Raw genomic sequence first — 58570 nt, forward strand, 5'->3', positions numbered from 1 at the left:
CTGTCGCCCTTTATATCAGCAATATCGGATGAAACCCAATTGGTATACCTATTGAATGATGAGGACCCATCCAGATCCCTTATGGTCGCTAGATTTCTGACTAAAGTCTTTTTTTTTTTTTTTAACATAATTTTTATTGGTTTTTACAAATTACAAAAAATGGTACATACATAAACACCTTTTCCACCTTCTTCCCACCCCCCTCCATGGGTCCTCCCCTGCCACAGAAGTATCCCACGCAGGTGATCAGTCAGAAGTGGTCCATTTTATGATTGGGTTTCTGTCCTCCTCCCCCTCCCCTGCCCCCCAAGCCCCCCCCTGCCACCAGGGAGCTCCAGTGAACCAGGGCAGTACGCAGGAGTTCATCCATCCAACCATCTATTGTCATACCAAAAAAAAAAAAAATACAAAAAGAGAAAAAGAGAAAAAAGAGAAGAGGAAAAAAAAAGACAAAAAGGAAAAAAGACAAAAAAAAAAAATTCATCATAATTGTTAAATTCATAATTGTTAAACCATATTTTGTGGGCTTCCCTTATTGGGTTTTTCATTGCCCACTACATTTAGCTGCCCGGCCAGATTTCTATCACCCTTTATATCGGCAATATCGGATGAAACCCAATTGGTATACCTATTGAATGATGAGGACCCATCCAGATCCCTTATGGTCGCTAGATTTCTGACTAAAGTCTTGTTCTATAAGAAGGAAAACAGACTCCTCTATGATTTTGATTGTCTACCAATATTAACACTTACTAAAGGGACCTAGAAATGTGCTGTGCATTTACAATTTTATTTGGTAGAAGCTGAATTATGGTTTGGATGATTTGGATTTTATTGAATTTGGTTGTTTTAACTGAATTAATTTTTATCTTAATTTTAATTAATTTGTTTGTTTGAATGTTGTATTGTTACATAGATATGGGCCTATGACTGTAATAAACTTGAATTGAACTGACTCAGGAAGTACAGTTGAGAGATAAAATGTTTCCTGATGCTAAAGATGCACTATTTATATGGATGTTCAAATGCACATACCAACTACATTTCACCATGCATAATACTGTTATATAAATGGAGGGTGTTTTTTCTCTTCCCAACACACCTCTCTTTAGCTCATATATGGCCCAGCTCCAGTGATGAATGATAAAACCCCAGGACTTCCTTTCTACCAAATGGCCCCCCAAGAAGGCCACCAGTTTGCAGGAATTCTTTCTTTGCTTCTCCATTTCAAGTGGACATGGATTGGGGTCGTTGTGGTTGACAATGACAATGGAGAAAGATTTGTACAAAATGTGCTCCCAATGTTTTCAGACAGAGGTATTTGTTTTGCCTTTGTGGAAACAATCCCCAAATTTAGTTTTCTCACTGAAGGACTCACCATGATGCAACAGGGGGCAAAAATACATGATAGAATGATGGGTTGCAAAGCCAATGTTGTGGTGGTCTATGGAGAAACTTCTACCACTGCATTTTTGAGAGGGCTTCCATATCTATCAATGCTTGGGAGTATGAAAACAAATGTAAAAAGTAAAGTATGGCTATTTACAGCCCAATTTGAGTTCTATTCATTGGCTTTTCAACGGGATTGGGATGCAGAAATATTCAATGGTGGCATATCCTTCAGAATTCACTCCAATAATCTACCTGGATTTCAACAATATGTTGAGAACAGGAACCCTTTCAATGCAGAAGGTGATGATTTCATCTGGGATTTCTGGCAACAAGCCTTTGGCTGTGTATTTCCACATCACATTCTGGGTGATGCCAAGGGGGATATCTGCACTGGGAAAGAGAGAATGGAGAACCTCCCTGCATCTCTCTTTGAAATGACTGTGCAAGGTCTAAGCTACAGCATCTACAATGCTGTCCATGCTGTTGCCCATGCATTGCATGCCATGTTCTTAAAAAGACTTGGATACCCAGGAATGGTGGATGGAAGGAGAGAGAAACTTCAGAAGCAGCAGATATGGCAGGTAAGGGTAAGAAATCATTAGGTTGCATCTGACTACAGCGGTACCTCGGTCTACAAACTGACTTCATTCCTGAAGTCCATTCTTAAACCAAAGCGTTCTTAAACCGAGGTACGCTTTGCCTACTGAGGCCTCCTGCCACTGGTGCCCTTCCACCATTTGGCTTCTCTTTATCTTCCGAGGCAAAGTTTGCTAGCTGGAACACTTACTTCCCGTTTTGGGAAGTTCGTTGGCCAAATAGTTTGTTAACAGGACTGTTCATAGAGTGAGGTACCACTGTATATAGTGGGTGTTGAAGTTCCCTAACAAATATTTCCTCCTCCCTTCCTTCCCTGGTGATCTGTGTAGCATCCCTGCCCACATTCTTGCAAGCAGGAATCTTCCTTCAATCTTTTACTTCAAATCTGTTCAGGTATGCTGATGGTCCAGTACACTCTCCTCCCTTTATTCCACATACCTACACTCTCCATGCACAGAAGCACAGAAAGACATTTATTTACTCATAGATTATTTACCTGTTCACACACCCATTCATTTCTTTTCTCACTATCACCCCAATTCACAGTTATTATCTCATTCATTGGATACAATTTGAGGCTCTTTTCAAGAAAAAAATGGGATTTGCAGAACTGTTGGTGGCTTTGGGGGGAACGTTGAGAAGAATTAACACTTCTCTCTCTACCTAAAACAGGGTTGGCTCTAGGCCGGGGTCCGGTGGCGCGGGGCGCCAGACAGCTTATCGTCGGTACCCGCCTCCCGCCACCGCCTAAAAAGAAGAGCAGAGGCCGCTGCCGTGTCTTCTCGTTCCGGCCCGGCGCCCGGATAGGAGAGCCTCCCTGCTCAGATTTCTTGGCAGGTGGGCCGAGGAGGGCGTCACAGCAACAGAGGCCAGTGACCGGAGCCTTGGGGCCAAGGGGGGCAGCGCCCTCGCAGGGCGCGGGAGCTCCCTCCCTCCCTCCCTCCTCCTCCTCCTCCTCCCTCTTCCCTGGGCCACTCGCTGGCTCGTTCGCTGGCCTGGCAGTAGGAACTTGTAGCAAGTCCTGCCGCCACTTCTTAGCTAGGAAGAGGCTGCTGGTATGGCTTTTGCTGCCGCAGCAATGGACTACAGCGTAGGAGTAAGGCGGCCGCGGCCGGCGGTGAGCGCCCTCGGGCGCCTGCCTTGAGCACGCCACTCTCCCTGGGCCCGGTGCGATCCGGAGGGAGGAACGAGCGAGTGGCAGCCCGCAACACAGCCACCGCGTCTCTGAGGACATGAGGGCAAGAGCCCGCGCCCAGGCTGGTGGGTTCGGGTGCCAAAGAAAAAGAACCTCGCCAGAGACAGAAGCGACCTCCCTCAGAAGGTGAAAGGCAGGGGGCTGATTGGGGGCTGTGGGATAAACTGAAACCCCCCAACCGCGCTGCCACCCTGGGCTCGAAGCACATGTTGCTGCTCCAGTCCCACCCACACATCCCAAGAGACTACCAGTAAAATAAAATTTAAAAAAGAGTCGCTGGGGATGGGGGCGCTTGGAAATGCGTGGAACCTCTTAGTTCGGCAATCAAGCTAAAGGAAATGTGCGCGTGCGCACAAAAATAGTAAAGCGCTGCCTTCCCGGCAAGAAGCAGCCACCCCTCCGCCCTCAAAGGCAGCCCTCTGACACAAACGCCAGGCCGGCCAGTTCCTTTCAGGAGGACGTAGCGGGTGGTTGAGCGGGTCAGGGCTTCGGGGCTGCTGGGCAGGCCGCGAAGGCATCCTCCGGGTGCAGAGGGTGGAGGGACCCTGAGGGATCCCTGCACCACGGCACCACTGAAGCTTAAGACGGCCCTGACCTAAAACCTATCTTTGCTGAACATCCACAATTTTTGGCTGAAGCCACACCTCAGCTCCTTATTAACACCAATAGGATTACAAAATACACACTTCTAAGCCTTCATGCAATGCTTATAGGGACATTGCAGGCCATCGATGAGCCCCAAATAGGCTACATGCATGATGCAGGCAGCAGAACTCCCCTCTCCGCCCTAAATCTCTTCTCTAATGCTTCTAATGCTTCTAAATGCTTGCCTTCCCTTTTTTTTTCAATCTAGCTCCATCATTTTCTGAGAGGTGTCTCATTTAACAATAGTGCTGGAGACACAGTGTCCTTCAATCAGAACGGGGAGGTAATATCTAGCCTGGACATTATCAATTGGATTATTTCCTCCAACCAGTCCTTTCATAGGGTAAAAGTTGGGAGGATGGATCCTGAGGCTCCTCCAGACCAAGCCTTCACCCTTCATGAAGATGCCATAACATGGCCCAGATGGTTTAACCAGGTAGAGTCATGTTGTGAGCTAATTCAAAAGAAATTCATTCTTAAATGTGCAATGATTATTTGCCTTGATGTCTAAGATAAATTACACTGTAATGTTGTGTGATCTCTAAAACTATCTATGATATCTGCTATGTATTCCTTGTCTTAACACAGACAAGAATGCACTCTATGCAAAACTGAACCTGACTTTTCCAAACTGATTGTTCTAATGAATATCATGCTTATGCTTCATTTACTGATTAGGCTCAGCCTCTTTCTGTCTGTACTGAGAATTGTCACGCAGGATCAAGGAAGAAAGTGAAGGAGGGAGAACCGTTTTGCTGCTATGATTGCATCCCATGCCCAGAGGGAAAGATTTCAATCGAGGAAGGTAAGAGATATTTACTTTTATTCCTTCAACAGGAATGGGACAAATGAAACCATGACTAACTTGTCTACTTGCTTTCAAAGGGACCAAGCACTCCTCAAATAACTTCCATAGAATCCCTTCGTGGTACTTTCATCCTGATTTTTGTGCACAATGTTTACATGGAGTTTGTTCAATTAAAAGCTGAATGTGCTAGACAAAAGCAGCTGTTTATTGTGTACTCTTTCTGCTTAGTTTGTGTGAATGTTAGAAAACTTTGCAACAAGCAAATGTAATCTCAAACTTTCCAGTGTACTCCCCAATCACTTTCCTTATTGTAAAAAGACAGTGCTTTTTGAGGTGGGAGCTTCTTGGACAAGAGCTCCAAATCCACTTTAATGGCAGAACTTGAATTTGCATATATGTGATTTAATGCCACACCCAAATATTGGCACTCTGGATGCTCCATATATATTCAGTAACCATAAATATTCAGTCAGGACTTTATCCTCTCCCTTGAGATCTCTCCCACTTGACCATCATTCAGGACACGGTTTATTTTTATTTTTATTTGCCTTCATGAGCACCCCTCATATTTGGAATTCAACATACTATATAATGGATGATATTAGAGCACAATTAGGCCTACCCCAATTGCATAGGATCACAAAGCACAGGATGTATGTTCTGACTTGAAAAGATCCTTATATTCTGAGTGAGCAAAAAGAAAGAAAAAAAGAAGGATGTTGATGTGATTGATGGAATGTGTATGAGCTGGGGACTGTGTCTTTCTTTTTTCCAGATATGAATGACTGTGATAAATGCTCAGACAAAGACTATCCAAGCAAGAACCAAGATGCATGTATTCCCAAGGATATAAGCTTCTTGTCTCATGAAGAACCTTTGGGCATCAGTTTAGTCTGCTTTTCGCTTTCATTTTCTCTGATCACAGCTCTGGTGCTGGGTACATTTATGAAGCACCATGACACTCCCATAGTCATTGCAAACAACAGGAACCTCACCTACACTCTCCTCATTTCTCTCTTACTTTGCTTCCTTTGTGCACTGCTCTTCATTGGCCAACCTGAGAAGGTGACCTGTCTCCTGCGACAACCTGCTTTTGGCATCATCTTCTCAGTGGCTGTTTCTTGTGTATTGGCAAAAACCATCACTGTAGTTCTGGCTTTCATGGCCACCAAACCTGGATCCAGGATGAGGAGATGGGTAGGGAAGGGACTGGCCAACACCATTGTCCTTTCCTGCTCCTTTGTCCAGGCAGGGATCTGTACGGTGTGGCTGGCAACCTCTCCCCCATTTCCTGATACAGACAGTTACTCAGTAGCTAAAGAAATTATACTAGAATGCAATGAGGGGTCTGTGGTGATGTTTTACTGTGTTCTGAGCTATATGGGCTTCCTGGCAATTATTAGTTTCATTGTCGCTTTCCTTGCCAGGAAATTACCTGACAGCTTCAATGAAGCCAAGTTCATCAGTTTCAGCATGCTGGTCTTTTGCAGTGTTTGGCTCTCCTTTATTCCATCCTACCTGAGCACCAAGGGAAAATACATGGTTGCTGTGGAGATCTTCTCCATCTTAGCCTCTGGTGCTGGACTGCTGGGTTGCATCTTTTCCCCCAAATGTTATATTATTGTGTTCAGGCCTCATCTGAACAACAGGGAGCAGCTAATAAGGAAGAAAAACTAAGGAAGGAAGGAAGGAAGGAAGGAAGGAAGGAAGGAAGGAAGGAAGGAAGGAAGGAAGGAAGGAAGGAATCAGTCCTATGCCAATATTGAATCCAATCTACAAAACCACAGAGGGCCCTTTCTTGAAAAAAACAACACTTGCAATTTTGCAAATTGAAAATCTATATGGAAGCTACTGATTGCTTCCCACTCCATACTCTCTTCTTTTATCTACAAGAAATAAACCCACTTTTTCAAAATATGATAAAAACAGCAATTTTAACAACCATTAACTTCTATATGTCCCCCAAATACAAGTGTCCATTCATTTCCATACTATTGTTTTTCTTCTTGTTGTGTGTTATTGAAGTATATGTTCTTTTTTAAATAAACACATTTTTAAATAAAAAAATGCAATACCACAGAACAGGAAGTGAATATTATTTTAGTGACATTGCTTCTCATTTGTCTCCATCTCCATTCCTACATCCTTCACTAAAGAAGTTCCACCAGCAGAGCTTGTATGAGAACTTTCTTTTTACTTCTATTTATTATGTTGCTGGACTGCTCAGTCCTAGAACAGCAGCCTAAGAACACCTAACTCCCCTCAAATTAAATAACTTCCATCTTTGTCTGAAAATGCATAGGATTGTGGCGTTAAGGCAATTTTTAAAATACTGAAGAAAAAACCAATGCTCCAAAGGAGAAAGAATAACTTCATTGGGAAGTGTAGGGGGTGTTGGGACGCAGGTGGTGCTGTTGGTTAAACCACAGAGCCTAGGGCTTGCCAATCAGAAGGTAAGTGATTGGAATCCCCACGACAGGGTGAGCTCCCGTTGCTCGGTCCCAGCTCCTGTCAACCTAGCAGTTCGAAAGCACAAAGTGCAAGTAGATACATAGGTACCACTCCAAGCGGGAAGGTAAATGGCGTTTCCGTGTGTTGCTCTAGTTCACCAGAATGGCTTAGTCATGCTGGCCACATGACATGGAATCTGTACGCCGGCTCCCTCGACCAATAAAGTGACATGAGCGCCGCAACCCCAGAGTCATCCGTGACTGGACCTAATGGTCAGGAGTCCCTTTACCTTTAACTTTGTGGGGTGTTAGGGGAGAAGAACTATCTCTGGTCAGGGACACATTGTGCACCTTCTGGCATACTTTGACTGCCTTTGGTCCCTACCGTGGACTCAGCTATCACCAATGGCTTCTAGAACCTGTCAGCATGTGAGAGCAGCCACACCCCGGGACTGGCTTGGACTGGCTGGGTAAACAAAGTGAGGGGGGCGAATGGGCCTCAAAGTCTTTGGAGTTAGGGACTTCCCCTGCATGTGAATAATCGCTCCTGTGGACTGATGTGGCTTACATGTTGAAATTTGTAAAACTGCTGAGTTAAGAAGTACAGAATTAAATAGAGCTTTCTCTCAAACAACTACTACATTTATAGAATAGAGGTCCTGCCTCATGACTGATCAGAGATGTGAACTGGGGTTTCCATTGCCTGATTCCAAGATGCTACATACATCATTTTGCATTTTGGCTACAGGAGCAGCTAGGATGAATTCCTAATATCACCATTTCTCTCTCCACCACTGTTCCCATAAAATCTAACGAAGGGGAATTTAAAATGAGAGTTGTAAATATTCTCCAGCAATCCTACAGGGAACCCAGCATTTTGTCTTTCTAATTACCTTACCTATAGATCAAAAGGTCTGTAATTAATTCTGCTGCTACTCAAATCCCTGGTGCAGTTTCAGTGGCCACTGGAAAAATTCAAAGCAATGATCTTATAAATATAGCCATGATTATGATCCTCAATATTCAAGATTTCTGTCTCTCATGAAACTATACTACCTTTCAGGTTGGACAGTTTTAATGTCATGATAGTGCTGTAGAAAAGATTAAATGAATCTGTGGATAGATAAAAAATGTGCCCTTATGTGCAAGATGGTGGTTTTCTTGCTGCTGGCACTATTTACTGCAAAGGTTCGTCAGGTCTGCATAGCAAATTGCAAGGTTCTGTATATACACCAGCCACTTCATAAGTACCATCAATCAGGAGATTTTATCATTGGTGTCATTGCTTCTCATGGTGGCTTCGTCTCCAATCCAGGAACCTTCACTGAAGAATTTCCACCGGAATTATCTGAAGAGCTGCTGTAAGAACTTTTTGATTTTAATTTTTGGAGTGATGAGTCCTAGAATACCTCAGAACAGCTGTTGGGGTTGCAAACCTATAAACTCTTGTTTGGGAATAACTTCCTTCATCTCAAATTAGATCCATCTCTGACGGAAAATGCATAGCATTTTGGAATTGAGGCAATGTAAAAAGAATAGTTCAGGAAATAAGAATTCTTCCACAGAAGAATGAATAACTTCATGGGGAGGTCAATGGGATGTTAGGGGAAGGGTAGTACCTCTGGTTGAGGATATATTGTGCTCTTTCTGGGGTAGTTTGTCCACCTTTGGTCCCCACCCAGCACTCATCTCTCACCAGTGTCTGCAGAAGCTATCACCATGTGAGAGCAGTCACACTCTAGGGATGGCTTAGCCTGGTCAACACCTGCAGCTAAGCTAGTGTCAAACATAATCTCCTGATTTTCCTTCAACCACACCATTCTACCATGTTTCAATAATGCCTACCTTGAGATACACTTGAGTTATTGAAGCATGGAAGTAGCAACTATGGCAACTTTTCTTTCTATATATTAATATTGCGAATAGCATTTTATCAAGAAGACCAACCCAGTTAAATATATTTTCAAAATGCTTGGTGGTAAAAACTGTACTGTTGTAAATAATGTACTGTATTGAATGTATAGTTGTGTGTTTGAAATACCTCCTTTATTCTGTTCATTTCAGCAAAGTTTCTTTAGAAAGGAGTCTCACTGAGAAGGTATAGCATACGGTGTGTTCTGAAGTTGGCATTGTGTAGTTCTTTTCTTTCTTAAGCTAAAGATTGCCACAGAAGAGATAGAAGCTAAATGTGATTATTGTAAATAGATTCAGAGCATCGTTGTCATTCAGCAGAAGGCGGAGTAGAAAGACAACCCCACTGTGGTAGTGGGTATTTTTTTTGGGGGGGGCAGTTTATTCCAAGGAAACAATGCATAGGATTTCAGCCTTACAATTCTGTACCGCATCTATGTAAAAGGGAGGAAAAACTCAACCAACTCCTGGAGATCAACAAACTCAGTGGGAGCTTCTGTGTGGGTATCTTTTGAATGGCCTACATATTTATTGGAATAGCATTTATATTTTTAATTGTTTTATTACATATGTGTTTCCTCTGCTGAGTTCAATTTGGGAAGGAGGGTGGGATATAAATTTCATTAATTAATAAATATTGTTGGAACTGTGGAATATTTTCTGATCAAGAATGCAATTGTTGTTCCAGCGTGGTGCCTAAGGGTTACCAGCAAATATTGACCTTGGCATTTGCAATCAAGGAGATCAATGAAAACCCTCACATCTTACCAAACATCACCTTAGGCTTACGCATCTATGACAGCTATGCTGATGCAAGGAAAACATATCATGCCACAATGCTACTTTTATCTACACTGGAGAAATTTCTCCCCAACTATATATGTGATACACAGAATAATCTGACAGCTGTCATTGGGGGTCTTGACGCCCAGATCTCCCTTCATGTGGCAACAATCTTGGATATTTATAAGATTCCACAGGTAGGACACCTATGCCTGTGTCTGAGTGGACTATGAAAATTCAAAAATGCAGTCATACTTTTTCTTTATATCTTCCAGCTTGTATTATGCTATTTAGAAACAAAAATGGTTTCATTGGGAATAATCAGATCAAATATTATTTTTCTTTCTTTCCTTTACATGTTTTATCCACACTGTTCATTAACAGCTGAAAAACAAAGACACGTATAACTGGAACATGATTTTCCTAGATTAGAACTGAGTTTGAGCACTACATTTGTGTGGGAGGCCTTGAATTTAAAGATTTATAGCATCCTCTGCTGAATCACAAACCCTGTAATGACCTGCTTCTGAGTGGTAATATGGAAATTCAATAATGCAATCATAAAGGTAAAGGTAAAGGGACCCCTGACTGTTAGGTCCAATCACGAACGACTCTGGTGTTGCGTTCTCATCTCGCTCTATAGGCTGAGGGAGCCGGTGTTTGTCCACAGACAGCTTCCGCGTCATGCGGCCAGAATGACTAAGCAGCTTCTGGCGAACCAGAGCAGCACACGGAAACACCATTTACTTTCCCGCCAGAGTGGTACCTATTTATCTACTTGCACTTTAACGTGCTTTTGAATTGCTAGGTTGGCAGGACCTGGGACCAAGCAACGGGAGCTCACCCCGTCATGGGGATTCCAACTGCTGACCTTCTGATTGGCAAGCCCTAGTCTCTGTGGTCATACTTTTTCTTTATTTCTTCCAGCTTGTATAATAATAATAATAATAATAATAATAATAATAATAATAATAATAATAATAATAATAATTTATTATTTATACCCCGCCCATCTGGCCGGGTTCCCCCAGCAACTCTGGGCGGCTTCCAACAAAATACTAAAATACAGAAATCCATCAAACATTAAAAGCTTCCCTAAACAGCACGTATTATGGTGTTTAGAAACATAAAGGGGACCATTGAGAATAATCAGATCAATTATTCTTTTTCTTTCTTTCCTTTACATGTTTTATGCACACTGAGAGTAGTTCATTAACAACTGAAAAACAAAGATTAGATTAGAAGATTAGATTTTCATAGATTAGAATTGCATTTGAGCACTAAAGTTGTGTGGGAGGCCATGAATTTGAAAATTAATAGCATCCTCTACTGTCAGAAATGAGCCAGCTCCTAGTGGAACTTTAGACCCTGTGGCAGAACAGAGAGCCTCACATTTGACTCCTCCAAGCGTTGGAATGCCGGTTGCCAAAGGAACAATGGAGAGTGGGCTGGAACACAGCCAAAGCTCTCAGGAAGTTCAAACAGGAGCAAATAGAGACAGGGGTAGTCTGTCAGAAAAGGAAGGGGCTGGAGCTAATCAAATAAGTGCGAAGAATCAGCGAATGGGAGGGTGTTAGACAGGAAGCAAAACAAGAGACGGAAGGCTTGTATGTTCAATATCTTCTGAAGTAATAGGAAGGAGTCTTAAGAAGGGTCGTCTAGAGTAATGATGCCAGAGGCTTTTGGTTGGTTTGTTTTTGCAATAAATCCTCCTTTTTAATTATCTACACTTACTTTGTTATCAAGCTAAGAATCTGGACTACTGACATCTGCTGAATCACAACCCCTATTATGAACTGCCCATCTGTAGGCATAAACTGGAGACAAACTTTATAAAACTGATCCTGATTTTCATTGAAGCAAAACCATGAAGTTTAAAAAATTAATTAAGATGTTTTTAACTTAGGGAGAATTAGATCCTATGCCAGTCAAGCAATTAAAAAATACTGTGATTAGGTGATGCAGATTGAGATCCTTATGTGAATGGAAATAGTTTGTATATTCCATTGCCCTCCACTTCAGGATTCATCAGAATGGATTCTGCTCGGTCTTCAATTTCATCATTAGTGACTCAGGTAGTACAGTAGAGAGATAAAATGTTTCCTGATGCTAAAGATGCACTAATTATATGGATGTTCAAATGCGCATGTCAACTACATTTCACCATGCATAACACTGTAATATAAATGGCAGGTGTTTTTTCTCTCTTCCCAACACACCTCTCTTTAGCTCATATATGGCCCAGCTCCAGTGATGAATGATAAAATCCCAGGACTTCCTTTCTACCAAATGGCCCCCCAAGAAGGCCACCAGTTTGCAGGGATTCTTTCTTTGCTTCTGCATTTCAGGTGGACGTGGATTGGTGTTGCTGTGGTTGACAATGACAGTGGAGAAAGATTTGTACAAAATGTGCTCCCACTCTTTTCAAACAGAGGCATTTGTTTTGCCTTTCTAGAAAGAATCCCCAGATTTAGTTTTCTCACTGATGGAATCACCCTGATGGAACAGGGGGCAAAAATACATGATAGAATGATGGGTAGCAAAGCCAATGTTGTGGTGGTCTATGGAGAAGCTTCTACCACTGTATTTTTGAGATGGCTTCCATATCTATCAATGCTTGGGAGGATGAAAACAAATGTAAAAAGTAAAGTATGGATAGCGACAGCCCAAGTGGAGTTCATTTCATTGGCCTTTCAGCGGGATTGGGATACAGAAATGTTCAATGGTGTTATAACCTTCAGAATTCATTCCAATGATCTACCAGGATTTCATAAATACATTGAGGGCAGAAACCCTTTCAATGCAGAAGGTGATGATTTCATCTTGGATTTCTGGCAACATGCCTTTGGCTGTGTATTCCCACATCACATTCTGGATGATGTGATGGGGGATATCTGCACAGGAATGGAGAATTTAGAGAACCTTCCTGCATCTCTCTTTGAAATGACTGTGCAAGGTCAAAGCTACAGCATCTACAATGCTGTCCACGCTGTTTCCCATGCATTGCATGCCATGTTCTTACAAAGACTCAGATACCCGAGAATGGTGGATGGAAGCAGAGAGAAGCTTCAGAAGCAGCAGTTTTGGCAGGTAAGGGGCAAGAAATCCTTAAGTTGCAAGAGGCTATATATTGGGTGTTTAACTTCACTAACTGCTAACATTTTTTTCTTCTTTTCTGTCTTCCCTGGCACCTGGAAATTATAGATGAACCCTTATGCAATGTACCATCCTGCTTTCCTCACAGTCTTAAAACATAATTTTGCAACTACTTTCCAGATATGTAACTGTGTTATTCTGTCACAGTATGGAAAACACAGACCCTTGATTTGAGAGTCTTTCAAATTTTGCACATGGTTCCTTGTTCTGTATGCAGAGTATATACTGTATACAGTGGTACCTCTGGTTACGAATGCTTCTGGTTACGAACACTTCAGGGTACGAGCTCCACTAACCCAGAAGTAGCTGCTCCTGGTTGAAAACTTTGCCCCAGGATGCGAATGAAAATCATGCGCCAGAGGTTCCCCCGCAGCAGGAGGCCCCATTAGCGAAAGCTAATTGTTTACCTATTCATTTATTTTCTCAATATCAGCCCAATTACAAATACGATCTCATTCACTATTAGAAAGTCCCCCACTTGAAATACAATTTCATTGCCTACAACATGAGACTAAATTTGGCATACAGAACATTCGGTAGGAATGCCCTTTGGGAGGAAAGATTGAAAAGCATTAACACTTCCTTTTCTACCTGAAGCCTTCCATACCGAACACTGGAACTTTTCCGCTGAACTCTCACACACAACTACCATTAAAACCAAGAGGATTCCAAGACACACACACTTAAGCCTACATGCAGTGCTAATGCAGAGTGGAGTATAGGGAACACTGCAGGCCATATGTGAACCGCAAATAGGCTACATGTATGTTGCAGGCGAGGGGGCTCTCCTCTCTACCCTAGAACTCTTCTTGAAACATTCAGATCCACCCTTTTCTAAATTATTGCCTTCTCTCTTTTCAATCTAGCTCCATCATTTTCTGAGAGGTGTCTCATTTAACAACAGTGCTGGAGACATAGTGTCCTTCAATCAGAACCGCGAGGTAATAGCTAGCTTGGATGTTATCAACTGGGTTATTTCCTCCAACCAGTCCTTTCATAGGGTAAAAGTTGGGAGGATGGATCCTGAGGCTCCTCCAGACCAAGCCTTCACCCTTCATGAAGATGCCATAACATGGCATGGATGGTTTAACCAGGTGGAGTCACATTGTTAGCTAATTCAAAAGAGATTCATTCTTGAATGAGTAATTACTATTTGCCTTGATGTCAAAGATTAAATTCAATTGAGAATCAGAAAAACTTACAAAATACTCATTTTATTTTACTGGATGTAAATTCATGTATTTGTCCAAGCTATGTATTCAGAACAAAATGCTAAGTTAATTGTTAACCAGGTGATAACAAATCAATGTAGAATACAAAAAGGAACCAGACAAGGCTGTCCGTTATCACCACTTTTGTTCATCATGGTACTGGAGGTCCTAGCAAGGAATATCAGAGTGGATAAAGATGTTGTGGGAATAAAAATGGCAAAAATGTATAGAACAGAATAGAAGAATTGTTGAAGATGCAAAGAGAAGAAAGGTACTTTTTATTGCATGTGTTGGGAATGTAGAACTATCAAAAAAAAGAGGGGGAAATGATATACAAGGAAGTGAAAAAAATGTTTAAAATGACATTTGTAAAAGAAAAGAAAAGCCAAAAGCCTTTTTAATAGGTATTTTAGGTCAAGAATTACCAAAAGGGAAATGTAAGTTATTTATGTATGCTACAACCGTGGCAAGTCTGGAGAAATGCCAATGAAAGAACAACGGCAAGAAAAATGATGGATTATTTAACAGTTAACAGACAAACTACATGAAAAGTGACTTTAAAAAGGAATAGGAACTTTTTACAAGATATTTGCAGAAGCAACAAAAAGAAATGGACTCATTGGCAGGATTTGAATAAACTTTCACAAATTGAATTTCAAAATGCAGGATGACAATGTAACAATATTTGATTGTATATGTACATGCAGAATATAGCAAACAATGTAAGAAACCAGAAGGGGAAGATGAGGGAAGCCAGGGGGAGGGTGGGGATTGTAAAGGTAGGATTGGATTATGGTACATGATATTTGTAATTATAAAACATTAATAAAAAACATGAATTAATAAAAATTGTGCACACTTTGCATCCCAAAGGGATATAATATTGTGAAATTTGGTAAGCTATGTATAATATCTCCTTTGTATTCATTGTTTTAATGTGGGCAAGAATGAATTACTCTCTGCAGAGCTGATCTACGGTTTACTGAAATGCTGTGACACATTAGCAACATAGGGAAGGTCTCCAGAACCTGACTGATTCCAAATGCATTATTTTCATGAATATCATGTTTCTCCTTCATTTACTTATTAGGTTCGGCCTCTTTCTCTCTGTACTGAGAAATGTCACGCAGGATCAAGGAAGAAAGTGAAGGAAGGAGAACCATTTTGCTGCTATGATTGCATCCCTTGCCCAGAGGGAAAGATTTCAAACCAGGAAGGTAAGAGAAATACGCAGAAATTTGGATCCAGATGCAGTACTTCCTTTGAGTTCTCTTTAAAAGGAATGGGACAAATTAAGACGAATGCCCTGCAAGACGAATTTTTTGCGAGATGAATGCGTCTTGTGATCTGATGCTGACTCGCAAGACAAATTCGTTTTGCGAAAAATTCACCTTGCAAATCGTGGTTTCCAATAGGAATGCATTGAAATTTAATTAATGTGTTATTATGGGCAAAAAAAGAAATTTCTATGCGATCCTATGGGAAACTGCGATTCGCAAGACGAATTTTTCGCAAAACGAATTGACTCGCGGAACGAATTAAATTCGTCTTGCGAGGCACCACTGTAATGACTAACTGGTCCGCTTGCTTTCAAGGGGACCAAGTGTTACTCACTAAGGTTACTTCCAAGCAATCTCTTTCTTAAGCCTTCATCCTGATTTGTGTGCAGAATGTTTACATGCAATTTATTAGAGAAAAAGCAGAATTTGCTAGATGAAATCAGCTGTTTATTGTGTACTCATTCTGCTTAGTTTGTGGGAATATTAGAAAAATTTGCAACAAGCAAATGTAATCTCAAACTTTCCAGTCTACACCCTAATCACTTTCCTTATTGTAAGAAGTCTGTGCTTTTTGAGGTGGGGGCTTCTTGTGCGAGAGCTACAAATCCACTTTAATGCCAGAACCTGAATTTGCACATATGTGATTTAATCCCACACCCAAATACTGGCACTCTGGGTGCTCCATATATATTCAGTAACCATGCATATTCGCGTCCCCGCTCTTCCACATGCAGCTGCTGGGTGACCTTGGGCTAGTCACACTTCTCTGAAGTCTCTCAGCCTTACTCACCTCACAGAGTGTTTGTTGTGAGGGAGGAAGGGAAAGGAGAATGTTAGCCGCTTTGAGACTCCTTAGGGTAGTGATAAAGTGGGATATCAAATCCAAACTCTTCTTCTTCTTCTTCTTCTTCCTCACCAGATACCATTGCTCTATCACAAATATTGGATGTATTTAGCATGCCTTTCTGATGATATCTGCCATAGTACATTAGGGCAATGGAACTTAATTTTTGCCACTTTCTTCAGTAACAATAAGTTTTTAATGTGATGAATTCAAATCTGCTCTTATCTTTGTGATTTAGCTTGCTAAGTCCACATTTGATTGAAAAGTACATAAATGGCTTTTTGCAAAGCCAAAGAAGTTTAATTTTACCTTCTCAAACTGTCAGCTAAGGGTAAAAAAGTAATATTAATATTTAATATAACTACCAGTAATTGGCAATCACTTTTAATGACTTCATGCATTTTTACTTACCATGCAAAACTAAATCATCTAAACCAAAATATCTTTTGAATTCCCAAGTCATGCTCCAACTTTTGAGCACCCCTCATATTTGGAATACAACACTATATAATACAACATGGATGCTCTTAGAGCACAAGATGTTGAACCATGTATAGCTCTCTACCATTTAGGCCACCACCTACCACAATTACATAGGACAGGCATCCCTATACTCAGCCCTCCAGCTCTTTTGAGACTATAACTCAAATCATCTCTAGCTAACAGGACCAGTGGTCAGGGATGATGGGAATTGTAGTCCCAAAACAGCTGGAGGGCCAAGTTTGGGGATGCCTGACAGAGAATAACAAAACGCAGAATGTATGTTCTGACTTGAAGAGATCCTTATATTCTGAGTGAGCAAAATAAAAATAAAAATGAAGGATGTTGATGTGATTGATGGAATGTATATGAACTGTGGACTGTGTCTTTCTTTTTTCCAGATATGAATGACTGTGATAAATGCTCAGACAAAGACTATCCAAGCAGTAACCGAGATGCATGTATTCCCAAGGATATAAGCTTCTTGTCTCATGAAGAACCTTTGGGCATCAGTTTAGTCTGCTTTTCGCTTTCATTTTCTCTGATCACAGCTCTGGTGCTGGGTACATTTATGAAGCACCATGACACTCCCATTGTCATTGCAAACAACAGGAACCTCACCTACACTCTCCTCATTTCTCTCCTGCTCTGCTTCCTTTGTGCACTGCTCTTCCTTGGCCAACCTGAGAAGGTGACCTGTCTACTGCGACAAACTGCTTTTGGCATCATCTTCTCAGTGTCTGTTTCTTGTGTATTGGCAAAAACCATCACTGTGGTTCTGGCTTTCATGGCCACCAAACCTGGATCCAGGATGAGGAGATGGGTGGGGAAGGGATTGGCCAACACCATTGTCCTTTCCTGCTCCTTTGTCCAGGCAGGGATCTGTACTGTATGGCTGGCAACCTCTCCCCCATTTCCTGATACAGACAGTTACTCAGTGGCTAAAGAAATTATACTAGAGTGCAATGAGGGGTCTGTGATGATGTTTTACTGTGTTCTGAGCTATATGGGCTTCCTGGCAATTATTAGTTTCATTGTCGCTTTCCTTGCCAGGAAATTACCTGACAGCTTCAATGAAGCGAAGTTCATCAGTTTCAGCATGCTGGTCTTTTGCAGTGTTTGGCTCTCCTTTATTCCATCCTACCTGAGCACCAAGGGAAAATACATGGTTGCTGTGGAGATCTTCTCCATCTTAGCCTCTGGTGCTGGACTGCTGGGTTGCATCTTTTCCCCCAAATGTTATATTATTGTGTTCAGGCCTCATCTGAACAACAAAGAGCAGCTAATAAGGCAGAAAAACTAAGGAAGGAAGGAAGGAAGGAAGGCCGGAAGGAAGGAAGGAAGGAAGGAAGGAAGGAAGGAAGGAAGGAAGGAAGGAATCTGTCCTATGCCAATATTGAATCCAATCTACAAAATCACAGAAAAGCCCCTTCCTTAAAAAAAGAAAAAGCCTACACTTGCAATTTTGCAAATTGAAAATCTATATGGTGGAAGCAACTGATTTCTACCCACTCCATACTCTCTTCTTTTATCTAAAAGAATTCAACCCAATTTTTCAAAATATGATTTTAAAAAAAGAGTAATTAAATAGGATTTTCTATAATAATTTGTGTTATTATATTGACCTCATTATATGAGAAAGAATACGGAACAAGATGCCTATGAAATTAATTTTCACAAAGATTCAATTTTCCTGTCAGGAAGACATCTGCCCAAGTAGAGAGGCACTGCATGAGTTAGAAAGCGGCCAGCAGCAGGAAAGCTTGCATTTCTCTCAGACACCTGGGAGCAGTTGCCTGTCTACTCCCCCTCCCCCTGACACTGAAAGGAATGCAGATAAGACGCTAGCAGAGGGCGGGATGGAGAGAAGCCAACTCACTCAAGAAGCACAGGCAGGCTCAGAAAGCAGGAGGGAGAGCATTTTCTCACCAGAAGAGGAGGCAATTAATCCTATGAGCCAAAGTAGTAGAAGTATGGGAAAGATATTAAACAGCAAACAAAACCAGAAACATAAGGGTTATAGGTTCAGGATATTCTGCAGAAGCAGGAAGAACTCAGAGGGGTCAACTGAATCGTCCGATAGAGCGTCTGAGCCTGATTGTTTGTTTTGCAATAAATCTTCACCCTAATTATGACTTGCATGCTGTGTTATCAAGACAGCAGCCTGGGCTCCTGACATATCCATTTTTAAGATTATTTTTAGGTGACATTATATCCTGGTAATTTTAACAACCATTAACACCTATATGGCCCCAAAATACAAGTGTCCATTCATTTCCATTCATTTGTATTGTTTTTCTTTGTTTCTTTCTACTTGTTATTGAAGTATATGTTCTTGTTTAAATAAACACATTTTTTAAAAAAATTGCAATACCCCAGAAAAGGCCACTATTATTTTAGTGGCATTGCTTCTCATATGTCTCCATCTCTATTCCTACATCCTTCACTAAAGAAGCTCCACCAGTATTACCTGAAGAGCTTGTGTGAGAACTTTTTTTTTTACTTCTACCGGTATTTATTATATCGCTGGAGTGATCAGTCCTAGAACAGCAGCCTAAGAACACCTAACTTCCCTCAAATTAAATAAGATCCATCTCTGCCCGAAAATGCATAGGATTATGCATTTTAAGGCAATTTAATAATGCTGAAGAAAAAAACCATTGCTCCAAAGGGGAAAGAATAACTTTATTGGGAAGTGTATGGGGTGTTGGGATGTGGGTGGCATTGTGGGTTAAACCACTGAGCCTTGAGCTTGTCAATCAGAAGGTCAGCGGTTGGAATCCCCACGACAGGGTGAGCTCCCGTTGCTTGGTCCCAGGTCCTGCCAACCAGCAGTTTGAAAGCACAAAGTGCAGGTAGATAAATAGGTAGGTAAACAGCGTTTCCATGCGCTGCTCTGGTTTGCCAGAAGTGCTGGCCACATGACCCTGAAGCTGTACACCAGCTCCCTTGGCCAATAAAGCGAGATGAGCACTGCAACCCCAGAGTCGTCCACGACTGGACCTAATGGTCAGGGGTCCCTTTAACTTTAACTTTGCGGGGTGTTAGGGTAGAAGAACTATCTCTGGTCAGGGACACATTCTCCACCTTCTGGCATATTTTGTCCGCCTTTGGTCCCCAACCTGCACTCAGCTCTCACCAATGGCTTCTAAAAGCTGTCAGCATGTGAGAGCGACCACACCCCGGGACTGGCTTGGACTGGCTAACTAAACAAGGTGAGAGGAGCGAATGGGCTTCAAACCCTTGGGGAGTTAGGGACTTCCCCTGCATGTGAAGAATTGCTCCAGTGGACTAATGTAGTTTACATGTTGAAATTCGTAAAAATGCTGAGTTAAGAAGTACAGAATTAAATAGAGCTTTTTCTCAAACAGCTACTATATATATAGAATAGGGGTCCTGCCTCATGGCTGATCAGAGATGTGAACTGAGGTTTCCATGGCCTGATTCCAAGATACTACATACACCGTTTTACATTTTGGAATCTCCTTTTTCTACAGGAAATGCTAGGATGAATTTCTAGTATCACCATTTCCCTCTTCACCACTGTTCCCATAAAATTTAATGAAGGGGAATTTAAAATGAGAGTTGTAAATATTCTCCAGCAATCCTACGGGGAACCCAGCATTTTGTCTTTCTAATTACCTACCTACAGATCAAAAGGTCTGTAATTAATTCTGCTGCTACTCAAATCCCTGGTGCAGTTTCAGTGGCCACTGGAAAAATTCAAAGCAATGATCTTATAAATATAGCCATGATTATGATCCTCAATATTCTAGATTTCTGCCTCTCACGAAACTATTCTACATTTCATGTTAGACAGTTTTAATGTATTGATAGTGCTGTAGAAGAGATTAAATAAATCTGTGGTTAGATGGAAAACGTGCCCTTATGTGCAAGATGGTGGTTTTCTTGCTGCTGGCACTATTTGCTGCAAAGGTTTGTCAGGTCTGCATAGCAAATTGCAAGGTTCCGTATATACACCAGCGACTTCATAAGTACCATCAATCAGGAGATTTTATCATTGGTGTCATTGCTACTCATGGTGGCTTCGTCTCCAATCCAGGAACCTTCACTGAAGAATATCCTCCGGAATCATCTGAAGAGCTTGTGTAAGAACTTTTTGTTTTTTCTGCTTGGAGTGATCAGTCCTAGAATACCTCAGAACACCTGTAAACTCCTGTTTGGGAATAACTTCCTTCATCTCAGATTATATCCATTTCTGACTGAAAATGCATGGGATTCTGGAATTAAGGCAATTAAAAAAGAATAGTCCAGGAAATAAGAATTGTTCTACAGAAGAATGAAAAACTTCATGGGGAGGTCAATGGGATGTTAGGGGAGGGGTAGTACCTCTGGTTGAGGACATATTGTGCTCTTTCTGGGGTAGTTTGTCCACCTTTGGTCCCCACCCAGCACTCAGCTCTCACCAGTGTCTGCAGAAGCTGTCACCATGTGAGAGCAGTCACACTCTAGGGATGGCTTAGCCTGGTCAACACCTGCAGCTAAGCTAGTGTCAAACATAATCTCCTGATTTTCCTTCAACCACACCATCCTACCATGTTTCAATAATGCCTACCTTGAGATACACTTGAGTTATTGAAGCATGGAAGTAGCAACTATGGCAACCTTTCTTTCTAGACATTAATATTGTGAATAGCATTTTATCAAGAAGACCAACCCAGTTAAATATCTTTTCAAAATGCTCGGTGGTAAAAACTATACTGTAGTAAATAATGTACTGGGTTGTATCTCTATTTGTGTGCTTGAAATAGCTCCTTTATATATTCTGTTCATTTTGACAAAGTTTCTTTAGAAATGAATCTCACTGAGAAGCTATAGGATATGGTGTGTTCTGAAGTTGGCATTCTTCTTCTTTTTTAAGCTAAAGACTGCCTCAGAACAGATAGAATCTAAATATAATTACTGTAATTAGATCCAGAGCTCCGTTGTCATTCAACAAAAGGCAGAAGAGAAAGAAAACCTCACTGTGGTAGTGGGTATTGGGGGGGGCAGCTTTTCCAATGTAACAATGCATAGGATTTCTGCCTTACAATTCTGTACAAGGGAGAAAACATTAACAAACTCCTGGAGATCAATGAACTCAGCAGGAGCTTCTGTGTGGGTATCTTTTGGATGGCCTACATATTTATTGGAATTCCATTTAGATGGTTTAATTGGTTTACTTCCTTTGTATTTCCTTTGCTGGGGTTAATTGGGAAGAAGGGTGGAATATGAATTTCATTAATTAATAAATATTGTTGGAACTGTGAGATGTTCTTCTGATCAGGAATGCAATTGTTGTTCCAGCATGGTACCTAAGGGTTACCAACTCATCCTGGCCTTGGCATTTGCTGTCAAGGAGATCAATGAAAACACTCACATCTTGCCAAACGTCACCTTGGGCTTCCACATCTATGACAGCTATGTTGATGCAAGGAAAACATATCATGCCACAATGCTGCTTTTATCTACATTGGAGAAATTTCTCCCCAACTATATATGTGATACACAGAATAATCTGACAGCTGTCATTGGGGGTCTTGACTCCCAGATCTCCCTTCATGTGGCAACGATCTTGGATATTTATAAGATTCCACAGGTAGGACATCTATGGCTGCTTCTGAGTGGAATATGAAAATTCAGTAATGCAGTCATACTTTTTCTTTATTTCTTCCAGCTTGTATTATGCTTTTTTTCTTTACATGTTTTAGGCACACTGAAAACAGTTTGCTCACAACTGAAAAACAAAGAAACATATAATATCAAGTACGGTAGTTTCCCTCTCCCTTCCAGTGGCTCCCCAATAATAATTAACGAGCATTTGGTATATTTATAGTCCTTTTATTTCAGAATTATATTACAAGCCAAAACAGGCAACCCTCTGCAAGGATATCAGTTGCCTACTCAGACTCCTCCTCATTTCCACAGCACTAAGCACACCAAAGTGAAGTCCCTCCCCCCTGTCTCCTTTGTTCTTTGACACGCTTGGCTCTCCGAGCTCGGGGGAAGGGAGGGGCTTCCCCTTCACTCCCAATTGATGCATTGCCCAGCTCCTCCCTCCCTTCTTGTTGCTTAGCTACTATCTCATAGCTAGGCAGCTCCTCTCTCAACTGTGAAGCTTCTGTGTCTGCCTGCCTGCCTTTATGCTTCTGCAAACATTGGACTCGGGGGTGGACTCGAGGTACTCTTCTTTTAGCAGCTGATCTTCCTGATATTGCATTCCCTACTCTTCCAATCCAGACTAGCCTCTGACATAACTTGAACATGATTTTAATAGATTAGAACTGAATTTGAGCACTACATTTTGTGGGCATCCTCTGCTGATTCACAAACCCTGTTATGAACTGCCCATCTGTAGGCATAAACTGAAGTTGCTTTTTAATTAAGGGGGAATTTTAATTAAGGGAGAATTAGATGCTATGCCAGTCCGGCAATAAAAGAAATACTGTGATTAGCTGATGTAGATTGAGATCCTTATGTGAATGGAAATAGTCTGTATATCCCATTGGTCTGTAATTCAGGATTGATTAGATTGTACTCCCCTGGATCTGCAGTTTCATCAATGGTGACTCAGATAGTACAGCTGAGATATAAAATGTTTCCTGATGCTAAAGATGCACTATTTATATGGATGTTCAAATGCACATATCAAGTGCGGTTCACCATGTATAACACTGTTATATAAATAAAGGTTTTTTTTTTTTGTCTCTTCCCAACACACCTCTTTTTAGCTCATATATGGCCCGGCTCCAGTGATGAATGATAAAACCCCAGGACTACCTTTCTACCAGATGGCCCCCCAAGAAGGCCACCAGTTTGCAGGGATTCTTTCTTTGCTTCTGCATTTCAAGTGGACGTGGATTGGGGTTGCTGTGGTTGACAATGACAGTGGAGAAAGATTTGTACAAAATGTGCTCCCATTCTTTTCAGACAGAGGTATTTGTTTCGCCTTTCTAGAAACAATCCCAAGATTCAGTTTTATCACTGAAGGACTCACCCTGATGCAACAGGGGGCAAAAATGCATGATAGAGTGAGGGGTAGCAAAGCCAATGTTTTGCTGGTCTATGGAGAAACTTCTACCACAGTATTTTTGAGATGGATTCCATATCTATCAATGCTTGGGAGCATGAAAACAAATCTTAAAGGTAAAGTATGGATATCAACAGCCCAATTTCAGTTCATTTCATTGGCCTTTCAGCGGGATTGGGATGCAGAAATATTCAGTGGTACTATAACTTTCAGAATTCATTCCAACGATCTACCAGGATTTCATCAATACATTGAGGGCAGAAACCCTTACAATGCAGAAGGTGATGATTTCATCTGGGATTTCTGGCAACATGCCTTTGGCTGTGTATTTCCACATCGCATCCTCGATGATGTGATGGGGGATATCTGCGCAGGAACAGAGAATTTAGAGAACCTTCCTGCATCTCTCTTTGAAATGACTTTGGAAGGTCAAAGCTACAGCATCTACAATGCTGTCTTTGCCCTTTCCCATGCTTTACATGCCATGTCCTTAGCAATACTCAAACACTCACAAATGGTTAACGGAGGGAGGAAGAAGCTTCAGAAACAGCAGTTTTGGCAGGTAAGGCACTTTAAATCCTTAAATTGCATGAGACTATACAGTGTTCAAGCCCTGTTTAGGGAAGTTTTTAATCTGTGATATTTTAATGTATCTTGGTATTTGTTGGAAGCCGCCCAGAGTGGCAGGGAAAACCCAGCCAGATGTGCGGGGTATAAATAATAAATAATAATAATAATAAATAAATAAATAAATAATTAGTTCCCTAACAAATTTTCCCTCCTCTGCCCACAATCTTTGAAGGATGAATCTTCCTTCAATCTGTTACTTCAGAACTGTTGAGGTATAAAACTACTGAGGTATGCTGATGGTCCAATACACTTTCATCCTTTTATTCCACATACCGACACTCTCCATGCACAGAAGCACAGAAAGACATTTATTTACTCCTAGATTCTTTACCTGTTTATACACCCATTCATTTCTTTTCTCACTATCACCCCAATGCACAGTTATTATCTCATTTGTTGACTGCAATATGAGGCTCTTTTCAAGACACAATGCGGCATGCAGAGATTTTTACAGGCATGCACTTTGGGAGGAAAAGTTGAGAAGCATTCCTTCTCTACCTGAAGCCTATCCATGCTGAACATGAATAGGATCCCGAAACACACACAGCTAAGCTTACATGCAATACTAATGGGGAATGGGGAATGGAGAAAGGGGGAAATTGCAGGCCATCAATGAGCTCCAAATAAGCTTCATGCATGTTCCAGTCAGCAGGGCTCTGCACTGGATCTCTTTTTGAAACATTCAGATCCACCCTTTGCTAAATGCTTGCCTTCTCTCTTTTCAATCTAGCTCCATCATTTTCTGAGAGGTGTCTCATTTAACAACAGTGCTGGAGACACGGTGTCCTTCAATCAGAACGGGGAGGTAATATCTAGTCTGGACATTATCAACTGGATTATTTCCTCCAACCAGTCCTTTCATAGGGTAAAAGTTGGGAGGATGGATCCTGAGGCTCCTCCAGACCAAGCCTTCACCCTTCATGAAGATGCCATAACATGGCACAAATGGTTTAACCAGGTAGAGTCACATTGTTAGCTAATTCAAAAGAGATTCATTATTAAATGATTATTTGCCTTGATGTCTAAATAAAGTACACTTGAGAATCAGAAAAAAATCTTATGAAAGTATCTCATTTTTTTACTAGATGTAAATTAATGTATTTGTCCAGGATGTGTGTGTGTTTTTATCATTTTCTTCCCAAATGCACTGTAATGTTGTGTGATCTCTAAAAATATCTATGATATCTGCTATTTATTCACTGTTTTAAAATATATATGAATCCACTCGATGCAAAGCTGATTAACCCCTTACTGAAATGCTGTGACATCTTAGTAACATAGAGAAGTTCCCCAGAACCTGACTGATTCCAAACTCATTATTCTCATGAATATCATGCTTCTGCTTCATTTACTGATTAGGTTCGGCCTCTTTCTGTCTGTACTGAGAATTGTCATGCAGGATCAAGGAAGAAAGTGAAGGAAGGGGAACCGTTTTGCTGCTATGATTGCATCCCGTGCCCAGAGGGAAAGATTTCAAACCAGGAAGGTAAGAGAAATACGCAGAAATTTGGATACAGAAGCAGTACTTCCATTGATGTTTAAAGGATGTTTGTTAGAGAATGTCTTATTAAGCAGTCAGGGGTGGGCAGCTGTTGTGACCCATTGTGACACGCCTACATCCCTAGAGAGCAATGCTGGGGTCAAGTGGTCACCTATCGGGAAGCTCCCTGGTCACCACTCTGAATTTTTGAGCTTTCCCATCATCTGGTCATTCAATTCCAGCCACCCACTAAGTGGGTGGGGCTTTAAACTGTTAGTCCTCAGAGACTGTAGTCGGCTGAAGAACCACTCTGCCGGCCCTCCCTATTCACTGATGCTGTGGGTTTGTTGTTTGTTAATCTTTTTTCTTTCTAACGTACTGTGTTTATTGGCTTTCCTCTAGTTCAGTAATGGTTCCTGTATTCAGAACCGGGAAGGAATTTGCCTCTAAACCGATTGGCCCCTTTGTTGGTTTTGCCTTCCTTATAGCAATAGTCACATCTTTGGCAGGGAAGGCATCTAGGCAGGCTAACATCCTGGGGTGGGTGATGTGATACACAAACCCCACCTCAGAAGTGTGCGATAACAGGGTTCCCTGTAAGAGTGGTCTTGTTGGAAGTCTATGTCCAAAACCAAGGTGTGTAGCAGGTGGCCCATAGAGGTTTCTTCACCAACCTGGGAGGGTCATACATGTAGACCTGCATCTTTCATGGACATACTAATCTTGGGCTTGACCCTTGCAACAGCCTTTAACCAGGGAGACTGTGTGGGATATACACCCTTGTTGTTGTTGTTGTTGTTGTTGTTGCTGCTGTTTAGCCATTTAGTCAGTCCGACTCTTCGTGACCCCATGGACCAGAGCACGCCAGGTACTCCTGTCTTGCACTGCCTCCCACAGTTTGGTCAGACTCATGTTGAGAGAACACTGTCCAACCATCTCATCCTCTGTTGTCCCCTTCTCCTTGCACCCTCCATCTTTCCCAGCATCAGGGTCTTTTCCAGGGAGTCTTCTCTTCTCATGAGGTGGCCAAAGTATTGGAGCCTCGGCTTCACGATCTGTCCTTCCAGTGAGCACTCAGGGCTGATTTCCTTAAGAATGGATAGGTTTGATCTTCTTGCAGACCATGGGACTCTCAAGAGTCTCCTCCAGCACCATAATTCAAAAGCATCAATTCTTCAGCGATCAGCCTTCTTTATGGTCCAGCTCTCACTTCCATACAACACTACTGGGAAAACCATAGCTTGAACTATACGGACCTTTGTCGGCAAGGTGATGTCTCTGCTTTTTAAGATGCTGTCTAGGTTTGTCATTGCCTTTCTCCCAAGAAGCAGGCATCTTTTAATTTCGTGACTGCTGTCACCATCTGCAGTGATCATGCAGCCCAAGAAAGTAAAATCTCTCACTGCCGCCATTTCTTCCCCTTCTATTTGCCAGGAGGTGATGGGACCAGTGGCCATGATCTTAGGCTTTTTTTTTTTTATGTTGAGCATCAGACCATATTTTGCACTCTCCTCTTTCACCCTCATTAAAAGGTTCTTTAATTCCTCCTCACCTTCTGCCATCAAGGTTGTCTCATCAGCATATCTGAGGGTGTTGATATTTCTTCCGGCAGTCTTAATTCCGGCTTGGGATTCATCCAGTCCAGCCTTTCGCATGATGAATTCTGCACATAAGTTAAATAAGCAGGGAGAAAATATACAGCCTTGTCGTACTCCTTTCCCAATTTTGAACCAATTAGTTATTCCATATCCAGTTCTAACTGTAGCTTCTTGTCCCACATAGAGATTTCTCAGGAGACAGATGAGGTGATCAGGCACTCCCATTTCTTTAAGACCTTGCCATAGTTTGCTGTGGTCAACACAGTCAAATGCTATTGCGTAGTCAATGAAGGAAAAGTAAATGTTTTTCTGGAACTCTCTAGCTTTCTCCATAATCCAGCGCATATTTGCTATTTGGTCTCTGGTTCCTCTGCCTCTTCGAAATCCAGCTTGCCCTTCTGGGAGTTATCGGTCCACATACTGCTTAAGCCTGCCTCGTAGAATTTTAAGCATAACCTTGCTAGCATGTGAAATGAGTGTAATTGTGCAGTAGTTGGAGCATTCTTTGGCACTGCCCTTCTTTGGGATTGGGATGTAGACTGATCTTCTCCAATCCTCTGGCCATTGCTGAGTTTTCCAAACTTGCTGGCATACTGAGTGTAGCACCTTAACAGCATCATCTTTCAAAATTTTAAATAGTTCGGCTGGAATATCATCACTTCCACTGGCATTGTTATTAGCAGTGCTTTCTAAGGCCCATTTTACTTCACTCTCCAGGATGTCTGGAAGGAGATATACACCCTTTGCCCAAGAAAAGTCCAACCTACATCTGGAATCAATAAAGTTGTGGCTAAAATTAAATCCCAGACGCTTGTCCTGTCCAGTCATTTCACCTTCACAGGCTTGGCCTTGCTCCCTGAGGAGGGGTCACGGTGAGTGGGTCCACAATAAGCAGAGTTTGCTACGCAAAATCAGCTGTTCATTGTGAATTAATTCTGCTTAGTTTGTGGGAATATTAGAAAAGGTTGCATCAAGCAAATATAATATTAATTGTTCCAATCTACTTCCAAATCACATTCCTTATTATAAAATAAATGTGCTTTTTGAGGTGGGACTTTCTTGTGCAAGAGCTCCAAATACACTTTAATGGCTTAACTTTAATTTAACTTAGCTCGCTAAGTCTACACTTTATTGAAAAGTACACAAATGGCTCTTGTAAAGCCAAAGAAGTGTAATTTTAGCTTCTGAAAATGACAGGTAATGCTAAACAATAATAAAAAAATATAATAATAATAATAATAATAATAATAATAATAATAATAATATCTAAGCTCTGGTCCATGGGGTCAAGAAGAATAGGAAAAGGCTAAACGACACAACAACAACAACAACAACAACAACAACAACAACACAACAACAACAACAACAACAACAACATGACAACAAGTAATTGGAAGTGTCTTTTAATGACTTCATTCATTTTACACATATTTTACTTACCCTGCAAAACTATATCATCATGAGTAAAATATCTTTTGAATTCCCGAGTCATGTTACAACTTTTGAGCACTTCTCATATATGGAATTCAACACACTATATAATACCATATGGATGCTCTTAGAGCACAAGATTCTGCTTCAGCCCCATGTAGCTCTGCACCAATTAGGCCTCCACCACCACATAAGATCAAACAACACAGAATGTATGTTCTGACTTAAAGAGAGGCTTATATTGTGATGGAATTATATATGAATTGGGGACTATGTCTTTCTTTTTTCCAGATATGAGTGACTGTGATAAATGCTCAGACAAAGACTATCCAAGCAAGAACCAAGATGCATGTATTCCCAAGGATATAAGCTTCTTGTCTTATGAAGAACCTTTGGGCAACAGTTTAGTCTGTTTTTCGCTTTCATTTTCTCTGATGACAGCTCTGGTGCTGGGTACATTTATGAAGCACCATGACACTCCCATAGTCATTGCAAACAACAGGACCCTCACCTACACTCTCCTCATTTCTCTCCTGCTCTGCTTCCTTTGTGCACTGCTCTTCCTTGGCCAACCTGAGAAGGTGACCTGTCTCCTGCGACAAACCACTTTTGGCATCATCTTCTCAGTGGCTGTTTCTTGTGTATTGGCAAAAACCATCACTGTGGTTTTGGCTTTCATGGCCACCAAACCTGGATCCAGGATCAGAAAATGGGTGGGGAAGGGATTGGCCAACACCATTGTCCTTTCCTGCTCCTTTGTCCAGGCTGGGATCTGTACCGTGTGGCTAGCAACCTTTCCCCCATTTCCTGATACAGACAGTTTCTCAGTGGCTAAAGAAATTATACTAGAATGCAATGAGGGGTCTGTTATGATGTTTTACGTTGTTCTGAGCTATATGGGCTTCCTGGCAATTATTAGTTTCATTGTTGCTTTCCTTGCCAGGAAATTACCTGACAGTTTCAATGAAGCCAAGTTCATCAGTTTCAGCATGTTGGTGTTTTGCAGTGTTTGGCTCTCCTTTATTCCATCCTACCTGAGCAGCAAGGGAAAATACATGGTTGCTGTGGAGATCTTCTCCATCTTAGCCTCTGGTGCTGGACTGCTGGGTTGCATCTTTTCCCCCAAATGTTATATTATTGTGTTCAGGCCTCAGCTGAACAACAAAGAGCAGCTTATGAGGAAGAAAAACTAAAGAAAGAAAGAAAGATCTGCCCTTTGCTAATAATCAACCAACAAAACCACAGAGGATCCCCTTCCTTAAAAAAAGCTACACTTGCAATTTTCAAATCTATATGGAAGCAACTGATTCCTACCCAGTCTATACTCTGTTTTTATCTACTAGTTAAAACACATTTTTTAAAAATATGATAAAGAAAGCAATTAAACAGGTTTTTCTATAATAATTTGTCACTGTAATAATATTGACTGTTAGGATTTTGTGTAGCCTCTGCTTCAGCTTGGCTAGTGTGATTACTGTCACATGAGTGACTGAGAGAGAATATGGGAACGGAAGACTGTCTTATCTCTTCCGTCTGAGAGTGTTCTTGTAATGTGATGTACTTTCACTTCTTCTGTGTGCAGTCTTCTTGTTCTGCCAGAGCTTGGAGAACACAGACGTGAATTATGGAGTCGCTGTATATAGACTGTAAATAACCATAGTTTAAATCTAAGGATGTTTTTTTTCTTCTTGCTGCATGATGCTATAAGACTTATGTGCTCTTCTCATAAGAGGATTGTTGCAGATAGGCACTCTGGTGTGAGGGGACATGCCATTCCAGAGGAGGCCTTCCGGGAGTCGCTCAGGGGTCTTGGGGTCTACCGTCTCCGAGAGAGCGTCATTCTGACATGAGAAAAAATACAGAACAAGATGCCTATGAAATTAATTTTCTCAAAGATTCAATTATCTATTTTTCAAATAATCTTTAGGTGATTTCATACCCTGGTAATTTTAGCATCCATTAACTCCAATCTGTCCCCAAAATGCAAATGTCCATTCATTTCCTTTCAGTATTATTGTTTTTCTTTGTTTCTTTCTTCTTGTGTGTTATTGAAGTGTACGTTCTTTTTTAAATAAACACATTATTTTTAAAAAATACAATGCTCCAGAGAAGGAAGTGAATTGTTATGGCTTCTTCTCTCCCAAAACACAATACGACTCTGGCTGTTAATTATTTCAGATTTATTGCTAAAACAACAAACTAGGATGGAGCTCCTCTACTCATTGTCCTCCCCAGAAGATGGAGTTGCCCGGACTGAGCTCCTCCCCCTTCCCCAGCACGGAAGCCCCCACCTTCTCTTCGGGTATCTTTTGCGTGTCTCGGGCACATTTGAGATCCTACGAGATTTGGGAGAGAATTTTTCCTGCATTCCAACATCTGGCTCACTATTGGAGCTCTCACACAGCTGCCTGTCACTTTGGCCCTGTTTTTCTCCTCCCCTTTGTTCCGAGCTCAGATTCCGCTGCTAACTGTTCTCTCCCTATGCCTACTTCTTCTCCTCCTGTCAGCACCTGAGTTTCGCTGACATGAATCTATTTTAGTGACATTGCTTCTCATGTGTCTTCGTCTCCATTCCAACAACCTTCACTAAAGAAGCCCCACCGGAATTTTTCATGAGACTTAGAAATAAGGGAGTGGTTGTATGTAACTCCTTGCAGGCTTTGATACATGATCTATGGGCTCCATCTGGAGCATACAAAGCTGCCTTATTGGTTCATCCAGCTCAGTCTTGTCTGGGCCACTGTCACAAGGCAGCAGTGAACTGGATGAGGGTGAATAAATTATTCTCTGCATAGTTGGTTCCTGTATTCAGAAGGATACTCCTGGATAGGTCTTAATTGTAGGAGGGCCAAACAACCCTGGTGCATACAAATGCCTTTTACAATTTTCATTTGGCAAGGCATCTATGGCTGTATGTGGATTGGGATAATTTAGCCACTGTACACTATGCACCACAGCAGCATCTCTTGAGTTTTTAGAAACTATGTAAATATCAGCATTCCATTCAAGGAGAAAATATCACTTTAGTGAACTCTCTTAGTGAAGAGTTCATCTTGCCTCCAATTGATTTCAAGTAATCCGGGAGATGCATCTGGCACCTACATTATATAGGCTTTTGACACATATATAGGCTTTTTGGGACCCATCTCATCTCTGTAATGTTAAGCTTTATCTGTCTTTTTTTACATATTGTATTTCATTTCTATAACCTTGCTTCAGGTGGACAGCAGGTAATAGTTTGTATACTATTACTCCAACTACTTCTAATAATAATAATCTCATGTTTTAATTGCATTGCAATGGGATTTGTGACAGCAGAAAATTGTTACCTTGAGAAACTCTGAGTTATTGTGGCATGGGAGTAACAACTATGACAACTTTTCTTTCTATACATTAATATTGTGAATAGCATTTTATCAAGAAGACCAACCCTATCATGAAAAATGTTGGGGGGGATTTTTGCTCTACATGTGGAACATTATTCCTGGTGTCAATCAGTCAACGCCACGTATTCAGGGTTTCCTTCACAGCTTTTTGGCAAAGATCATGCAAAACATTCATTATGTTTCATCCTGTGGGTCATCCCAATTACAATAGTCCCTATCCATCTAACTGTGCAGAGAAGAAAGATTTCCACTCTTATGTGATAAACATGTTTCCTATAGTAATTCTCAGGGAAAATCCCTGGATCTGAACAGGTGATTTCCTGATTCATTAATTCTGAAAGGCACCAATTTTAGTGCTCATCCAGCCCACTGTGGAATTTCAGTTGCCATGAACAAAACAAATAACAAGGGCACTGAAGAATTTTGCAAATATGTCTCCCACCATTTAGAGATGGGGGCATTGTGGACCAAGAACAACCATCTGTTGTGATCTCTGATTTTTTGCACGATTGACCCTGAAGCTCTGGGCTGTGAACAGAGTGAACTGTCATTAAGGCAAGAAGTTCTCATCACAGAGATTCTAATGATTGTACTGTAGCAAACAACAAAGGAATCTGTGTTTAGTTGAAGATTTGCCCCATGCAATGAGGATGGTAGTTGTAGTGGTCTTGCTGCTCGCTTTGTTTCCTCACATGGCAAGGGAGTCTCATGCTGTTAAATGCAGGGTTCAGTATCCACAACGCCCACTTCATGTGTATCATCAGCCAGGAGATTTCATTATTGGTAACATACCTTCTCATGGTGCCTTTGTTTTCAGTTCAGCAACTTTCACTGAAGAACCTCTATCTGCATTGCCTGAAGAGCTTGTGTAAGAACTTGTTTTGTGTCTGTTTTTATTTTCGTTTAATATTTCCATTTAGCTAAAAGGGATATCTCTTCAGAAGAAGATCAGATAACCAGAGGAATCTCCACAGGGAAATGCAAATTTTTTTTGTGTGTTTTTTTTTAAGGATTTGTTTGTTTAAGCACACAATCTTTGTTCTCTTCCTTTCGGTCCTCACTACTTTCTTTTTTTACACCAAGTTCCTCTTTGTTTTTTACTCAACTTGTGCCCCCTTTCCTGTTTCTATTCTGGCACCACTCATTTTGTTGCTCAGTTTTCATATACACTCCTGAGAGTAGTTCCCCTAACAGTTACAATTTTCAGAGTTCCCTGAAAAGAGGGATTGACTATGAAATTGCTCACACTAACCTTAACAAACAGCAGCTTCCATAATTCTTCGTGCTATAAATGTACAGTTTGAATATGGCCTTTGAGCGACTGATCACCCCATGGTTTGAAGGCTGAGCAAAGATTTGAAACTGGCCCTTCCCCTTCTAGTCCAATGCTCTCATAGCTGTACCATTTTTAATATTGCTCCTCACAGATGAGGCTTCCCAGCAAAATTATAAAACTACCTTACTTTCCATCAAGTCAGTCAATTTCCTCCCATTACTCAGTAATAATGTACTTCTGTGGGCCAACTGATAATTGTATTTATGTTACTTAAGCTATGAAGTAGAACTCTTGTGACTTATGATTGGCACCATCATCAGTTGCTATTCCTGCTTGTTTTGACTTCCTTCTCCTTATTTGTTTCAGTTAAAGGTCTTTTAAAAATGATGGGTGGTAAACACTGTACTGTAGTGAGTAATGTACTGGATTAAAAGCATAGTTTTGTGCTTGAAATAGATCCTTTATTCTGTTCATTTGGACAAAGTTTACTTGAATAGGAATCTCACTCAGAATGTATAGCATACTGTAATTAGATTCAGAGTGTCACTGTCATTAAGCAAAAAGCAGAAGAGAAAGAAAACCCCATTGTAGTGGAGGAGGGGGGTTGGGGGCAGCTTATTCCAAGGTAACAATGCATCATATTGCAGCCTTACAATTCTGTATCTATGTACAAGGTAGAAAACTTGAACAAACTCAGTGGGAGCTTCTGTGTGGGTATGTTTTGGATGGCCTACAGATCTATTGGAATTGCATTTATATATATTTTAATTGCTTTATTACCTAAGTGTTTCCTCTGCTACAGTCAATTGGGAAGAAGGGTGGGGTATAAATTTCATTAATTAATAAATTTTGTTGGAACTGTGAGATATTTTCAGATTAAGAATGCAATTGTTGTTCCAGCGTGGTGCCTAAGGGTTACCAGCAAATATTGACATTGGCATTTGCAATCAAGGAGATCAATGGAAACCCTCACATCTTACCAAATGTCACCTTGGGCTTCCACATCTATGACAGCTATGCCCATGCAATTAAGACATATCATGCCACAATGCTGCTTTTATCTACACTGGAGAAATTTCTCCCCAACTATATATGTGATACGCAGAATAATCTGACAGCTGTCATTGGGGGTCTTGATGCCCAGGTCTCCCTTCATGTGGCAACTATCTTGGATATTTATAAGATTCCACAGGTAGGACACCTATGCATGCTTCTGAGTGGAATATGGAAATTCAGTAATCCAGTCATACTTTTTCTTTATTTCTTCCAGCTTGTATTATGCTGTTTAGAAACAGAAATGTGTTTATTGGGAATAATCAGATAAATTATTCTTTTTCTTTCTTTCTTTTACATGTATTATGCAAACTGAAGGCAGTTAATTCACAACTGAAAAACAAAGAAACTTATAACGGGAACATGATTTTAATAGATTAGAACTGAATATGAGCACTACATTTTTGAGGCAAGCTATGGATTTGAAATTGGGACATGGGTGGCGATGTGGATTAAATCACAGAGCCTAGGGCTTGCCGATCAGAACGTTGGCAGTTCTAATCCCTGCAATGGGGTGAGCTCCCGTTGCTCGGTCCCAGCTCCTGCCAGCCTAGCAGTTCGAAAGCATGTCAAAGTGTAAGTAGATAAATACAGCAAGAAGGTAAACGGTGTTTCCGTGTGCTGCTCTGGTTTGCCAGAAGCGGCTTTGTCATGCTGGCCACATGACCTGGAAACTGTACACCAGCTCCCTCGGCCAATAACGTGAGATGAGCGCTGCAACCCCATCAGGGGTCCCATTACCTTTACCTAATGGATTTTTAAATAGATAGCATCCTCTGCTGAATCACAGGCCCTGTTATTAGCTGTTCATCTGTTGGAGAATGACTTTATCAAACAGATCCTGATGCTGTATAAAGCAGAGCCTGGCTTTCATTGAAGCAAAACCATAAAGTTCAAAAACTAATTAAGTTGGTTTTAACTGAGGGAGAATTAGATGCTATACCAGTCATTCAATTAAAAATACTGTGAATAGCTTTAAAAAGAAATCGGGTAATTGCTGATGCAGAATGAGATCCTTATGTGAATCCTTATCTGTATATCCTATTGCTCTGTAATTCAGGATTGATCAGAACTGACTCTGATAATGTTTCCTGATGCTAAAGATGCACTATTTATATGGATGTTCAAATGTTCATATCAAGTGAAATTCACCATGCTTAACACTGCTACCTATATAAATGGACGGTGTTCTCTCTCTCTCTCTCTCTCTCTCTCTCTCTCTCTCTCTCTCTCTCTCTCTCTCTCTCTCTCTTTCCAACACACCTCTCTTTAGCTCATATATGGCCCGGCTCCAGTGATGAATGATAAAACCCCAGGACTACCTTTCTACCAGATGGCCCCCCAAGAAGGCCACCAGTTTGCAGGGATTCTTTCTTTGCTTCTGCATTTCAAGTGGACGTGGATTGGGGTTGCTGTGGTTGACAATGACAGTGGAGAAAGATTTGTACAAAATGTGCTCCCATTCTTTTCTAACAGAGGTATTTGTTTTGCCTTTTTGGAAAGAATTCCCAGATTTAGTTTTCTCACTGAAGGACTCACCATGATGCAACAGGGGGCAAAAATACATGATAGAGTGATGGGTACCAAAGCCAATGTTGTGGTGGCCTACACAGAAGCTTCTAGCACTGTGATTTTGAGATGGCTTCCATATCTATCAATGCTTGGGATCACGAAAACAAATGTAAAAGGTAAAGTATGGATATCGACAGCCCAATTTCAGTTCATTTCCTTAGCCTTTCAACGGGATTGGGATGCAGAAATATTCAATGGTGCCATAATCTTCAGAATTCATTCCAATAATCTCCCAGGATTTCATCAGTATGTTGAGGACCGAAACCCTTTCAATGCAAAAGGTGATGATTTCATTTGGGATTTCTGGCAACAAGCCTTTGGCTGTCTATTTCCACATCGCGTTCAGGGAGATGTGATGGGTCATATCTGCACAGGAATTGAGAATTTAAAGAACCTTCCTGCATCTCTCTTTGAAATGACTGTGCACGGTCAAACCTACAGTATCTACAATGCTGTCTTTGCCATAGCCCATGCTTTACATGCCATGTCCTTAGCAATACTCAAACAATCACAAATGGTGAATGGAGGGAGAAAGAAGCTTCAGAAACAGCAGTTTTGGCAGGTAAGGGGCAAGAAATCCACAAGTGGCTTGTGAATATCTAGTGTTCAAGTTCCCTAACAAATATTTCCTCCTCCCTGCCTTCCCTGGTGATCTGTGTAGCATCCCTGCCTGCAATCTTTGAAGGATGAAGCTTCCTTCAGTTCTTGTACTTCAAAACTGTTCAGGTATGAACCTTTGAGGTATGCTGATGGTCCAGTACACTCTCACCCTTTCCCCCCCACATATATACACTCTCCATGCCACAGAAGCACAGAAAGACATTTATTTACTCCTAGATTATTAACCTACTCACACATACACCCATTCATTTCTTTTCTATCACCGCAATATACAGTTATTGTCTCATTCATTGGCTGCAATATGAGGCTCTTTTCAAGACTAAATGGGGCATGCATACCTGTTGATAGGAATGCACTTTGGGAGGAAAAGTTGAGAAGCATTCCGTCTCTACCTGAAGCCTATCCTTACTGATCCTACGCCATTTTGGGCTGAAGCCACACACCTCCTCCATATTAATACCAATAGAATTCCAAAACACACACACCTAAGCCTTCATGCAATGCTAATGGGGAGTGGAGAAAAGGGGACATTGCAGGCCGTCCACGAAGCCCAAATAGGCTACATGTATGTTGCAGGCTGTGGGACTCCCCTCTCTGCATTAGGTCTCTTTTTGAAACATTCAACTCCACCCTTTGCTAAATGCTTGCCTTCTCTCTTTTCAATCTAGCTCCACCATTTTCTGAGAGGTGTCTCGTTTAACAACAGTGCTGGAGACACAGTGTCCTTCAATCAGAACGGGGAGGTAATATCTAGTCTGGACATTATCAACTGGATTATTTCCTCCAACCAGTCCTTTCATAGGGTAAAAGTTGGGAGGATGGATCCTGAGGCTCCTCCAGACCAAGCCTTCACCCTTCATGAAGATGCCATAACATGGCCCAGGTGGTTTAACCAGGTAGAGTCACGTTGTTAGCTAATTCAAAAGAAATTCATTCTTAAATGATTATTTGCCTTGATGTCTAAAATAAAGTACACTTGAGAATCAGAAAAAAATCTTATGAAAAGATCTCATTTTTTTACTAGATGTAAATTAATGTATTTGTCTAGGATGTGTATGTGTTTATCATTTTCTTCCCAAATGCACTGTAATGTTGTGTGATCTCTAAAAATATCTATGATATCTGCTATTTATTCACTGTTTTGAAACAGATATGAATCCACTCTATGCAAAGCTGATTAACCCCTTATTGAAATGCTGTGACGTCTTAGTAACATAGAGAAGTTCCCCAGAACCTGACTGATTCCAGACTCATTATTCTCATAAATATCATGCTTCTGCTTCTTTTTCTGATCAGGTTCGGCCTCTTTCTGTCTGTACTGAGAATTGTCATGCAGGATCAAGGAAGAAAGTGAAGGAAGGGGAACCGTTTTGCTGCTATGATTGCATCCCATGCCCAGAGGGAAAGATTTCAAACCAGGAAGGTAAGAGAAATATGCAGAAATTTGGGTACAGAAGCAGTACTTCCATTGATGTTTAAAGGATGTATGTTAGAGAATGTCTTATTAAGCAGTCAGGGGGTGGGCAGCTGTTATGGCCCATTGTGACAGGCCCACATCCCTAGAGAGCAATGCTGGGGTCAAGCGGCCACCTATTAATAACTTCTGTTCATGTTGACACATAAAATGATTTATAAAAAGTGTGGAACTCAAACTATATCCTTGTGTGTCGCAATTATTCTGTCTGTGGTGTTTCTTCCTGTCCTTGCAAGGTATTTCTCTTTCTTTCTCCTGGTTGTTGCTTCTTATCCGTCATGCCTTGGGTGCAGCTGATATCCCACTGTTGTTCCGGAAATTTCTCCCTCACTCTTTCCCATGCTTTGTTGTTTTGCAACTTTGACAGCAGCTGCAAAAGTCACCCTGTCTCAATAAATAACCTGTTCTCACCATTTTTCCTCTCAGCCTGGTCTGTCAAACTGCAGGTGACTCATTAATGAACCTTAAGTTCACAGACACCTTTCCTTCTTTCCTCCAACTGAAGATAAATGATCATTTTTTTCTTCCAATTAAATTAAATTCCAAGTCCGTTATTCAGTTCACTCTGTCAATAACAAAGGATGAGGACGAGTCAGCTCTAAGTTTCCATTGTAAACCTTTTCAAAATAGCACTTCCTTCCCTTCCCCCCCCCTTTTTTACAAACTCAGTTCCGTTTGATGTTATATTCCATATCTATTATCCAATTTCTTCCCTTACTTGCACGAATTTAATTTTAACTAACATCCAAACGATGGTTGCTGAATCATAAATGTAGCGAAGAAACTGTAGGCTCCCCTCCACCTCCCACCGTCTTTTGCACCAAATTCAAACCTTAATGACTTTGCAGCTGGTTCTGTTCCGCAGTTTGTGATCTCATCTCTTCTAGCATGCCCCTGTACTTTAGTCCAAATTAAGCTCTAATTAACAGGAGAACCTCTGCTTCTTAATGGCAGTGTAGGAGGGTGTACGACAGGTGAAGTGCTTTTGCACTCAGTGCCTCCCTGCCTCCACATTCCATGCTGGAGCGAGAGCCAGGTACCAATACAAATTGCGAGTGAAGCCCGTTCCCTCCTGTCCCTGAGGGGAACTTACAAGGATAATTACCCTCAATCATCCTTGCTTTTCCTTTGCCAACCATCTCCCGTTGTCATGGGAACTGCCTCCATTAAGGCAGACTGGAACCGGAAGCCTACCTTAAGAGAAATTTCTCTTTTCTCTACCTTAAGAGAAATTTGGATCCAGATGCAGCATTTCCACTGAGCTTCCTTTAACGGGAATGGGACAAATTAAGCCATGACTAACTTGTCCATTTAGCCATGACTAACTTGTCCAAGCACTCCTCAGATCACTTCCATACAATCTCTTCATGGAGCCTTCATCCTGATTTGTGTGCACAATGTTTATAAGGAGTGTGTTTGTTTGTTTTTTTTAAAAAAGCTGAATGTGCTAGAGGAGGAGGTCAGAAAACTTTTTCAGCAGGGAGCTGAACCACTGTCCCTCAGACCTTGTGGGGGGCCGGACTACAGTGAAACTTGGAAAATTTGAATATCATCGAAAAGTGCATTTATTTCAGTAACGCAACTTAAAAGGTGAAACCAATATATGAGATAAATGCATGACATGCAAAGCAAGATATGCCAAGCCTTTATTTGTTGTAATTGTAATTATTTGTCATTAGGCGGGTTAATTTTAAATGAACTGTAATTAATGAAATGTAATAGCAATGTTTATTTTTGTATTATTGTAACTATTTGTTTTATTTCTGTGGAAATAAGTACAGTGGAACCTCGGTTTATGAACACCTCGGTTTATGAATTTTCGGTTTATGAACGCTGCGGACCCATCTGGAACGGATTAATTCATTTTTCATTACTTTCAATGGGAAAGTTTGCTTCAGTTTATGAACGCTTCAGTTTATGAACAGACTTCCGGAACCAATTACACCCATGCTTCAGTTTATGAACGCTTCAGTTTAAGTACTCCGCGGACCCATCTGGAACGGATTAATCCACTTTCCATTACTTTCAATGGGAAAGTTTGCTTCAGTTTATGAATGCTTACTCCGCGGACCGTCTGGAACAGATTAATTCACTTTCCATTACTTTCAATGGGAAAGTTCGCTTCAGTTTATGAACGCTTCAGTTTATGAACAGACTTCCGGAACCAGTTGTGTTCATAAACCGAGGTACCACTGTATTTGTAAAAATTAAATGAAAATTAAGTATTTGTAAAAATTAAATGAAAAAATAAAAAATAGTAAGCTGCATTACTGAAATAAATGCACTTTTCAATGATATTCTAATTTTCCAAGTTTCACCTGCATATTTTGGAGGAAAAATGAATGAATTCCTATGCCCCACAAATAACCCAGAGATGATTTTTTAAAAAAAAAAAAAGCACACATTTTATTCATATAAAAACATGCTGATTCCCGGACCGTCTGTGGGCCAGATTTAGAAGGCGATTGGGCCAGATCCCGCCCCTGGGCCTTAGTTTGCCTACCCGTTTGCTAGACAAACACAGCTGTTTATTGTGTACTCATTCTGCTTAGTTTGTGTGGATGTTAGAAAAGGTTGCATCAAGTAAATGCAATATTAAATGTTCCAGTGTACTTCCCAATCAATTTCCTTATTGTTATAAGTCTGTGCTTTTTGAGCCGGGGGCTTCTTGTACAAGAGCTCCAAATCCACTTTAATGGCAGAACCTGAATTTGCACATATGTGATTTAATCCCACAACCAAACAATGGCAGTCTGTATGTACCATTTATATTCAGTAACCATATGTATTCAGCCAGTACGTCATCATTTCCCTTGAGATCTCTCCCACTTGACCACCATTCAGGACAGGGTCCATTTTGCCTAAGTATCTGCCTCACCAGATACCATTGCTCTTTCACAAATATGGGATGAATTTAGCATGCCTTTCTGATGATATCTGCCATAGCACATTAGGACATGTCATCTTATGCAATGAAACAAAAATTTTGATGTGAGGAATTCAAATCTGCTCTTATCTTTGTGATTTAGTTTGCTAAGTCTACATTTGATTGAAAAGTACATAAATGGCTCTTGCAAAGCCAAAGAAGTTTTATTTTATCTTCTCAAAATGTCACGTGATGCTAAATAATAATAAAAAATATAATATTAATATATAATATAACTACAAGTAATTGGAATTCACTTTTAATGACGTCCTGCATTTTTACACATACAGTGGTACCTTGGGTTAAGAACTTAATCTGTTCCGGAGGTCCGTTCTTAACCTGAAACTGTTATTTAGCTAATGTACCACTTTAGCTAATGGGGCCTCCCATTGCCACCGCATGATTTCTGTTCCCATCCCGAAGCAAAGTTCTTAACCCAAAGAATTATTTATTGGTTAGCGGAGTCTGTATCCTGAAGCATCTGTAACCTGAAGCGTCTGTAACCCGAGGTACCACTGTATTTTACTTACCATGCAAAACTAAATCATCTTAACCAAATGGTTTTTTCAATTCCTAAGTCATATTACAACTTTCATGCACCCCTCATATTTGAAATACAACACACTGTATAATACCATATGGATACCCTTGCAGCACAAGATTCTGCTTCAGCCCCATGTAGCTCTACACCAATTAGGCCTCCACCACGACATAAGATCAAAGAACACATAATGTATATTCTGGCTTAAAGAGAGGCTTATATTGTGATGGAATTATATATGAATTGGGGACTGTGTCTTTCTTTTTTCCAGATATGAGTGACTGTGATAAATGCTCAGACAAAGACTATCCAAGCAAGAACCGAGATGCATGTCTTCCCAAGGATATAAGCTTCTTGTCTTATGAAGAACCTTTGGGCATCAGTTTAGTCTGCTTTTCGCTTTCATTTTCTCTGATCACAGCTCTGGTGCTGGGTACATTTATGAAGCACCATGACACTCCAATTGTCATTGCAAACAACAGGACCCTCACCTACACTCTCCTCCTTTCTCTCCTGCTCTGCTTCCTTTGTGCACTGCTCTTCATTGGCCAACCTCAGAAGGTGACATGTCACCTACGACAAACCACTTTTGGCATCATCTTCTCAGTGGCTGTTTCTTGTGTATTGGCAAAAACCATCACTGTGGTTCTGGCTTTCATGGCCACCAAACCTGGATCCAGGATGAGGAGATGGGTGGGGAAGAGATTGGCCAACACCATAGTTCTTTCCTGCTCCTTTGTCCAGGCAGGGATCTGTACGGTGTGGCTGGCAACCTTTCCCCCATTTCCAGATGTAGACAGTTACTCGGTGTCTAAAGAAATTATACTAGAATGCAATGAGGGGTCAGTGATGATGTTTTACGTTGTTCTGAGCTATATGGGCTTCCTGGCAATTATTAGTTGTATTGCCGCTTTCCTTGCCAGGAAATTACCTGACAGCTTCAATGAAGCCAAATTCATCAGTTTCAGTATGTTGGTCTTTTGCAGTGTTTGGCTATCCTTTATTCCCTCCTACCTGAGCACCAAGGGAAAATACATGGTTGCTGTGGAGATCTTCTCTATCTTAGCCTCTGGTGCTGGACTGCTGGGTTGCATCTTTTCCCCCAAATGTTATATTATTGTGTTCAGACCTCAGTTGAACAACAGGGAGCAGCTAATAAGGAAGTAAAATGAAAGGAAGGAAGGAAGGAAGGAAGGAAGGAAGGAAGGAAGGAAGGAAGGCCTTTGCAAATCAAAAGGGAGTATGTGTATGTTTCTTTCTGCCGATACAGGAGAATATGTGTGCATGCCTGTTAAGCCTTATACACATTTCACTGTTGTCTAATTCTGCATAGTTGGGGGGAAATCACTTGGAAGAATGAATCCAATCTACGAAACCGCAGATTGCACTTGCAATTTTCAGATCTATATGGATGCAACTGATTCCTACCCAGTCCATATTCTCTTCTTTTACCTACAAGAATAAAAACAATTTTCAAAAAAATATGATAAACACAGCAATTAAACAGGATTTCCTATAATAATTTGTTGTATTATATTGACCCCATTATATGAGATGCCTAAAAAATTAATTTTCCCAAATGTTCAGTTATCTATTTTTAAGATAATCTTCAGGTGATATTATACCCTGATAATTTTACCATGCATTAACTCCAATCTGAACCATAGCTGCCAAGTTATCCCCTTTTTTAAGGGATTTTTCCTTATGCTGAATAGGCTTCCTCACGAGAAAAGGGAAAACTTGGCAGCTATGATCTGAACCCAAAATGCAAGTGTCCATTCATTTCCTTTCTGTATTTTTGTTCTTTGTTTCTTTCTTCTTGTGTGTTATTGAAGTATATGTTCTTGCTTAAATAAACACATTTTTTATTTTAAAAAATGCAATGCCCCAGAGAAGGAAGTGAATGTATTATAGTGACATTGCTTCTCATGTGTCTTCATCTGCATTCCAACAACCTTCACTAAAGAAGCCCCACAGGAATTACCTGAAGAACTCCCCCCCTTCCTATTTACTGTGTCATTGCAGTGATCAGTCCTAGAATGGCAGTCAAAGTACACCTACAGGGGCTGCAAACTTATACACACTTATTTGAGAATATCTTCCCTTGAATTCAATAACATCCAACTCTGTCTGAAAATGCATAGAATTGTGGTGTTAAGGCAATTGAAAAAACACTGAACTGAAAACCCATTCCTCCACAGGGAAAAGAGTAAGTTTATTGGGAAGCGAATGGGGTGTTAGGGGAGGGGGGGTGCCTCTGGTCAGGGACACGTCGTGTACCTACTGGCATAGTTTATCCACCTTTGGTCCCCACCCTGCACTCAGCTCTCACCAATGGCTTCTAGAAGCTGCCAGCATGTGAGAGCGGCCACACCCCGGGAGTGGCTTGGACTAGCTGGGTCCAAAGGTGATGGTACTTGATGGTAGCGAATGGGCCTCAAAACCTTGGGGAGTTAGGATAGGCTGCAGTGGATTGAGCTGATGAAACCATTATTCAGTCCAATGGTCATGGGGCTAATCAACCTGGGAAAGCCACTCATCTAGAAGAAGGAAAACTCTGAAATTAAACCTCTGTTACCTGCAGGGTATCTTTGGGAGAAAAAAAGGCTAAGGAGTAAGAAAAGGCCAAGTTGGTGTCGAACATATTGTTCTGATTTTCTTTCGACCACATCATCTTACCATGTTTCAGTAATTCCTACTAGGTCATATTTGTCATTTTGTATTAATAGCTCCAATTCCTCTGACTTGTTTCCCATACTCTGTGCATTAGCATAGAGATTACTGAAACCTTGGTTCATTCCCTCTAGTTGCTTCCTTGTGTCCCTTTAGTGAATTTCAAGTACTTCCTAATCCTTTCTCTCAAGTTGCCTTTTCCAGACTGCAATTCCCTTTCCTTGGGATCATTTTCTTGGAAGGTAGCGAGTGGGTTATGGGCATACTAATCCACTGTCAGTAGCATTGGATCTGTAGGGAGTAGATCAAGAATGGAAAACAAACTCCAAGTTTTTAAATATCTAAAGGGCTGTGACATGGAAATGGAGCAAGCTTGGTTTCTCCTGCTCCTGGGAGTAGGGTTCAAACCAGTGGATTCAAGCTACAAGAAAGGAGATTGCAACAAATGTACAAGATGAACATTCTGACAGTAAGAACTGTTAGACAGTGGAAGGGACTCCCTTGGGGGTTCTGAACTTTCCTTCATAGATTTTAAAGCAGAGGTTGGGTGGCCATCTGTTAGGGGAGGCGACCTGGGCCCCAAGTTATGGGTGCCCAGTGAGCATGTCATCATGATGTCATACTATGATGTGATGCCGTGGCATCATGCACAGCCCCTGGCTTTGAAACTTGACTTGAGGTGCCACCAGAAGTCAGGGTCAAAGGTCTCGTGAGACCTTGGAAAGCATGCTTTGGTGAGATTCCTAAATTGCATAGCGTTGGAGTAGGGGACCCTCGGACATCCCAACATTACAGTTCTATGACTATATGATTCTAAGCCTTTCTCCTCCTGTCTCTTCCTGCTCTAGTGGGTGGCAGGAATCATTTCAGGTTAGCAACTGCTCCTCTGGTCAAGAATCAATGTCAGAGGTGACAGCTTGGAAACAATTTGCAGCTCCAGTGACACAGGTTGGGGGGCAGAGAAGGAGGGAAGGAATGGCAGGCAGCAGAGCTTTGTGCAATAAGGATTTCAAAGAGTTCCATGTTGCACTTGGGGTGTGCATGCATTTTTCCAGTAGGGGAATATTTAAAGTGGTATCTCAGTTTACGAACCTAATCGGTTCCTGAACTCCATTCTTAAATCAAATCCTTTCTTAAACTGAGGCGTGTTTTCCCTAATGAGACATGCCACTGCGGGTGCCCTTCCACCATTCGGATTCTGTTTGTAGACCATTCGTAGACCAAGGTAAAGTTCGCAAACCGGAACACTACTTCTGGTTTTGTAGAGTTCGTAAACCAAATAGTTCGTAAACAAGACTGTTCGTAAACCGGGGTACCACTGTATAGCCAAAATGAGCAGGATTTTTTACTACCAAAAAACCACAATCTGAAGCATGACGATGTTGCTGATGATTTTGGGGTTTGCTTTAACTGTGGCCTGGTTTTATCTGTGAATTCAGCACACTCGCCTAACCATTGATAATAACTTCCTAGCCGGAAGAACTTTCAAAGTGGCAAAAGCATAAGGCAGGAGCAGCCTTATGATGGAAAAACAAGCTTGGGCCTTTTTTTAATTGTCAGCTGAACAATTGGGTCCTTCACACTTGGTATGAAAAGTCACAGAAATGAAGCGCAAAGATGATTTGATAGGAGAGTGTCTGTTACTTACTGATTCCTTTATGCTTTCTATATATTAAACATATTATAAAACAATGTGTTTGTTATTTGAATTTTTATTCCCCTACCCCCAAACATTCAGCTTCTGTTTATTAGGATTTAGTTTTCACCGGTTATTCTTCAGTCATATCCAAATTAAATTATGATAAACCTGACCTAGAAAGGTTTTTCTTTTAAAAAGAAATTGACTTGAAATGCTTCAGAGATCCTTGTGTGGGTTTGAGATGTTTGGAAAGAACCCACTTTGCTCAGCTGCCTCATTCCATTTCTTAACTCAGGAGCTGTTTGTGCAATAAGGATTTCAAACCCCTAATTTTCCATGGGATTTTGATACAGCCACTCCCTTATTTTAACACCTTGCAGGCTTTCATTCATGACCTGTGGGCTGCATTTGGAGCATAAACAGCTGCCTTGTTGGTTCATTTAGCTCAGGATTGTCTGGGCCAGTGTCCAAAGTCAGTGGCGATCTGGATGACGGCCAATAAACTGAATCTTGGGAAGACAGGTGTTCCATGCATAGTTGGTTCCTGTATCCAAAGGACAAGCCCACTGCTTGCCCTGGATGAGGCTACACTCCCTCTAAAGGAGCAGGTGCATAGCTTGGGGATACTCTTGGATTAATCATTAGGGGCCCTAGTGACCCTGGTGGGTTGCAGTGCCTTTTTCCAGCTTCAATTGGTATGGCATCTATGAATGTATGTGGACAAACATGTTTTCCATAGCAATTCCCAGGGAAAATCCCCAGATCTGAACAGGAGATTTCCTCATTCATTAATTCTGAAAAGCACCAATTTTAGTGCTTATCCAGCCCACTGTAGAATTTCAGTTGCCATGAACAAAACAAATTGCAAAGACACTGAAGAGTATACAAATATGTCCGCCACCATTTACAGCCAGGGGGGCTGGGGACCAAGGACAACCATCTGTTGTGATCTCTGATTCTTTGCACAATTGACCCTGAAGCTCAGGGCTTTGAAGAGAATGAACTGTCATTGAGGCAAGAAGTTCTCATCACAGAAACTCTAATGATTGTACAGTAGCAAACAACAGAGGAATCTGTGTTTAGATTGAAAATTTGCCCCATGCATTGAAGATGGTGGTTTTAGTGGTTTTGCTGCTGGCTCTGTTTCCTCACATGGCATTGGAGTCTCATATTTTTAAGTGCAGGGTTCACTATCCACAACGCCCACTTCACATGTATAATCAGCCAGGAGATTTCATCATTGGTAGCATAGTTTCTCATGGTTCCTTTATTTTCAGTTCAGCAAATTTCACTGAAGAACCCCTATCTGCATTGCCTGAAGAGCTTGTGTAAGAACTTATTTTCTGTCTGTTTCATTTAATATTTCCATTTATTTAAAGGGGATATATCTGAGTAGAGAAAAGCAAAGACTGTGCTTTTCTTCACTCAGGCTGCAGAAGCAGTTAACATAACCAAGGGAATCTCCACGGGGATATTCAATAATTTTTCTTTTTAAATATATGTTTATTTATGCACACAATCTTTGTTGTCTTCCTATCGGTTCTTTCTCTCACTACTTTCTCTTTATATCAAGTTCCTCTTTGTTTTTATAATCATCTTCTGTCCTCTTTCTATTTCCATTCTGGCATATCTGGTTTCATTGTTCAGCAGTTTTCATAGACCCCATTCCCCTAACAGCTACAATTTTCTCTTAGAAGAGAAATTGCTCACTACATTTGACAACTAGCAGCTTCCAGAATTCTTTGTAGAAGCCAATACATCTTAAAGTGGCATCATAGTGCTATAAATTTATGGTTTGAATATGGCCTTTGAAAAACTGATAGTCCAATGGTTTGAAGTTTGAGCGAGGATTTGAAACTGGCCCTTCACTCTCTAGTCCTATGCCCTAAACACTGTACTGTTGTGACGTGGGGTTTGTGATTTCAGCTCTCTTGACATAATATGCTGGAGACAGTTCTCTAGTAACAGCTCTTTATTAAAGTGAACAAGACTGACTCTGAGGGCAGGAAGGCTATATTTATAGGGACAGGGAACTAGCTAGAAAGGAATACATTTTGGAGGGAACAATATCAAGCAATCACAGTGCTGCCTTTTGGAGGAAACCAATAAGACAGAGGATCCAAATAAAGCAGCTTAAATGAACCAATAGTAGCTGTACCCTCTGGAACCAAAAGGCAGTTACTTTATCCTAATGCAAATACAGACAATAATAATACAGAGATAAAATCCTTTGACTCAATACACAACACGTACCATATTGAATTTACCTCCTGACATTCCTGGTGATAAATGTTGTAGTGCAGTAAAAGAATGTACTGGATTAAATGTATAGTTCAAATAGTATGAGAAGATCAAAGGTATGAAATAGCTCCCTTATTCTGTTCATTTTGACACACATTCTTTAAAAGGAATCTCACTGAGAAAGTACAGCCTATGGTGTGTTCTCAAGTTGGCATTATATACTTTTTTTTCTTGAAGCTAACTTAAGCTAAAGACTGCCTCAGAACACATAGTATCTGAATGAGATAACTGTAATAAAATTCAAAGCATCATAGCCATTAAGCAAAAAGCAGAAGGGAAAGAAAACCCACTATGGTGGGTTTTTTGGAGAGAGGCAGTTTATTCCTCTGTGAGAGTCTGTGGGATTGTAGTCTTACAGTTCTATATCTACGTACAAGGGAGAAAACTTCAATGACTTCAGGAAGATCAATGAACTCTGTGAGATTCTGGTGTGAGCATTTTTTGGATGGTCTACATGTTTATTGGAAATGCATTCAGATATTTTAAATGCTTTATTACCTGGGGCTCACTTGGGAGGAAGGGTGGGATATAGATTTCATTAATTAATAAATATCGTTGGAACTTTGAATATTGCACACTTATTTGAGAATATTGTCATTCAGCAAAAAGCAGAAGAGAAAGTAATCCCCACTGTGGTAGTGGGATTTTTTTGGGGGGGGGGACCAGCTTATTCCAAGGTAACAATGCATGGGATTTCAGCCTAACAATTCTGTATCTATAAATATTGTTGTAACTGTGTGATATTCTTCTGATCAGGAATGCAACTCTTGTTCCAGCGTGGTGCCTAAGGGTTACCAGCACATCCTGGCCTTGGCATTTGCTGTCAAGGAGATCAATGAAAACCCTAACATCTTACCAAACACCACCTTGGGCTTCCGCATCTATGACAGCTATATCAATGCAATTAAGACATATCATGCCACAATGCTACTTTTATCTACACTGGAGAAATTTCTCCCCAACTATATATGTGATACACAGAATAATCTGACAGCTGTCATTGGGGGTCTCGACTCCCAGATCTCCCTTCATGTGGCATCGATCTTGGATATTTTTAAGATTCCACAGGTAGGACACATATGCCTGTTTCTGAGTGGTATATGAAAATGCTTTCATTATTATTATTATTTTTCTTCCAGCTTGTGTCATTCTGTTTGTATACAAAAATTGTTGTTTCCTTTTCCTTCTTTCTTCTGCATGTTTTTTGCAGACCGAGAGCAGTTCATTCACAAGCAAACAAGCCTACAACAGAAACATGGTTTTGATAGATTAGAACTGAATAAGGACACCACATTTTTGTGGGCAACCATAAATTTAAATAATAGATAGCATCTCTGATGAATCACAGAGCCTCTGATAAACTGACCATCTGTAGGCAGGAGCTGGGGACCTACTTTATGAAGCATAGCATGGTTTTCATTGAAGCAACACAATAAAGTTCAAAACCTAATTAAGCTGGTTCGAACAAAGGTAGAATTAGATGTTATGCCAGTCAATCAATTAAATATATTGTGATTAGCTTTAAAAAGAAACTGAGTGGTTGGTGATGCAGATGGAGATCCTTGCGTGAATGGAATTAGTGCCTTTTTTCCTTTGCTCTCCCTTTCAGTATTGATAAAAATATCCTCCCTTGATCTGTAATTTCATTATTGGTAACTCAGGTTGTAAGGCTGCGATATGAAATGTTTCCTGATGTTAAGGATGTAGTATTTATATGGATGACCCAATGCACATACCAAGTGCATTTCACCATGCATAAAAATGCTAGGCTTTCTTCTTCTTCTTCCCAACACCCCTCTCTTTAGCTCATATATGGCCCAGCTCCAGTGATGAATGATAAAACCCCAGGACTTCCCTTCTACCAGATGTCCCCCCAAGAAAGCCACCAGTTTGCAGGGATTCTTTCTTTGCTTCGACATTTCAGGTGGACTTGGATTGGGCTCACTGTGGTTGACAATGACAGTGGAGAAAGATTTGTACAAAATGTGCTCCCAATGTTTTCAGACAGAGGTATTTGTTTTGCCTTTCTAGAAACAATCCCCAAATTTAGTTTTCTCACTGAAGGACTCACCCTGATGCAACAGGGGGCAAAAATACATGATAGAGTGATGGGTAACAAAGCCAATGTTGTGGTGGCCTATGGAGAAGCTTCTACCACTATATTTTTGAGATGGCTTCCATATCTATCAATGCTTGGGAGCATGAAAACAAATGTAAAAGGTAAAGTATGGATATTTACAGCCCAATTTGAGTTCATTTCATTGGCATTTCAACGAGATTGGGATGCAGAAATATTCAATGGTGGCATATCCTTCAGAATTCATTCCAATAATCTACCTGGATTTCATCAATATGTTGAGGAGAGGAACCCTTTCAATGCAGAAGGTGATGATTTCATCTGGGATTTCTGGCAACATGCCTTTGGCTGCGTATTCCCACATCGTGTTCTGGATGATGTGATGGGGGATATCTGCACAGGAATGGAGAATTTAGAGAACCTTCCTGCATCTCTCTTTGAAATGGAAGTGCAAGGTCTAAGCTACAGCATCTACAATGCTGTCCATGCTGTTGCCCATGCATTGCATGCCATGTTCTTACGAAGACTCAGATACCCAGGAATGGTGGATGGAAGGAGAGAGAAGCTTCAGAAGCAGCAGTTTTGGCAGGTAAGGGGCAAGAAATCCTTAAGTTGCAAGAGGTGATATATTGTGTGTTTAACTTCACAATTTTTTCTTCTTTCCTTTATGTCAGAGTAAGTCCCTCTCTGACAGGCAGCAACATAGCAGACACAGAGAGGCAAGGGGGAGGCAGTGAGGAATTCCAAAGGGAGAGGGAAGAAGCAGGAAGCAGGAAGCAGGAGTGATCTGACCTTTGTGCACAAAGGACAGTGTGGAAATAGGCAGCCAGAAAATTCTGATAATGACACAGAAGCAGAAGAGATAAGGAAAGCAGAATCTCCCAAAATTCGAAGGCAAACAAAGCTAGCTGAAAGGAGGTGGAAGGGGAGAAAGAAAAAGTGGAGGCTTTCCTGTTGGGGCAGGAAAGGGTGGCGCTCAGTCTCAGCACCTGGAAGGTCCAGTGAGGACTGAATTATCTGAGCTCTATCCGGAGTTGTTAATGGAGCAATAAATCTGAAATAATTAAATGCCGGAGACTTGTCTCGTGTGTGTGTGTGTGTGTGTGTGTGTGATGGGAGAGAGACCTGACATTTTACGTATACTTTCCAGATATGCAACTGCATTGTTCTGTAACAGTATCTAAAACACAGACACTTGATTTGAGAGTTTTTCAAATTTTGCACAAGGCTCCTTGTTCTGTATGCACAGTAAATACTGTATACTGGCAATTCTGCTGATTTTTGTAGCATCTCTGTTTGCACTCCCTCAGTCCTAATGCATGAACGTATCTATTGTGCCTTCTCTCTTGTATTCCACATAAATACACTCATGCACAGATACACAGAGAGATGTTTATTTACTCCAAGGTTGTTTACCTATTCACACACCTTTTCATTTCTTTTCTCAATATCAGCCCAATTACAAATACGATCTCATTCACTATAAGAAAGCCAACCACTTGAAATACAATTAGTCTTTCAGAAAGCCTTTCATTGGCTACAATATAAGCCTAAAGGTGGCATGCAGAACATTTGGTAGGTATGCACTTTGGGAGGAACAACTGAAAAGCCTTCAATACTGAACATGGACCCTTTGGGGCTGAAGCCACACCCCTCCCCCACCACTCCACACCAGTTAAAACCAACAGGATTTCAAGACACACACATCTAAGCCTACATGCAGTGCTAATGGAGAGTGGAGTATAGGGAACACTGCAGGCCATATGTGAACCGCAAATAGGCTACATGTATGTTGCAGACAGAGGCCGCCCCCTACCCTAGATCTCTTTTTGAAGCAATCAGATCCACCCTTTTCTAAATGCTTGCCTCCTCTCTTTTAAATCTAGCTCCATCATTTTCTGAGAGGTGTCTCATTTAACAACAGCGCTGGAGACGTGGTGTCCTTCAATCAGAACTGGGAGGTAATATCTAGCTTGGATGTTATCAACTGGGTTATTTCCTCCAACCAGTCCTTTCATAGGGTAAACATTGGGAGGATGGATCCTGAGGCTCCTCCAGACCAAGCCTTCACCCTTCATGAAGAAGCCATAACATGGCATGGATGGTTTAATCAGGTAGAGTCACATTGTTAGCTAATTTAAAAGAGATTCATTCTTGAGTGAGCAATTGCTATTTGCCTTGATGTCAAAGATTAAATTTTAATTGAGAATCAGAAAAACTTACAAAATTCTCTTCTTCTTTTTTTACTGGATGTAAATTCATGTATTTGCTCAGGATATAATTGCACACATTTTCAATCCTAAAGGGGTGTAATATGGTGCGATCTGGTAAAATATTGTATGTATAATATCTCCTATGTTTTCATTGTTTTAATACGGATGATGATGAATTACTCTCTGCAGAGGTGATCCGGGGCTTACTGAAATGCTGTGATATTTTAGCAACATAGGGAGGGTCTCCAGAACCTGACTGGTTCCAGACTCATTTTTCTCATTTTTCTCCTCCATTTACTGATTAGGTTCGGCCTCTTTCTGTCTGCACTGAGAATTGTCATGCAGGATCAAGGAAGAAAGTGAAGGAAGGAGAACAGTTTTGCTGCTATGATTGCATCCCATGCCCAGAGGGAAAGATTTCAAACCAGGACGGTAAGAGAAATATGCAGAAATTTGGATACAGAAGCCGTACAGTGGTACCTCAGGTTAAGTATTTAATTGGTTCTGGAAGTCCGTTCTTAACCTGAAGCAAACTTTCCCATTGAAAGTAATGGAAAGTGGATTAATCCGTTCCAGACGATGAAAAACACCCCCTAAAACAGCAATTTAACACGAATTTTATTGTCTAACGAGACCATTGATCCATAAAATGAAGGCAATAATCAATGTACTGTGCTATAAAATAAATAAGACAGTATTTTAGATTTTTTCTTATGTTTTTTCTTATGTGCACTGATGATAGTTTTTATCCATTTCTGCAGTCACACAATCACCCAGTAGCTGAACTGGGTTCCACACAGTCACAAGCCTCAGTTACAAAAGCGAAGTCACAAGTCAGTCCCATGAAATGAAGAACAAGTCACATTCAAAAAACCAAAAAAAAATAAAGTCACACAAACCAAAACGCAAAAAAATCACAGTTCTCTTGCCTTTGCTGCTTTTCTTCATACCAGCAGTCCCAGGAAGCTGAACTGGGCTCTACATGATCCCCAAAGCAATGACAGAAGGCAGAACCCCCCAGAAGTCCCCCAAACAAAGGCACAAAGCAGAGCAAAGGCACAGGGCAGACTCACATAAACAAATCCCAAAATCCCTTGCAGAATCCCAGGGTAGGTGGGCTTACCTGGCTAGGTGCCACCCATCTTGCTACAGCTGGGGGTGGGGCAAGGGTTGGTAAAGGGCTTTTTGGCCCAGGCTCACCTTTGTTTCTTAACAGCTTCTCTTTGTCTTCACTAGGTAAGTGTTCCTTACCTAACTTTGGGGCTGGGATGTGACCTGCTGGGCATCCTGTGGATGTCGGGGCCTGGCTCTGGGCTGTTGTGAAGGCCTCGGAGGCCTCCCGCGGTTGGAGCCCAGTCGTGGAGCCTCCACAGGCCCCACAGATGTCAGCGCTTGGCTCCAGGCATTTGCAGAGGTCTCCCGTGGCTGGAACCCAGTTGCGGAGCCTCCGCAAGCCCCGCAAATGTCAGGGCTTGGCTCCAGGCATTCGTGGCAAGGCCTAGGAGAGGTTTTACTGTACTTTGGGTTACTTCCGGGTTACAATCGTTCATAACCCGAAAATAGGTAACCCGAAGTGTTCGTATCCCGAGGTACCACTTTTCTTCCATTGATGTTTACAGGGCGTTTGTTAGAGAATGTCTTATTAAGCAGTCATGGGGTGGGCAGCTGTTGTTGCCCATCATGAAAGGCCCACATCCCTAGAGAGCAATGCTGGGGTCAAGCGGCCACCTATCAGGGAGCTCCCTGGTCACCACTCTGGATTTTTGAGATATACCATCATCTGGACATTCAATTCCAGCCACCTGGTCTTACCAAGTGGGTGGGGCTTTAAACTGTTAGTCCTCAGGGACTGTAGTCGGCTGAAGAACCACTCTTCCTGCCCACCCTATTCACTGATGCTGTGGGTTTGTTCTTTTGTTAATCTTTTTTCTTTCTAAGGAACTGTGTTTATTGGCTTATGCTTCCCGTAATCAGATCCAGGAAGGAATTTGGCCCCTTTTGCCGGTTTTGCCTTCCCCATAGCAATAGTAGATCAAACCTATCCATTCTTAAGGAAATCAGCCCTGAGTGCTCACTGGAAGGACAGATCCTGAAGCTGAGGCTCCAATACTTTGGCCACCTCATGAGAAGAGAAGACTCCATGGAAAAGACCCTGATGTTGGGAAAGATGGAGGGCACAAGGAGGAGGGGACGACAGAGGACAAGCTGGTTGGACAGTGTTCTCGAAGCTACAAACATGAGTTTGAACAAGCTGCGGGGGGCAGTGCAAGACAGGAGTTGCCTGCGTGCTCTGGTCCATGGGGTCACGAAGAGTCGGACACGACTAAACGACTAAACAACAACAACAACAACAACAACAACAACAACAACATAATAATAGTCACAACTTTGGCAGGGAAGGCATTGTGTAGACTCCTTCTAGTCTAACATCCGGGGAAGGGGGGGGGTGAAGTGATGCACAAACCCCACCTAAGATCTGTGTGATACTGTAACAGGATACCCTGTTAGAGTGGTCTAGTTGGAAGTCTATGTCCCAAACCAAGGCATGAAGCAGATGGTCCATAGAGGTTTCTTCACCAACCTGGGAGAGTGTGGGGGATATATACCCTATCACTAAGCAAAGTCCAACCTACATCTGGAATCAATAAAGTTGTGTCTAAAATTAAATCCCAGACAATTGTCCTGTCCAGTCATTTCACCTTCACAGGTGAGGAGGGGTCACGGTGAGTGGGTCCACAATAAGCAGAGTTTGCAAGGCAAAATTAGCTGTTGGTTGTGGATTCATTCTGCTTAGTTTGTGGGAATATTAGAAAAGCTTGCATCAAGCAAATGTAAATCTTAAATGTTCTAGTGTAATTCCAAATCACATTCCTTACTGTAAAATGTCTGTGCATTTTGAGGTGGAACTTTCTTATGCGAGAGCTCCAAATTCAATTTAATAGCACCTTATGGCATGTCATCTTAGGGAATGAAACTTAATTTTACAAGTTTCGTTAATAAAGATAAGTTTTCAGGTGTCAGGAATTCAAATATGCTATTATCTTTGTGACTGGACAACAATTAGCTTCGTAAGTCTACATTTGAATAAAAAGCTTATAAAATGCTTTGGGAAAATCAAAGAATTTTAACTTCACCTTCTGAATATGTCAAATAATGCTAAATAATAATAAAATTAAATAAATTCTGTATATAATATTAATATATAATATAACTTCAAGTACAGTACTTGAAAGTCATTTTTAATGAATTTATGTATTTTTACAAACATTTTACTATGGGAATATTAACTTAACCAAAATATCTCTTGAATTCCCAAGTCATGTTACAGCTTTTGAGCACCCCTCATTTCGGCATTTGAAAGATGAAAAATTCAACATGCCCCAAATAATATCACAATGATGCCTTTAGAGCACAAGATGCTGCACCATGTAGCTCTCTCTACCAATTAGGCCACCACCTAGCCCAATTACATAGGATGAGAGAGCACAGAATATGTTTTCTGGTTGGGAGAGATCCTTATATTCTGAGTGAGCAAAAAAATAATAATAATGAAGGATGTTGATGTGATTGATGGAATGTGTATGAGCTGGAGACTGTACCTTTCTTTTTTCCAGATATGAGTGACTGTGATAAATGCTCAGACAAAGACTATCCAAGCAAGAACCGAGATGCATGTCTTCCCAAGGATGTAAGCTTCTTGTCTCATGAAGAACCTTTGGGCATCAGTTTAGTCTGCTTGGCGCTTTCATTTTCTCTGATCACAGCTCTGGTGCTGGGTACATTTATGAAGCACCATGACACTCCCATAGTCATTGCAAACAACAGGAACCTCACCTACACTCTCCTCATTTCTCTCCTGCTCTGCTTCCTTTGTGCACTGCTCTTCCTTGGCCAACCTGAGAAGGTGACCTGTCTCCTGCGACAAACCGCTTTTGGCATCATCTTCTCAGTGGCTGTTTCTTGTGTATTGGCAAAAACCACCACTGTGGTTCTGGCTTTCATGGCCACCAAACCTGGATCCAGGATGAGGAGATGGGTGGGGAAGGGACTGGCCAACACCATTGTCCTTTCCTGCTCCTTTGTCCAGGCTGGGATCTGTACTGTGTGGCTGGCAACCTCTCCCCCATTTCCTGATATAGACAGTTACTCAGTAGCTAAAGAAATCATACTAGAATGCAATGAGGGGTCTGTGGTGATGTTTTACTGTGCTCTGAGCTATATGGGCTTCCTGGCCATTATTAGTTTAATTGTTGCTTTCCTTGCCAGGAAATTACCTGACAGCTTCAATGAAGCCAAGTTCATCAGTTTCAGCATGTTGGTGTTTTGCAGTGTTTGGCTCTCCTTTATTCCATCCTACCTGAGCACCAAAGGAAAATACATGGTTGCTGTGGAGATCTTCTCTATTTTAGCCTCTGGTGCTGGACTGCTGGGTTGCATCTTTTCCCCAAAATGTTATATTATTGTGTTCAGGCCTCAGTTGAACAACAGGGAGCAGCTAATAAGGAAGAAAAACTAAAGAATGAATCAAAGAAAGAAAGTCTGTTGTTTGCTCATCAAAAGGGACTATGTGTATGTTTCTTTCTGTATATACAGTAGAACATTTGTACATACCTTTAAGCCTTTCACTGTTGTCTTATTCTCTTGGCGGCGGCAGGGGGGGGATCAATTGGAATCTACAAAAGCACAGAAAAGCTCCTTCCTTAAAAGCTACGGTTGCAACCTTCAAATCTAGATGAAGGCAATTAATTCCTACCCAGTCCACACTTTCTTCTCTTATCTACAAAAATAAAATCACTTGGAATAATGAATTCAGTCTACAAAAGCACAAAGAAGAGTCTTTCTTATAAACTACAGTTGCATTTTTCAAATCTAAAGGGAAGCAACTAATATTTCAAGGAGTGGGGTGAGGAAAGGAATGGCAGGCAGCAGAGCTTTGAGCAATAGGGATTTTTTTTTAAAAAAACCACCATGTTGCACTTGGGCAGTTCCAGCCTTTTTTCCATTGGGGAAGATGTTAATACCATATGGCCAAAATAAGCAGGACGGGGGCAGGTGAAGGATGAGGATAATTGTGCTGGTTGTGAGGTTTTAGAAACCATCGCTAACAGTTATGAATTGGTATGAAGTGTGATCTCTGCCCAGTGGTTTAACTCAGGATTTTTACTACCACCAATATTATTTATTTATTTATTTATTTAATTTCATTGTCTATATTTATACTCTGAGGAACAAAGCATAATATGAAGCCATGGCTTGCTGTTGCTCATGGCTTGCTATTTGCTCATGTGGTTTGGTTTTGCCTGTGAACTCAGCACAGTCTCCTGATCATTGATGGTCTCTTCCTAGCCTAATGATACCTACAAAGTGGCAAAAGAATAAGGCATGAACAGCTACGAAGGGGAAAAAGGGAATGTCAGAAAAACAAGCTTTGAGCTTTTTTACTGCACAATTAGGTGGGGAACAGGTCCAGGCTTCTGTTCTGCACATTTAGTATGAAAAGTAACAGAAATAATACCCCCAATAATTTGGCTTCTGTTAATTAGGTTTGGTTTTCACCAGTTATTCTTCCATCAGCCTGTGTATATCCAAATTGAATTAAGATACACCTGAACTAGAAAGGGTTTTCTTAAAAGAGAAAATGCCCCAAAGTGCTTCAGAGGTCCCTGCGTCAGTTTGAGATGTTTGGCAAGAACCTACTTCTGCTCAGCTGCGTGATTCCATTTCTTAACTCAGAATCTGTAGGGCAGGGTGCGGGGTTGCACACGAACGCCTAATTTCCCATGGGACTTTGAAACAGCCATTCCCTTATTTTAATACCTTCTAGGCTTTCTTTCTGAGGTGTGGGCTGCATTCATAGCATAAAGAACTATAGTACCTTGTTGGTTCATTTAGCTCAG

General features: G+C 41.2%; 5 protein-coding genes across 5 annotated transcripts; all 5 read left to right on the top strand.

Annotated features, from left to right (window-relative positions):
• Nucleotides 1–4525: 4525 nt before the first annotated feature.
• Nucleotides 4526–6314, top strand: LOC118095468 (vomeronasal type-2 receptor 26-like). Its single transcript, XM_035136717.2, has 2 exons — nt 4526–4634; nt 5413–6314. The coding sequence occupies exon 2, from the start codon at nt 5415–5417 to the stop codon at nt 6312–6314; it is 900 nt and encodes a 299-aa protein (XP_034992608.2). The 5' UTR covers nt 4526–4634; nt 5413–5414.
• Nucleotides 6315–15250: 8936 nt separating this feature from the next.
• On the top strand, nt 15251–18055 carry LOC118095469 (vomeronasal type-2 receptor 26-like). Its single transcript, XM_035136718.2, has 2 exons — nt 15251–15365; nt 17154–18055. The coding sequence occupies exon 2, from the start codon at nt 17156–17158 to the stop codon at nt 18053–18055; it is 900 nt and encodes a 299-aa protein (XP_034992609.2). The 5' UTR covers nt 15251–15365; nt 17154–17155.
• A 4005-nt stretch (nt 18056–22060) lies between these two features.
• Nucleotides 22061–30114, top strand: LOC118095470 (vomeronasal type-2 receptor 26-like). The gene is made up of 4 exons (XM_035136719.2): nt 22061–22351; nt 25143–25370; nt 25772–25898; nt 29213–30114. The coding sequence occupies exons 1-4, from the start codon at nt 22061–22063 to the stop codon at nt 30112–30114; spliced, it is 1548 nt and encodes a 515-aa protein (XP_034992610.2).
• A 2843-nt stretch (nt 30115–32957) lies between these two features.
• On the top strand, nt 32958–42937 carry LOC118095471 (vomeronasal type-2 receptor 26-like). Its single transcript, XM_060281235.1, has 5 exons — nt 32958–33175; nt 34484–34775; nt 37498–37725; nt 38126–38252; nt 42042–42937. The coding sequence occupies exons 1-5, from the start codon at nt 32958–32960 to the stop codon at nt 42935–42937; spliced, it is 1761 nt and encodes a 586-aa protein (XP_060137218.1).
• A 10053-nt stretch (nt 42938–52990) lies between these two features.
• LOC118094917 (vomeronasal type-2 receptor 26-like) lies at nt 52991–57189 on the top strand. The gene is made up of 2 exons (XM_035135699.2): nt 52991–53105; nt 56288–57189. Exon 2 carries the CDS (start codon nt 56290–56292, stop codon nt 57187–57189), a length of 900 nt encoding a protein of 299 aa, XP_034991590.2. The 5' UTR covers nt 52991–53105; nt 56288–56289.
• The last annotated feature ends 1381 nt before the right edge of the window (nt 57190–58570 follow it).

The sequence above is a fragment of the Zootoca vivipara genome, chromosome 13, assembly GCF_963506605.1.
Source record: "Zootoca vivipara chromosome 13, rZooViv1.1, whole genome shotgun sequence".
Classification (NCBI taxonomy): Eukaryota; Metazoa; Chordata; class Lepidosauria; order Squamata; family Lacertidae; genus Zootoca; species Zootoca vivipara.

What these genes read in the sequence shown, in the direction of transcription:
- LOC118095468 (XM_035136717.2), top strand. Translation starts at nt 5,415, where the DNA reads ATGAATGACTGTGATAAATGCTCAGACAAAGACTATCCAAGCAAGAAC.
- LOC118095469 (XM_035136718.2), top strand. Translation starts at nt 17,156, where the DNA reads ATGAATGACTGTGATAAATGCTCAGACAAAGACTATCCAAGCAGTAAC.
- LOC118095470 (XM_035136719.2), top strand. Translation starts at nt 22,061, where the DNA reads ATGGTACCTAAGGGTTACCAACTCATCCTGGCCTTGGCATTTGCTGTC. An exon ending in GGCACAAATGGTTTAACCAG is followed by an intron (nt 25,371 to 25,771) that starts GTAGAGTCACAT and finishes TTTACTGATTAG; the next exon opens with GTTCGGCCTCTTTCTGTCTG. An exon ending in AAAGATTTCAAACCAGGAAG is followed by an intron (nt 25,899 to 29,212) that starts GTAAGAGAAATA and finishes TCTTTTTTCCAG; the next exon opens with ATATGAGTGACTGTGATAAA.
- LOC118095471 (XM_060281235.1), top strand. Translation starts at nt 32,958, where the DNA reads ATGGTAGTTGTAGTGGTCTTGCTGCTCGCTTTGTTTCCTCACATGGCA. An exon ending in GCATTGCCTGAAGAGCTTGT is followed by an intron (nt 33,176 to 34,483) that starts GTAAGAACTTGT and finishes TTGTTGTTCCAG; the next exon opens with CGTGGTGCCTAAGGGTTACC. An exon ending in ATATTTATAAGATTCCACAG is followed by an intron (nt 34,776 to 37,497) that starts GTAGGACACCTA and finishes TTTTCAATCTAG; the next exon opens with CTCCACCATTTTCTGAGAGG.
- LOC118094917 (XM_035135699.2), top strand. Translation starts at nt 56,290, where the DNA reads ATGAGTGACTGTGATAAATGCTCAGACAAAGACTATCCAAGCAAGAAC.